We start from the raw sequence: 72,089 nt of genomic DNA, 5'->3' as shown, positions 1-72,089 counted from the left end.
GACGTCAACTCCTGCCACATTATTTCTGTCAGTCATTTTGTTTCATTACAAAAATGCCATGTCTGTATTTTCTTTTGTCAATTGCTGTTTGAGTATATTGAACGCTCTTTTTACAATCATTTCTTTACTTTGTCCATTGGACATTATACAGGGACGGCCCCCAACTCTTTTTCTTTTGTGGAAGTCTTTTTATTTTACAACTGGCTAATTTTTTTTTTTTTTTTGCTTCGTGCACAAGGGCTTACACATCACAGCGTACTTTATTAATGAACCTGTTACTAATTAAAACATGTAGGGCCATTTCATACATTTATATAAATCATAAATGGTGTGGAGGTGGTGCTGCGCAGTACGGTGGGTACTGAGTTTGGGAGAGGGCTCAGCTGTCACCAGGGAGAGTTCCACTTTACATTGCTTACAGCCTGTCCCTGTGTTAACAGTTAGTGGAGTTCCAAATTAGTCAGTATTTGGCTAACAACCAGCAATTTAGTGCAAAATGTGAGACCTGGGATGGAATTTTGTATGATTCCACAATATGCATGTTTTTTAAATATTTATTACATTTACAAACTACCAATTCGATATTAATACATGTGTCACAGAAGAGTGATGTACCATGCTAGCTGTTTATGGGTGCAATGAGAAGTGAACCAAAATAACACCTTTTATTGGCTATCAGGTATAACATGCAAGCTTTCAAGGCAGCTCAGGCTCTTCTTCAGGCAAACAAGTAATTTGTGCTCTCAGAAGCTATGAGGCAAATATCCATGATTAAGATGTTGTCCTTCAGTTGCTCAGTTTTGCTGCCTTCTTTACTTTTATTTTATTCATATTTATGTTTATTGTATTTTTAGTTCATCGGGCGTTCTGGGAAATTCATGTCAAATTTGCATTATATATTTCATAAATGTCAACTATTGACTAGATAGTCATTGAAGTATGATAGGCTTTTACCCTGCCCAAAATTTTGTTTGCTACCACTTACCTTATATTTGTATAGTATCTTGCATTGTTTTTTGCCCTTTCTAGTTGACTAAACACAGGTGAGCAGTCAATGTCTGCTCTGTAGAAGAGTTTTTCTTGAAATGCTTCTGCTGGAAGAATATGAAAGGAAAAGAGCAATTTAACTTGTTCACCCCCAGAGATGCAAGTTAAATGTAGGAAAAAAGTGATTTAACATGTACATCCTGGGACAACAAAATAATGTCATATGGGGTGAATGATCACTCAGTTAATTAATTATCAGTATTAACCATTGACAATGCTGGTTAAATAATTCAAACAATCAACAAAACACCCCTAAAGGGACATCAAGTTAAATGTAGGTCGAGTGAGGGATTTATATTTCACTTTCAATAAATGTGAAGTTTTATGAGCAAAGCTCAGAAAATGGCGAAAGTCAACTTTAACACTTTCACTTTCAGGGTTTGAATGTGGCCCAAGACTTACTTTGATAAATAATCCAAATGCTCTTGTTGAAATAGCATAAGGATAATATAACATGGATATATGCCAGTTTATATATACAGACAAAAGACCATAACAAACACAAAGTATACAATTGCAAAGGCTTAATTTAACCTTTTCTGTCCAAAAGAAAAAGGCGCATAACTTATGAATTCTGTCACTCGGCTTAATAAATCTTTTTCACTCCTTTAGAAAAACCCACATAGCTTATGAATTCTGAATTATTAATCAATGTATTCATTATTGATAAGTTCTTTAGCTAGCTATTAAGCTTCTCATATAGTGTGGCATTAATTTTCTTACATCAACCTCTGCAATGGGTTACTACCAACCTCTGTGTGTGTCAGATGCCGCTGTGCAATTTCTGAATAGCTTTAAGAAGAGAATAATTAACACAGTGCTAGAACATATCCTTCACAAGGTTACCTTTTAGTTAAAGTTACCACCATTGTCGTAATATATTAGCTGGACTGTTCTATCTATTAAATTGCAATTAATAGCTTTTCAGAATCAAAGTAATACAGTTAAGGTGAGCGATGCTTTGTTCCTTTTCTAGGTTGACTTTTTCCAGACAAAGAAAAAATTTTTAGCATGTTTTCTTAACTTGTTCAAGAGCTTGTCTCCTTCTTTGCCTTTGGTTGCACCTTTTTGTTGCTGCTGTGTTGTCTAGTCAGCTCATGTCATTAACATGCCATTTATATATGGTCTTCTTCTGCTCTGGTACTTGCTATCTTTGCAAGGTTGGACTAATGGCACCCCTTGCCAAACTCCTGTTACGGACAGTACTCCATTTTTTCCAGTCCAGCCCAGGTTACCCTTTGAAGTAGTTGGGATTGCTTTAACCTTTCTTACAGCCACTCCCTATAAATACTGGGGTTTTGCTTCGGACAGCACAAATTATTTCCTGTTTAAGCAGTGAGCTGATAGAGGGAAGAAGTAAGTTAGGTTTTGGCTGATGACTTTAAAGCAAGGAATAGATGTCTTGTCATTGGATTCTTGGGTGCACATAAGCCCATCCAATTTGACCACTGGTGCAAAGTTCTGCCCATCAATGTTGCTCATCCTTTTCATTTATATTCCTTTGTTCAGAATCTGGCTGTTTAGCTAGTGCCTTCAGGAGATATTACTGATGATGTTACAAGGTCTGGTATGGATCATTTTATCATATAAGGTGCCAAGTTGCATTACAGTGAAGCTGAAACTTTTTAGTTGAAAATAATAGTGTCTGGAAACAGCTTCCTAAGCCGGGACTTGAGTTCTAGCCTGGCAGAATGCATAATGTGAGTCTGGCCTACAAAGATAACTATTGTTTAATTAAAATATGTTGTCTTGCTGTTGGGAAGTACCCTTTGAAAGGGATATCACCTGTACATGGACTTTGTAATTAACTCAATGTACTGTAATCACATGAAATTTTTCCCATATAAAAGTTTTTGTTTTATAGTGACCTATTACTTTTTAATATAAATCTAACTTTTTTTTTCTTGTTGCAAATTTATTCATTGACTTTACTAAGTACACAAGTTATACAGTACATTTATGAATGGTATAATTTGATTGTTTTATTTTTGAGGTTAGCATTGTAACTAGATAGGCTACATTTTGGATTGAAGGTACTACCTACATTACATCCTGTCTACATATTACTCCAGAAGGTATTTAGATGGTGTTAATTACTCTACAATAATAGTCTAGACAAACAAGCAACAGAAAATACTGCATCATGAACAGTGGTAAGACAAGTATTGTATTATGCTAAAGAAATAAGTCTTGAGACTAAATTTAAGGGTTTCATTGAATGGAACCAATTAGAAAGCCATTCAGTATGTATACTTATATAAAGTTCTTAAAGGAGAGATGACTTTATACAGTAGAGCAGGAAACAAGTATTATTGAATTGAATATATTATTATTAAAAATTTGAATGGGCGATTGTCAATTGCTAAAGTAAACATTTCCAACTTTAGGAGCCTTAGAGATAATATCTTAACACTGTTAGTAATTTTACTTATCCTGGGAATTATAAGGCCCACTTCTTGTGATCACAGTACACTCTGTGAAGTGTAATCATACATCAATTCATCAAGGTAAAGTGAATAATTGACTTCATTTTTAATGAAACTGTGCATTAATAAAACAAAATTTTTTACTTACCTGTAGACGTCAATCTTTAAAAGAGAAATAATGTGAAAATAAAACAATAGTCCTAAAAATAGGGCTGAGATTTCATGCAAATTGAGCAAACTGAAAAATGTAAGAGTTCTGAGTATGGAGTTGTAATTATTACAGCCCAGTCTGCAGATCTTGCATGCAACAGGTTTGTTCTGAGTTTAAATACAAGTCATTTTTACCTACCCACAGATTCAGCTTATTGAAGTACAAAATTGGAGAAGTATCACATTTTGTACATAATTAAAGGTGAGTGTCATCATTGTAGGATTTAAAATTAATATTATTTCTCTGAATTGATTCTCCTGAGTACTAATAGTAACATATTAAGAAAAAAATCACTTTGCTTCAGCACTGAACCCAGTACTAAAATTATAACTAATTTTAGACAAAAATATATGAGTACAGTTCTTGGGCTTTTTAATATATTGAACATAATCTGGTTCATTTTATACAATGTGAACAACAGTAACATGGAGTTAAATGTCATTTCATGCCTTTGCAATTAAGTGTTGTGGTTAATCATTTCGAAAGCTATTTTGGTACACTTTATTAATCCCTGAGTGGAAACTGTCTTTTCACGTGACCTTTGGAGGTCAGATTGCAGGTTCAGCCATTGCACATCACCCATGGATCAATTTTAAGGTGAAGCACAGTAATGTTTACATTTCTACATCAAAGACTATTGAAGGTGTTGAAAACGATACATATAACTGGTACATTTATAGATTTATAAGTCTGTTACATAAAGATACGATTAAAAAGCACCAAAATGTATAAAAGATTTCACCAAGAAAAACCAAAAACTATGGCTGTCATACACTGCATCAAACAATTCAGAAAATTAACCAGTCTCTTCAAACAGGTACACCTAGATTATAAGAGCATATAAAATGTTTTCATGTGTACTCATATTGAAGACAAAGCTACAGACCTGGGGCCTCATGCATAACGCAGTGCATAGAATTTACACTAAAACATGGGGTACGGACAAAAGTCGAAATGTGCGTACACACAAAAAAAGTCAACTTCCACACACTTCCGCTACATAAATCCCGGCATGTATGAAATGTAACACTCGTGCATGTACCTGCCGCCCCTCCCAGAATTATTCTTCTTTAAATATGCAAACCAATATAAATATTCTCTTAAGTTCAGTGCTCTATGAAAAGAAAATGGCAAAAGCATGGGGAAAAAAGAAAAATATCAGCGAATGCCAAGTGGAAGCAAGGAAAAAGCACTATTTGTGTAAACAACAAAAGTAAGTTGATTGAAAGTTCAAGTTCAGAATGATGTCAGATATCAAAGTTCCGTGTAAAGGCGAGTCGTAGCACACTGTCTGAGTGTCATATGGAAGCTTATTAGGGTACAGAGAAAAGATAAAAATAGGGACACAGTGGGAAAAAAAAGCTCGAAATGTCAACTTTATTCTCAAAATCTCCACTTTAATCATGTAATTTATTTTGTCATTAAAGCAGAATGTCATAAACTTAATCTTAAAATCTTTAAATTTGGTAGTTTCTGAAATCCCATCATAACTAAAGTAACACGTTAAATGCTTAGTATTCTGTGTGTTCTTCTATACTGTATTTGTGTGATTCACTACTTGCTTCTTAAAAGGGCTTTCTCTTACGCTGACAGGACATAGAATACATTACATTCTTGATGTTAAAGCTCTCTGAACAATTTAAATACTAAGATGTATACTTGATATAATTTTCATGATGAAATGAGTTAAAGCTTGTATTAAACATGGGCCCTCAGTGGCGCAAAGGTAGTAATGAGCTGGCATCCCATTCAGAGATTGTTCCTGCCTTCCGCAAGATGCTTGGTGAGCCGTATGCAACCCTTGATGAAATAATTTATTGCAGCAGTACTGTCTCTTTCAAATGTACTAACCCAAAATTCCTGTCCTTCCTTTACCTTCTTCAAGTAAGGAATCGCCACACAATCAGCTCTTTAATAAATATCAAGCCATATGTAAGCTTAGAACGCTGATTCTTAAAAACGTTTAAGGAACATTGAAATATATTCATAGCACATGTTTAATTCTTCCATCCATCTATCCATCCAGGGTTGCACCAGTCCCAGGAAACATACAGTGCGAAGCAGGAAAAATCCTTGAACGGGCGCCAGTTCGCTGCTACCGCTGTCCACCATGTCCACACGTTTAATAACAGTATACGTTGTTTAAATGAAGTTAAAAATGTATCTGTATAATGTAATATATATACTTTACTCCATTTCATCTGAGAAATGATATCAAAAGCTCCAAGAAGATAGCGCCTGGAAATCAAAATCGACTTAGAAGCCAGTGGTCTGAAAAATAAAGGGAAGCCACCCAGGAACAGTAGCACTGCTTTAATGCTGGGTGCCACCAGTGTGGAAAACCAAGCTGAAAACTTGCGTACGCTATGGTTTGAGCTGGCGTGAGGATGTGTGTGGCTTTACAGCAAGTTTAGTTTTTATACATTGCGATGTGAACATGGAAACGGGTGTTAGCAATATTTTTGTGTGTATTCACCATTTTTACATGAGGCCCCTAGACTACTTAGCTGAACATATGGGGAGCAGATTTTCCTTGTAGCCAGTCTTATAATCAGAGCCTAATTTGTGTGTCCTATTGTACTCATTGTTTAATAAGATATAACGTTTTACAGTTTCTAAGTTTAGAAGGAGGATTCTGAGTGAACTCCAAGCCTGGTGTGCATTTCTCTACAACATTTAGTGAAACTGAGTTTTATTTGAAAATTTTATTTTGCCTCTTTGATATGTCTGTTAAGTTTTCTGTGCAAACAGTTTAAACAGAAGAGTTCAATTCTAATCGGGAAAATTCACAAGAGCAAAATGTTCAGTTTCATTCATGCTGAAAGATGTTAAATGTAAGCTGCCAAAAAAATTCCAAACAGTAATCTTACCCATATAGATAAACTTGTGGAAAAGTGGTTAAATCTAAACTACATACAGAGTGCAGACACAGAAAAAGTGAAAATTATGACAGTTCAATAACGACCAATAATTAACTTCTGATTAAGAAAGTGTGGTTACACTGAAAATCTTCAAATAATGTAGACATTTATAAAGAGAGTATAGTCTAAAATATACTGCCTAACCCGAGTATTCAAGGAGCTACAAATGCAGGCAGATACATTTTGTTTTTCCAGAATCATCTGGGACAGCTATCTTTAGGTCTCATCAGAGATGTTCAATTGGGTTCTGGCTGGGCAACTCAAAGACTACAGAATTGACCCTAAGAATCTCCTGTGTTGTTTTTCTTTGTGCTAATGGTCATTGTGCTGTTGGAAGGTGAACTGGTCTTAGGCCCATAGCACTTTCATTAAGAATAATTCTATAATTTTCTCTGTTCAGCTTTCCCTCAACCCTTTCTAGTCTCCCAGTTCCTGCTGCTGGTAAACAACCCAACAACATGATGTTACCACCACCATGCTTCACCATTGGAATGATATTGTACAGATGTCTGGTTTCCTTCATACACAGCACACTGAATTCAAGTCAAGCAGTTCGATCATGGATTTATCAGACCAGAGAATCTTGTTTCTTATAGTCTAAGAGTCCCTTAGGTGTTTTTTGCAAGCTCCAAGTTAGACGTCATGTGTCATCTGTCCGCTCTGACATAAAGCTCAGATCTTCGAAGTAATGCAGTGATGGCTGTTCTTCTGGAATTGTCTCCCATCCTCACACAGGTTCTCTGGAACTTGGCCAGTGTGACCATTTGGTTCTTGATCACCTCTCTTACCAAGGTCCTTCTCCCATGATTGCTCATTTTGGCCAGGTGACCAGCTCTAGGAAGAGTCATGGGTCCTCCAAACTTCTTCCATGTAGGCATTGTGAAGGCAGCTGTGTTCTTCCAAGAATTTTTGTAGACTTGACACAATCCTGTCTTCAAGCTCTAGAGGAAATTTCTTTCACCTCATGGCTAGGTTTTTGTTTTGGTACACATTGTCAACTATGAGATCTTAAACAGAGAGGAGTGTGCCTTTCCTAATCACTTGCAATCAATTGAATTGACCACAGGTGGAGTCCGAACAAGATGTAGAAATATTTCAATGATGAATAACAGATTGGGATGCACCTGGGTAAGATTTCAAGAGTCATAGAGAAGGGTCTGAATACTTCTGTCAATGTGAGATTTCAGGTGTTTATTTCTATTTTATAAATATGCAAAAATGTCTAAAATGCTATTTTCACTTTGTTCATTCTGGGGAAGAGAAAGTTGCCTGATTTGGGGAAAAAAATAATTTAAATGACTTTAGCAGAAGGCTGCTACATAACAAAATGTGAAAAAATGAAGGGGTCTGAATAATTTCTGAATCCACTATATAGCCATGAAACAGGCAACTGTCTGGCTAAATGTTTTCTGTAACAGTGCAAAAATATAACTTATTTATTTACAACTTACTTAAACATACCCTAATTAACCATCTCTCTGCCTAAATAAACTACACCTACAATACATGAATTGTGATTGATGACCAAAAAATAAACCTCACACTTGGCTAAGTTGAAGAGAGCAATTGCAGTGAGGCATCATAAGGGTGCATTGCCAGAGGTATAAAGGAGCCCCAGTAGCGTTTCTTAACACACCTCTGTTGAATAATTTGTTGGCTAAAAGTACTTGATGACAGTGTGTCAGAGATTTATGGCATGTATTATAATCAATTAATGATTTTTTTCATAACGCCTTCACTGATGATTTAGAGGTGTTTGATATCTCTCCAGTGGCGCACTGCCTGCAAAAGTTATGCAATGCATTCTAAACGAATCTGGAGAAAAATCAGGAAGTTTATAATGATGGAGGAAAAAGTTTTCTGATTTTATATTTGTGTAGTACAATGCCAAACTCCTGGTTAAAAGTATGACATTATTTTATATCATTTTACATTTTCAGTAGACTGTCATTTTATACATGTGTCAGTTAAGCTGTTTATTGGGTGATGTGACGGCACAGTAGTAAAATAATTTACGTTCTTGAATTGGCCTAGTTTGAGAGAGTTTGGTTGTAATGGAGTGTGTGCTTAATGATGAATTTTTGGCTGTCCAGCTTTCATTGCTGTCAGAAGCTGCCAGGACAGGTTTGGGTCTTCCTTACCCAGAGTTGGATTAAGCAGGTTTGAAAATGGATATAGGATATATTTAGTATATAAAATATTTAAATTGACAGCTTTCTGTAATATAAATGTAAATTAAAAAATTAATGTCAACTTTCTTTTATACATGGCTTCCACACTAGTTATAATTATTATATTTTGTAAAGTAAACATTTCTGCATAATTTACAAGGTCTTCCTAACTAGTGCAAATAACTTACTTACAGATTCCTGAAAGGAGTAAGAAGATGGCATAAAGTTCAGTCCCACTAAATTTAATTCACCATGTAGCAAGAAGTAAGAAGAATGAATAATAAGACATTTTTACATTATTATGACTTACCCATTTAGTAGCTTTGAATGAATGTATGCCCAATACTTTGCTATATTTACACCTTTACACAAATGTTTATTTTATACTTATAGAAATATAACATTTTTCAATACATTTTTACAAATATAGCATTTAGCTTGTTTAACGTGTCACTGCTGTCACGTTGGTTCAGCATTGCCATTTATCTTTTGGACCTTTTCTTCCAAACCAAACTGTTTGTGGTTGGCTGAGAGAGCCCTAGAGTGAGAAAGTTTGCTCCTGGGACGAGACACTCTTTTTCTGCTGCTGCTTATTTGCTGCCTTTCTGTGCCTTAACTGCTCTTTGTTTCAGGAAATTAAAATATACACTTAAAGTCAAGCTAAGTGCTATATTTGTCCCCTAATGTTCAAGTGGTTTATTTTTCAGTCGCCTGCCCTGAGGGATATGGGTAATTTTGGAAGGATTCAGCATGAGTAAACATATTTTTTTAGGGAACAGGTTCCCAATGTGAAATACAAAGCCCGCTCTTGAAGTGTGTAAACAATTTGATAACATTTTTTGCCAAAGCAGGACGTTGTTTATTTTAAATTTAATGAATGTACCTTGCCTTTTTTCCTACAGCACTATTTTTTAAACTAAATTGTTTTTAGAAATGTTAAAAGTTCTTTTAATGAAAGCAAAACAAGGCAATATTAATTGATTTGTTTTCAAAAATGATTCATAGAAAAGCATTCAGATATGTCTTGAGCAGTTAATAGGTGTTTTTTTTACATTTTTTACTAAAAAGTCTTTTTTTGGTGAGACAGCCTTTCCAAGTGCCAGCTCTGACATTATTTAAACATTAAATGGGCACAGATTATGCCACAGCAGTCCCTGCATGCCTTATCCATGAAACTACCTACCCTCCAGCTGCTTTCAAATCTGAGATTAACAGTAGTTTATATAAAAATCAAGTAATAGTTTACCTAACATTCTTTATCTGTGGAACACAATTTTATGTTCTTTGGACAACACTCTAATACTATTGTGACTGTCCCTTCCCCTTGCCATCTCGTGTAAAAAAGTTGGGCAGCAGGTGCATATCCTAATTGAATTTCAAGATAAAGTTTCCTGTTAATGGTGTAGAACAAATCATTATTAATTAGAGAGATCAACACAGTTTATTTACATGTGTTTTATTTGACATTTTCCAGATTCTGTTGTTTCTTTCTAAATACTATGTTAATGCCTAATTACTGTAATTCCATCAGTGGTTTCCATATCATGGAAATAATTGGGCCCTCTGTGTCAAATATAATTTGTAATTATGCTAAACTGAAATATAAAACATGAATTACTAAACTAAACCTCAGGACAGCATTTTGTTTGCTTATTTTGTAGTTGTACTGTGTTTACCATTGTGGAGGTTCAGAGTAAACAGTAAAGTGTTTATGACTTGGGCATCTCACATTATAAATACTTTCAGTTAGTAAAGTCAAAACCAATGATTTTACGTAATTGAGTGGTTCAGGTTGTTGTTGTAGACCAACAATCAAGCAGGCAGAAGTTTGTGAAAAATGGTTAAGGATTCAGATTTGCATAGGAAACCCACACGCAAAGATAAATAATAATTAGGTACAGTATTCCTATAGAGCATCCCAAAGCTGAATTTAGACTTTACATTACGGGATGGCAAAGCAACTTACTAAAACATGACATCATCCACAGATGGTTATGTTAACAGTGCAAGCAAGCTAATATCTCATTACTAACTTGGCAGAATACATTTTGGGAAAAAAGGAGGTATGAGAAGAATCCAACGTCATACGTTCATGTTAAAATGAATATCTAGTAAAAAGCCATTAAATTTGTATATTGATGACACTAGAAAATTGGTGTGCTTTGCCTTCAGCTTGCGGAGGTCCCCGACACATAATTCTATTTGAGCAAACTCAAAAAAGATTAGGGACTGGAAACATGGGCAAAGTAAATACAACAGCATGACAATATGCTCTATTAAGAGGAAGTTTCCGGTGATAGCCTGTAACAAGCAAAACAATTTTTTTGTCAAGCCAGATGTAGCATAGATGTCGAGCCAGATGTAACATTTGTTTACAAATATAATGCTACTTTTTACTTTCACATGCTTTCTTTTCTAAACTTATAATTTTTATAGCCTATAGAATTGTGCTATCAGTGTGGCCCAAGCTCATTAAGCTTTTGATATGTACAATAACTACTTTAGCCACATTAAGATTATATGCTGCCTGTAAACTCATACAGTACTAAAATTCCTAAATCTGTCTATAGAAAAAATAATATGGATCGCTGTCCAGCACTCATTACTGTATGTATGGTAACTATTCAAGATTTGGTCTACAGTTCATTGAAAGCTTTCTTTTTTGCATTTACTTGGTCATAACAGATGTCTCCATCATAAAAAGTGGACCCCATTATCCAGATGTAATACCCCTTGGGGATTAATAAAGTATCTATCTATCTATTGTAACAAAGGTGCTATATAGGCTCCTGACCCGACACAGAAAGACACGGAGGCACATATAAAAAGTACAAAGACTTTTATTTTCTTCAGCTGTGGGACACGTCTTCCACGTGCCACACAGCCCAAACACAGTCCCAAAGCACAAAGCACAAAACACAATTCTTCACCTCGCTCCACCACTCCTCCCAGACAAGCTTCATCTTCTTCCTCCCAACTCTGGCTCTTCGAGTGGTGGTGGCTGGGCCCTTTTATAGCCCACCCGGAAGTGTTCCAGGTGATTAACCACCTGGTCCTAATTGCACTTCCGGGTGGGGGTGAAGACTCGTCCAGCCGGGCTGTGGGAAGCAGACAGCCCCCCTCGGGCCCCAACCCAGCTGTGGAGGACTCCATCTCCCATGGAGCCCTAAGGGCGGTTGGGGAATCACCGTCGGCCAGGGAGGCTGCCACCAAGCATCCCGGGGGAGGTATTGGACTGCCCATGGCGGCTCACCATGGGCATGGGACCCGACTGTCCTTCACACTATCTATCTATCTATCTATCTATCTATCTATCTATCTATCTATCTATCTATCTATCTATCTATCATTTCTGTACTGAATGCCACAGTGTAAGACAACAGGAGGGATCCCAGATCTGTCCTGTTGTTGACTTGCAACTTACAACTATTGCAATTTACATCTTGGGTCCAGCACTGTCTTCTCCTAATGACTGCTGAATAAACAGCCAGACGTCTAGAAAAACTCCGGTAAATAAGTTTAAAATAAACCTTCTAACAGTAAAATTGAGATTATCTTGACTTTTTTTTATTTTACCAGCCATATTAAGATTTTTAAGTAATTTATATGCTTTACACAGTAATAAGACAATGTGGTTCTTGAATAAGATGGCAGTTAGAGACATCCAAGTGGTTAAGATGTCAATAATTATTAATTTAAAAAAAGTATAAATAGACAAGGAAAAGTTAACAAAAAAAGTACAGAAGACATTATAAACTGTATGCAACAAGGCAAAACACTTTTTTGAATTCTTAATGTGTCTAATCTGCTTTAAAACTGAATTCTTAAACTTTTTTTTTCTAACAAGAGAAATACCTTCAATTATTCTGACCACCATCCCAGAGAACCTTTATTCTCTGCCTCCCAGCTGCAAGCTCAAACAACTGTGGCAAAGAGCAGATTTTAAGGCATGAATTCAGGGATGCTGCTTAAACCGGGCCTTCCTCCAGAGAACTGCATTTCCAGGATGCCCCTGGGTGAACTGCACTTCATATTAAAGAGATAGGCTGTCATGCCTCCCTCTGACCAGCATGACCTTTTAGAAATTATGTAGGTTCCTTTGCTATGAACCACAACAAACACCACTTGAGAAAAGAAGTTTTTATTGGTTCCTTGAAAAGAGCAAGAAACCTTCATTTTCAGGGCATGTGTATCTTATCAGTGCTTCAGTGTTTTCTTCTCTGGATGAGGAACATTTCAGCACTTACTGCTTTGTACCTACAGGCTGCAAACTTTTCTATTTCCTTCTGAGAGCCTTTAATTTTCACTAATACATATTTACATTTGTATTGCATTATATTATATTATATTATATTATATTATATTATATTATATTATATTATATTATATAATTGAAAATGCACATAGCTATATACTCTAGGCAATGTTATTTTAAACTGCTTACCTTGGACATATAGACCACCACTCTTTCACATTGTGCCATGTGTTGTATGATGTAAGCTAAATTGAAAAGCCTGTCAAGGGAGGTTGTAGTTTTCATTTCAACAGTTTTGCATGGTTAAATGTACATCAATCTGACAAATTCAGCAATCCATCTTCTGACCATTGGGTTACGGAATTTGATGTGAGGACCTCTTACTCCTGATCTCATACATAGAACCATTAAGCTACAACATCTATATCAATCTGCATGTATAAAGTAATGGAGTTGAAAGGGCAATGAACTGAGGCAGAAAAATGTGTGAAATACTTCTAGGGTCTTTAAAAAAGAAAGGGATAACTTAGTCACTTGCTTAAGGTCCACTCTTACTGCCATTACACCATTATAATCCACTGAAGTTTAATTTCTCTTTGCCCATTAAGTTCATTGCATTTCACTCAGTTCTGCAAAGTTCCCAAATATTTCCACAGTTTCACCAAAATCAAGGCAAAAACAATTCAGATGGGTTCACTTGTCACTAGTAAAAACAAACAACACATTGCTGATACCAAACAAACAGGATAAGAACAAGAGCATTGCTGTAAAAATGCAATATAAAATATAAATGAGAAGGACTTGGTTACAAAACGAGCTTAGTAAAGAAACATCAGTCCGACTGAGTCAGCTTTTCTGAGCAGATTTTGATGAGCTAATGATTTTCTTGAGACCTTCTTTTGAGGAGCAATGACCACAATAATGTCATACTTTTTATACCCACTATGTCTGGATGCCATGTCCGGTCAATGCCATTGGAGCCTGAAAGATAATGAGAGATCACTAGCCAGACAGAAACATGTGAAAAGCAAAGAACATAAATGATCAGATTTTGCAAAAGCTGAACTCAGTTGTTTTTAGAATCTAATTCTTTTCAAGCATAGAAAGTGTCACACAGGGCCTGTAGTAAGGTGTCTATAAGTTTGATTTCTTAGTTGAGCACAGAAGTGGAGGTCCCCCTTGGAGTTTTGAGTGTTGTGATATTTTTACATTACATATGGTGCTGGGGCTGCTCACCATGAATACCATGAGTGTGCACATAAATGTGGATGATTGCAGTTTACCTCGAGTGAATGAGAAGCACATTACATTTCTGGAAGTGATCAAGCCATGACTGTAAAATGAGGCTTATTCAATTGAGACTTATGCAATTAAATATGTATCATGGAAAATCCTACAAGAGTTTGATGTGGAGTAATGAAAAGTGTAGTTAAGAAAAAAATCTTGACTGCCATGGATGGGAATTGAACTTACAGTTCCTGGTTGACAGACATGTATGTCATCCACTATACCACCATAACTGGCCTGGGTCTCTGTCTCAGTTGATACAGTGCATCATTTGAACAAAGAACAGGAGATTGAGGTGGCAGCTACTTGTTTAACTTTACCTCAAAATTTTATTGAGTTCTTATCTCACTTTCAGTCTGTTTGGGGGCAGATGGAGGCCAGTCTTTGACTGACAAAAATAGAAAGGTGCGAACTATCCTGGCAAAACAGCACCAAGACATGGTGTAGTGGTTAGCATACCTGCCCTTAAAGTAATGGTACTGGATTCAATTCCAATTGATATGAAAACTTGTGCTGTTTATGAGATATTTGTTATTGTCAATATTAGCAGCGGATGTGGCCATATTCTATCAGGAATTGCCTGTTGTTATTTGTGCAGCAGGTATGAGGTGTCATCATGCAAATATCACTGTAATCCTTTGGGCACTAGGTAACTAAAGAGTAAAATTTTATTAGGTGGATTTTAAATAGACTGTTTGTGATCCTGGTCTATTATCAAACTGTGAAATATAAACTGTGAATGTCTGCTTTGACTTATAGTGTGATTAAGAATAAATGAAAAAAAATAAATGTAATGGAGAAATTCTGAAAAAGTGTGTGGGGTTATCACACCAGGACAGGTGGTGTAGAGTGAAGACAGAGTTGAATCTCAATGATTCCTGCAATCTCATCCCACAGGTTGAAGTCTAGGAGAAGTCAGTTTCTGAGGTGTTCAGGGACAGAGGAAAGTAGGGAGAAGAGAAACACACCACAGTTGTGTTTAACACAACACATTGCACAGATTTCAATCTCTAAGTTCAAATTTCATGACAAACTCTCATATCACCTTTTCTTAATGCTATGTTAGATAACACCTACATTTGGAAATCAGTGACATAGCACAGAACTCCACAGAACAAACACTGCAGAGCTTTTCTACACACTTCTCTGCCAGTGTCATTTAATGTGATAATGATATCAAATTTACAGTAAGAAGCATTAGACTGAAAACAAAAAAAACACATTAAGGTGGCGACAGACCACCAGGCCCACAATGTACATGGCCAAATATGTACAATAATGTGAACACAAAGCTACCACTGCTGCAGTATACATAGCAGATAGTTCCTTCAGAGTGTGTATATACACTACTGCCAATGTAATATTGTCCAAGCAGTACGTTAGAAGGTGTAATTATACAGTCTGTTCCAACTCTGCTTTAAGACAGACAGAAGCTTTCGAAGTAATCAACAGAAGTTGAAACCTCTGTGCAAATTGTTTCCTTCAATTTGAAAGTCCTAATTTAATTGCTGCAGAACATCTGTAGGTGGTAACCTATTAGTTGGTCACTGAAGAAGGCCCATTTCTAATTGTCTGATATTTTCATTTTTCAGTGTTTGCGAAGCTAAATTTAAAATGTAAACCTCTGGCAGTTTACTGCTTCTCTCTTTAGCATTTTAGGTCATTGATTCCATTTCAGCTGATTAAATGTGAAGAAAAATTGAGGTGTTGTGAAACTTTTGAGGGGTAGTGTATATTGTGACAGGTTGGGGGCACTATTGCTCCCTTGAACCCTTGTCCAAGATGCCAGACATGTGGTAAAAGTCCAAACAGTTGACTTTTTATTAAACAACAGTGCACAAAGCACTCTCCTATCCACAATACTCATAAACTATAATCACAATAACAATAAACAATCCTCCTCTCCAAGACGCGTTGCCACCCTTCCACCCAGCTCAGCTCGTCGTCTGGAGTTCCCAGAGTCCTTTTATATTCCCTGACCCGGAAGTGTTCCCAATCCCCAGTCCATGTGATTCCTTATTACTTCTCGGTCAGATAAAAAGTCTTCTTCTTCACCCCGGAAGCACGTCATTCCCCTTGTCCATGTGACTCGGATGTACTTCCGAGGCGTAAGGCAAATAATCATTGTTCCTCCCTGCAGCGTCTCCTAGTGGCCCCCATGGTATCCAGCAGGGCTGTGCATAAAGACTCCAATGTCCATGATGCCCTGCTGGTCTTCGGGGCACCTCCATACTGCAAGGAGGGCTCCACCTGGCGGCGTGGGGGTATTGGCCAGGATGAATGGCCGGCCATAGATCACAATATATATATATATATATATATATATATATATATATATATATATATATATATATATATATATATATATGTGTGTGCATATTTCGACCTAAAATTGGATTTGGCTGGTAATATATTAGTCTAAATTAGTTTGTTCTAAAATTGGGTTTGGCCTGTAACAGTGATGAAGCTTCTGTGCCTACCAGCTACCCAACTGAGGGAGTAGAGGAGAAGGCAGAGACACAGAGTAAGAGGAAGGTCTTGTTGAAGGAGACAAAGGGTCTCAAATGAGATGCAGGCAACAATAGTTGACCATGTCATCAACCATGGCTTGAACATGAAAGGAGCAGGTCAACGTGTGGGCCAATGTGTCGGATTTTACCGTGGCTGACATAATGTAATAATTTGGAAATTAAGATGGGTACAGTAACTGTGGCCTCTGCAGTGCAATACGTATAGTACCTGTAGATTTAGATTTGGTACATTTCACACAAAGATTAGTAAATGTGTGTTTTTTCAGAAATGCAAAAAGACTCTGAAAGAGGGAGAGGCAGCTTCTATTTAATCCATAAGCAACAGACCGCAGAGTTAAACGTGGATACCAACAATTTCATTGCACAATGAAATGCAAAATGGGCTGCATTATTTTGCATTTTCCTATTAGTGTGTAGTTGGTGTTTAAAATTAGCTATTCATGTGATGTTTTGATGTAGAGTTTTAATATAAAAATACAATTTTTAGAAGAGTTAGTATGGTTTGAATGAAGTGTGTGCTTTACATGAGATGTCTGACTTGTTTTGGATTGTGTGAGTGTTTATGGGTATTGTGTATAGAGTTTGGATAAAATAAGCTGTAGTTTAAAAAATCGATGGTAATCAGTCAGAAAGAACTATAAAAGAATGTGAATCAAGCAGCACTGTAGAATAATGCTCAGAGACACTGTACTCTAGGTGTTATCATACACATGCATTTCATTCTGGAAATGATATACTGTACAGTGTAATTTAAATTGTAATGTTCAAACCTTGAGAAAATGTAATGACGTTAATTTAATATGCTTAGTCTGGTGATCACTGTTTGCCAACTTCTGTGGGAACAAGAGGTGTCCAACTTAAGGAACTCTTAGTGACTGCTGATTGGGTTGAGGAGTGTGGAGATAATGAAAGAGCATGCCACTTTTGTAACAATGGGATTTTGGAATTGGTTGTGGTGAGATTCACGTAACGGGTGCATCCTTTGTGCAGTGTCCATGTTTTCCTTGTGTGGGTTTCTCCAGGTGGTCTGGTTTCCTCTCACAGTCCAGTACGCATGCTACTTGGATTGCTGAAGCTAAATTGTCCCTTGATGTGTATGTAGATGGTGCCCTTTGCAGGGATTGTTTCTTGTGCCCAAGACTTTCTGGGATAGACTCCAGTTTCTCTGCATTTCTATTTTGGATAAGCAGGGTTAAGGACTGATTTCAGGAAACAATTATAAATTAATGACTTACCTAAAAATAGCATTCATGCAGTATGGATGGTGGCAGAGCATGGGGTCATCCAACAGGAGACAGACCGTATAGTTGTAGAAGTGAACAGACAACATAGTGCATGAGAAAGAAAGACAGAGAAGAGCAACATGTTATGAAATTGTATTCTCTTTTGAATTTAGATTAGAATCTTTCTTTATTAAAATCGTAATAAGAAAAATGAAAAGCTACTGTGTTTGTCAAATATGCAAGTATCATGCAAGAATTGAACCCTGGCCCCCGAATTAACAACTGTGCTCCCTTTCCACTATGCTATTTTAACTGGTTTGTTTGTGAGAATGGAGTTGTGAAACTAATCCTTGAAGAAGTGAAAATCATGCAGAGGGGGACGAAAGAAGGTTATAAGAATACTATTTCTTGATCAACTGCTGAAATATTGTCTTCTAATATATGACAATTAAACAAAGCTGTAATGTTTACCAAGTTGTACTGTAATGCAACATGTATTCTATCAGCTTGACACTTTACGTCACAGGTGTTTAATCTGAACATATTGCACTTTGCTGTGCTTTTTGAACTATGAAAGATGTTGGTGATGATTTGTTAATGTGGCTTTTCAATGTGAATATCAGGAGTGTACACATAAATGTGGACTGGTGAAGCCTTTCATGAGGTAATGAAGAACATAATTTGTGTATAGAGTTGACTAAGTCTTGATTGGAAAACAAAGCAAAATCAAATTAGACACAGAAAATAAAAAAGTGTCATGGAGGAATGACAAATATGGATGAGTTTTTTTTATTTGTGTAATTTAAGGAAAGAAAAAGTTTTTTGGTCATCTGTTGGAATTGAACTCAAAGGTGCTGGTTCATAGACATATATCCTATCCACTATGCTACCGTTAAAACGGTTCTTTTTCAGGTGATACTGTACATTATACTGTATAACTAGAACAAAGAGCATTAACCTGAGATGGCATGTAATAATGTAATGTTACCTTATATTGTGTATATATATAATAAGTTGTGAAAGTCACTTTTTATTATTTTTTGGGAGTAGGTGGAGGGCACCATGTGATTGTCAAAAAATAGTAAATTTTGATCTGTGCCAAAAATTCACCACCTATTTGTGGTGTAGTATTTAGCATATCCGCCCTTAAATAAAAAATATGTGGTCAAATCTTGCCCACGAAGGATTTTTATTTCAAAATCTGTCATTGGTTGTTTTGTATGTGGGTGGGGTCATAGTTACTCAGGCATTAACTAAAGTTACTTGGGAAGCAGGTACAAGGTGGCAGTATGAAAAAATGTCTTTTTGCACTCATGAACTATGAGATATGTAAACTGAGAAGCAGTGGCAAGCAATAAAGACAGGTATATGGAAATAATTGTTGATCATTAAAGGAAAAAGTATAAGTCGTACATTGAACTGTAACTTATTGGTTGAGAGACATGCATGCTAACCACTACACCACCAGTAAGACTGGTCTACAGTTCTTTCTCAGTTGATACTGTATATCAGACTGTATTATTTGAACAAAGAGCAAGAGATAGAACATTGCTGTATTTTTCAATCAAAAAATTAATGATATTAGAGATAACATAGTATATCTCCCCAACACTGCAGAACCTCCAAAGCCCCGGTACTCCATTATAAACAAATTAAATGCTTTTACCAGGATAAATTTACCTGAATTACATAGTATAATCTCTCAACTGAAACCCTCCACCTGCGTCCTTGACCCAATACCATCCAGGTTTTTCAAAGAAATATCAGACGTGCTAATTGACAATATTCTTGACATAGTAAATTCGTCATTAGATACGGGGGTCTTCCCAGACTATCTTAAGACTGCTGTAGTTAAACCCCTGCTCAAGAAAAATAATCTTGACCCCTCTGCCTTTGAAAATTTTAGACCCATCTCCAACCTGCCCTTCTTAAGTAAAATTCTAGAGAAGGCAGTCATTTTGCAATTAAATGACCACCTCAATAAACATGCTATTCTTGATAAATTTCAGTCAGGTTTCAGAACAAATCACAGCACAGAAACTGCACTTGTTGAAGTAGTAAATGACTTGCGGGTAAATGCAGACAGGCCATTTATCTGTTCTCATCCTCTTAGATCTGAGTGCTGCATTTGACACCATTGATCACAATATTCTTAGAAATCGCATTAGTCAATGGGTGGGCCTCTCTGGCAGTGTCTTAAATTGGTTTGAATCCTACCTGGCAGGTAGAAAATTCTTTGTGAGTTGTGGTAATCACATCTCAAAGACACATGATATCCGATACGGTGTTCCACAAGGCTCTATCCTGGGTCTGCTGCTCTTCTCAATCTACATGCTTCCATTAGGTCAGATTATCTCAGGTTACAACGTGAGTTACTACAGCTATGCTGCTGACACACAGCTGTACTTATCAATAGCACCTGATGACTCCGACTCTTTCGATTCACTAGATAGATAGATAGATAGATAGATAGATAGATAGATAGATAGATAGATACTTTATTAACATAATGTCTTACTGGTATTTCTGAATGGATGAATAGTAATTTTCTCAAACTAAATAAAGAGAAAACTGAAATCTTAGTAATTGGCAATAATGGATTCAATGAGGTTATCAGAAATAAACTTGATGCACTAGGATTAAAAGTTAACACGGAAGTAAAAAACTTAGGGGTAACCGTTGACTGTAATCTGAATTTTAAAATTGCATATTCATCAGACCACTAGGACAGCATTTTTTCACTTAAGAAACATAGCTAAAGTTAGACCTCTTATTTCATTGAAAGATGCTGAGAAATTAGTTCATGCTTTTTTTTCAGTAGACTAGATTACTGTAACGCACTCCTCTCAGGACTACCCGAAAAAGACATAAATCACTTGCAACGAGTGCAGAATGCAGTTGCTATAATCCTAACTGGGAAAAGAAAATCCGAACACATTTCTCCAGTTTTGATGTCACTACACTGGTTGCCTGTGTCATTCAGGATTGACTTTAAAATACTGCTTATGGTTTATAAAGCCTTAAATAATTGCGCTCCATCTTATATATCGGAATGCCTGACACATTATATTCCAAATCGTAACCTTAGATCTTCAAATGAGTGTCTCCTTATAATTCCAAAAGCTAAACTTAAAAGAAGTGGTGAGGCGGCCTTCTGCTGCTATGCACCTAAAATCTGGAATAGCCTGCCAATAGGAATTCGCCAGGCTAATACAGTAGAGCACTTTAAAAAACTGCTGAAAACACATTACTTTAACATGGCCTTCTCATAACTTCACTTTAACTTAATACTGAATACTCTGTATGTTCAATTCATTACAATAACTATTCATAGTGGCTCTAAAATCCGTACTGACCCCTACTCTCTCTTCTGCTTCTTTTTCCGGTTTCTTTGTGGTGGCGGCCGGCGCCACCACCACCTACTCAAAGCATCATGATGCACCAACATTGATTGACTGAAAGCCAGACGTCTACGTGACCATCATCATCAGGTCCTTCCATGAAAACCCTAAATACAAAGAGGACTGTTTGACTTATGTTAGGTAGATTGCCCAGAGGGGACTGGGCGGTCTCGTGGTCTGGAATCCCTACAGATTTTTTTTTCTCCAGCTTTTGGAGTTTTTTTGTTTTTCTGTCCACCCTGGCCATCGGACCTTACTTATTCTATGTTAATTAATGTTGACTTATGTTTATTTTTTATTGTGTCTTCTATTTTTCTAATCATTTTGTAAAGCACTTTGAGCTACATTGTTTTGTATGAATATGTGCTATATAAATAAATGTTGATTGATTGATTGATTGAAATGAGTTGTAAAACTCACTTTTACTCTGTTTTGGAGACTGGAGGAGGACATTGTTTGACTTAGAATACTTAGAAAGGTGTGTAATTTTTCCAAAGAAACTGTGGTGTAGTTGTTAGTATATCAGGCTTGAAAAGAACAAATTTGGGTTCAAATCCTGGCCATGATGTATTAATTTTATGAAATATTTCTCATTCTCTGTATTAAATGTGCAGAATTATATTTTCTCATGTATTGTCTATGTGTTATTTGGGGAGCAGCTACAAGGTGTCAGCATGAAAACATTTCAATATCCTGGTAAATATAGTTATGTGTTGAAATTTCAGAATTAGTTGTGAAAATGGTATATGTCCATTGCACTGTGGTGTGTTTCAGTGAAAATAACAAGGAACTGTATATGTGAACTGAAACTGTATATATGAACTGAAAATTTAGGTGGGGAGACAGATGATGTAGAGGTAAGTGTAAGTTGACAGTAAGTAATCATGTGATGTCACCCTACAGGTTCACAGGTTCAAATCCAGGAGGAGGCAAATCCAGAGGAGAACAAGAGGCTCACCTTGCAGAGGAACTTTGTCAGTGTCAGTGTCAGGTGCCCCTTCAATGTAATAGGAACCACAGTATAGAGAGATGTAATGTAGGAATGATGGTCCTTGGGTGTGTGTGAACTGTTAACATTTGAATTTGATGATTGTATATAATGTGGAACTGATTTCTGTGTACTATGCTTTCCTCTGCATGTCCTGGAGTACAAAAGAAACACCACCATGCACCAAAATGTGGAGATTGAGCAAGATTGGGAAAAAAAAAAAACGCAGTCACTGATTACAACTGCAAGAAGGTATGCGGATGAATACGAATAATGTTGCATCATTGCCACAATGTTTTCCGAAATGTTAAAGACGCAAATCAAATGTATGTTTTTATTGTATAATGTCAACAATAAGAGCAGCTCACTACTCAAAATGGTAAACTTGGGAGGTAGCCAGGATCAATCCAGCAACCTCTTGATTACAAGTCAGCAGTTTTTACCGCTGCACCACAGAAGCTGTTGTATTACACTTGTTCCTTTTGTGAAAGTGTATATATTGCTCTGAGCATTATTCTGTAGTGCCGCTCAATTCACATTCTTTTACAGTTCTTTCTGACTGCTTACACTTGATTTCTGAAACTACAGCTCATTTTATCTAAACTCTATACACAATACCCATACACACTCACACAATCCAAAACAAGTCAAACATCTCATGTAAATCACACACTTCATTCAAACTATACTAACTCTTCTAAAATGATATTTTTATATCAAAACTCTACATCAAAACATCACCTTAATAGCTAATTCTTAACACCAACTACACACTAATAGGAAAATGCAAACCAATGCAATCCATTTTGCTTTTCAGTGTGCAGTGAAATTGTTGGTATCCATGTTTAACTCTGCGGTCTGCTGCTTTTGGATTAAATACAAGCTGCCTCTCCCTCTTTCAGAGTCCTTTTGCACTTCTGAAAAAACACACAATTATTCATCTTTGTGTATTTTTTATGAAATGTACCATAACTAAATCTATAGATACTATAAGTATTGCAATGCAGTGGCCAAAGTTACTGTATCCATCTTTATTTCCAAATTACTACATTATGCTAGTCACAGTAAATTATGACACATTGGCCCACACGTGTTACATAGATAGATAGATACTTTTTTAATCCCAAGGAGAAATTCACATACTCCAGCAGCAGCAAACTGATAAAAAAAAACAATATTAAATTAAAGAGTGATAAAAATGCAAGTAAAACAGACAATAACTTTGTATAATGTTAACATTTACCCCAGCCCCCCCCCACGGGTGGAATTGAAGAGTCGCATAGTGTGGGGGAGGAATGATCTCCTCAGTCTGTCAGTGGAGCAGGACAGTGACAGCAGTCTGTTGCTGAAGGTGCTCCTCTGTCTGGAGATGATACTGTTGTTGACCTGCTTCTTTCATGTTCAAGCCATGGTTATGACATGGTCAACTAGTGTTGCCTGCATCTCTTTTGAGACCCTTTGTCTCCTTCAACGAGACCTTCGTAACGCTGAAAGTCATGCTTTCAGTTTGTACCGCTGCACCACAGAAGCTGTCGAATTACACTTGCACCTTTTGTGAAAGTGTATGTTTGATATTTGGACTTCAGGCTTTACACATTATACATTTCACGTCTACATTTTGTCGTTTATTACTAAAACATGAAAAACGTTTGTTTTAACGATGTGTGTACATAGATTGTTGTAGACACAGAACACACATGAAATGTATGTATTCCAAATGACGATATATTATTTACCCTGTACAACTCCAGCACTTCACTTCAAGATAAACACTGAGCACTGAGAACATTCTTTGCGAATTGAGCTGCGGTGGTGGGTGAGGCGATGGGATTGCAGGTTACTTGTCGGCACATTTACAAGACAAAAGACACTGACGGATAGGTGCAAAGGGATTTAAGGTGGGCTGGGACTATGAGTTTTTTCGGAGGCATTGGTAATTTGGTAATAATGTTAAGAAGAATCTGAATGAGATATTGAGAGAGCTTAGCTATTAGCTAAACAGGCTTGATGGACTGAATGGTCTACACTCATTTTTCAAAATTCTTATTTTCTAGTATCACAAGTCTTAAGTGAGTAAAAATCACAAACTCATGTTATGAAAACCACACTTAAAACTAAGCAAAATTGTTATCCATGTGCTTCATCATACGAAGTTAGGTAATTAGCCTACTTCGAGAACTCCTCACTAAAAAGCAAGTGGCAAACTGTATTTGCATTATCTCCATTCCAGACATGTCAGTTCTTGTAAAGAATTCATATTATAATTGCTGTGTTTCAAAATGTACTCAGAAATTGTTGTCCTTTATCACCAATTTTATTTGCCAGTGCTATTGGGCTTACCACTGTCAACATTTGGAAATAAAAAACAGAGATTTTGGAGCTGTAACGAAAGAACATTATCAAAAAGTATGTTTCACTGACCCATACTTATCACTTCCTTATGTGCTAAATGTAGTAGAGGAGTTCTATATATTTTAAAAATGAATTTCTAAAAGAAGCATATTTTTACAGTTAATACCATCATACGGTAAGTCAGTTTAAGACTAGTTACTATTTCTTGTATCAAAGTAATTTATATACTTCAGAATCATAATTACACAATGATTTAAATACCTATTCAAGGTTAACTTTAACAATGCAATTGAATAAGATGAATAAGATCTCATCAGGTAGTCATGCTTTCATCTCTAATTAGCTAGAAGAATTAATATGATGAAAATGAATGGGTTTCCAAAAATTGTATTCCTTTTTCAGTGCCTTCCAATGTAAAGCAATATACAGTATGCCTATTTAAAAAATAAAAAAAGCCAAATGCAATTGTAACATTGTTTATTTCGAAAATAAAGAGGTCATAGATTAAAAAAAGATAATAATAATAATACAAAAATCCTTTAGAGAACTATTTGTATTGAACAAATTATTATTATGTGCGAGGAGAATGGGTAAAACATATTCCTTAATAAAACATTTGGTGAACACCTTAGCAAAGCGAACATAAAGGTGAATCTTTCTAAAAATCTGTCCATCATTACCATTAAATTCGCCAGAGAGGAGGCAAATACTTCATAACATCAAAAGAAATCTCCTCCAGGTGATGTACAGAATGCCACCAAAAGGGGACTTTCAAGAAATTCTTTAATTTATTCGATCCCTGCTTGACCAGACCATAGATCATCATGGGCCGTCTCCAGGACGTCCTGTCAAAAAGTGTCAGGCACAAGTACAACACTCTTAGGGGTTTCTGGGGGGGGGAGCTGAAGTCTAGGAGATTGATTGGCAGTTCAGCATCAATACCAGCAAAAAAATCTATCAGGAGGAAAGATTGCCTCAGGCTGCAGATATTGATCATATGAGTCAAATTATTTTCACAAGACACCTGTTGTTTGATTTTGGGTATCGCAAATGAAAAGTTAAAGCAGCTTCGAAACAAAATACTCACCTAGCTTCTCAAACATTAGGCTTATAGCCCTACCACAAGGTCTTTTGTAAAAAAAATAATTACCTACTCTAACTTCTACTGTGTTGTGAAGATATAGATGTAAAGAAAGATATAAATTCTCAATTTTCTTTTAAGTTTTTTTTTTCTTTTTTAATCAAACAGTTCACATCTGTTGCCAGTTTATAAAGTCAGGGGCCCTTTATATTGTTTAATAATCTTGGGAAAGGAAATTCAGACAGACACCCAATTCCAGGTAGGAAAGACATGCAATGGGTGTCAAAAAAGGGTGTAAACAAAATACACAAAAACAGAACACAAGTAATCCTCTTCGCACCACTAGCTGGCCAGCCTATCACTGCCACCTCAGAAATGCAATACAATAGTACAAAATATTTTGCTCTTGCACAGCGTGCCTTACCAAGTGCAGGCGCAAAGCACAACTCTTAATGGCAAAATGCAAGAATAGATTGTACCGCATACTAAATACAGAACTGTCACATATAAGGATACACATTTGTTCAAATACATCAAAAACAAAATAGAAACTAATTAACAAAACCAGTAATCAACAATCTCTTTCCATCAGGAAGTTGTAGAACCACGGCCAGATTGTCGAAAAGGAGGCAGACAAGCCAGACACGGTCAGAGTCCTGGTGACCTCAGCCAATAAGCTGTTTCCCACTACTGGTAAGAGTCAGTGATAGGCCCAGCCAGTCTGATGAAAGGACCCTAATGGCCCATGATTCCAGTGCTCCTTTATATATACATACATATATATATTATATATATATATATATATTTTTTTTTTTATTTTTTTTTTTCCTACAAACATTTTCTTTTTTTTTTGGGAGTATTTTCTTGTCTTCTTTGGGAGTCAAGGCTGGGAGGCTGTCAAAAAACAAGGCCTCTTATAGCCCATTGATCCCATTGTGATTTTGACCACCTATACCAGAAATAAATTGTTGTTGTTTTTGTTGCAATAATCTGTACATATTAACTAAAATAATTTTAAAAAGTTCTTTTAAAATACATAGCTTTTAATATACAGTACAAATAAACCACAGTAAACCTTTAAACTGGTAAATGACACAGGATGTGTTAAAAGCATCAGATTAACAAAATAAAAACATCAAAACACCAGAGAATTTACTTAGATGCATTGTCTGAATACCACTAAGAACAATGTTCTATAGTATTTCAACTGCAACACATTCCTCGGTACTCAGGCATTTTAATGCCTTGAGCTAATAGATGATAAAAATATTAATGGCATAAATCAGGAGGATTGCATGCTTATTTTGATCTTGTTGATGGGTACTAAACGAGTCAAAAACCATAACAATCTAGAGTTTATGATAATGTTTAATACTGGCAAAATTGCTGAATGGCCTTCTTTTTTCAGTAAAAACTATTTTGCTTATCTGCAGAAATTAAAGGACATATGGGACATGTAAATTATTTGTGAACTATGACTGAAAATTATTTGACCTCTTTTATTGCTGCAATTTATCATATTTGTTTGTACAATCTAATGGCAAGTATTGGTTCCTGCACCCAGAGTTCAGGTTGCCTGGAGACCAGCTCCTCTGTGTATGAAGGTAAATTCTATCCTCTTGTGATCTCGACCATCCTGAATTCACCTAGGTAAAGATTAAATTATTTTTAATTGCATTTATTACAACACAGCATCATGATCTTTCTGACAGCATGACAAATGAGTTGCCCAATCAAAAAAAAGTTACACACATATAAAAGCTACCATACATAATTGAGTCTGTCATTCATAATGGTCCTGAATAAAGCACACATGCCGATTAAATTTTGTAGGAAAACAATTGCAAGGACTGTTGACTAGACTTTAGTTTTCTAAAGTAAACCATGATTGACAACTGTTTTTCTTACAAAATTCTATTATTTAAAGCTGACTTATATTTAAAAAGGCAGCATGGTGGCACAGTGGTTAGCGTTATTGGCTAAATGATCCAGCTTTCATGATTTAAATCCCATGTCAAGTGGTTGTCTGTGTGGAGTCTGCATGCTCTTCTTGTGTCTGTATGCTGTAAGTATTCTGGTTTTCTCTCACATCCAAAGATGTGCATGTTTAGTTTACTTGGAGACACTAAAGTGGCTTTGAGTGCAAGTCAGGGAGTGTACCTCAGTGAACTTGATATACTAGTGCCACTGCAGGGTTGTTTCATACTCTGCACCCAGTGCTTATAAGACACTGGATTGGATTATTTTGTTTTGGTTAAAAACATTTGTCTAACCTCCTTGGCATTAACCTCAGGCTTGACTTGGCCTCAGAATTCTATGCAGTTATGGATAAGCTTGAGTCAGGCAGGGGGTGACGTGTAATTATATGTATTAAGCCTGAATAACTCTCAGGACAGTATTGTGCTGCCATTTAGTGGATGAAATAACATAATGCTACCAAAAAAAGCATAAATATCTTATGCTTTCTGCCACTTTATAGTAATTCTAACATAACTCATCAATATTCATGAGCCTCCAATGAAAAATACAATGGCAAACAAAAGGCAGTTTTAGAACCAACTGAAACTGAACCATTGCTTGAATCAATTAGAATTAAAATTAGAATTAGAAAGCCATTGTTGTTGTACCAGTACAATGAAATTGTAAAAGTTACACATGTAAATGGTGCAAGTACAACAAACAATGACAAACAAATAATATAACAACACACATTTTATAAGAAATAGATAAAACACATAAATAAGTAAAGGGTGGAAATTATTTTTCACTATAGTAATCATTGTACATACTAGAAATAAAATATGGGCACTAGAGGGCAGAGAGCATCCAATGATTTTCTCTGCCATGAATATTACCCTCTGCAGAGCTATCCTGTCTGCTGCTGGACAGTCGGCATGCCATGTTGAAATACAGTACACTAAAACACTCTCAGTGGTTGACTAGTAGAAGGTCAACAGCAGCTTCCCCTTCATTTCCATTTTTCAGGGAAGTCTCAGGAGTAGAGTGTTTGGTGTCCAGGACAGGTCCTCAGAGATGTACTTTCCTAGAATCTTTAAAGATGTGACCCTCTCCACCAAGTCCCTGTTAAAAGAGTGGGGTTGGCTCTGCTCTGTGTCTCCTGATGTCAATCTCTTTAGTTTTGTGGGGTTTGGGTGATAGATTGTTCCTGTAGCACCACACTGAGAACTTCTGCTCCTTGTCCCTGTATGCTTATCATTACCGGTTATGAGACCTACAATGGTAGAGTCATCAGCAAACTTGATGATAATGTTGCTGACGTTATAAGATGTACAGTCATAAGTGTACAGGGCATAGAGAAGTGGGCTCAGTATACAGCCCTGAGGGGAGCCAGTGGTAAGGGTGAGGGTGAAGGAACTGGGGGCACCACATGTAACAGTTTTTGGCAGCCATCGAGGAAATCCTTTATCCAAGCACAGAAGGAGGAGGAAATGTTCAGGTTATGCTCAGGATGATTATATTAAAATGCCGAGCTATAATCGACAAATAGCATCTTTACATAGGTCCCTGAGTGTTTCAGATGGCTCATCACTGTATGGTGGGCGGTACAGATGGTGTCTTCCATGCATCTATTTGATCAAGCAATAGTGACAATCTTAATTTATTTTCAAACATTAGTGATATTAATTGGTCTCAGTCGTTAACATGGAAAGTTACACTAATGCATGACAAGACACTGCATGACCAAACTGCTGTTATGTCAGGACAGTTGGAATGCATGAAACTTGTTCACAGTGATGGAAGAGTAGTTGTGTGACAAAAAGGCAAAATAATTGTGATCAAGTGCAAGGACAAGCAAGACATTGGCACTGTTCACAATGTGACAACTGTCAATGTTTGTGTCAGGGAAATAGGTGAAAGTTACTAAACCTTGAGCTGTGATAGCCTGCATTAACATAAGGGGCATGTCAATCATGCAGGTCAGGCACTGATATTCTACAGTTTCATGTGCGAGCAACAGAAAAAAATAAATGAAAAGTGTAAACAGAAATGCATTCCTACTGTCCTGCTTACAACATAGTATTGGTGACTGTCCCAAAAAATGTCACACAGAGAAAGTGTACTAAATCTGCTACAGCGCAGCAGTGGACACTAGACATAACTTTTCTCCTGTATTTATGTTGACTGTTTGTTATTTACAGGATTATGTTACATGTAAGAACATATTTTTTTGTTAAAAAAAAAAAAAAGAGTGATTTTGGCTTGTTTTTCCGGGGATAAACATAATGCTAAGGAGACTGCAAATATAATATGAAAAAATTTTTCATAAACTGCTTATCCTACTTCAAGTTAGAATAACCTAAGAGTAAACTGAAAAATAATCAAGACAGCAAGTCCACAAAAAAGCAGAAAAAAATTTAATTGTTGTTGGAATACAATAAAGATGCTTAGCCAAGGAGATATTTTCATAATAATGATATGTTGCAAATATATATAGAATTACTTGTTTTCAAAGAAAAGATGTGCTTTATAGTTAGCAATAAATAAGCAGAATGCAAATCAAGCACATAATATGTTTGCCATTAATATTGTTTATTATAATGATCACAGAATCGCACTGCTGGCACTTAGGAACCTGTCATCACACAAATGAACAAAGCTAGATGTTTGTTCAGTAAGGGTTAGATATTTTACTTTTTCATTTATCTGTTACGTTTAACTTTCAAAGCTGAAACATCAGATATTCAAGTAAGACTGCTGAGACAGTTTGAATTATGTAAATATGAGCGCATGATTACTTGCACATTGCTGACAGGATTAATGACAAAATGTCAAAATCTATTAATGTCAAATAACAGGACTTACTACATTTGTTAGCAATACACACTGTAGTACTACATGACATTTACAATCATTATGTTTTGAGTTTATTTTATATTTAGGAAAAGGAAGACAAATTTCCATCAGGCTAAAAAAATAATCACTCGAGCAATCATCTGTTTCTTATCATCCATGACTCTTTCTCCTCTACCACATAGCTTCTTTTGAAGCAGTTGACCGACAAACTTTCTTCAACCATCTAGAAAACTAACCTAAACTATCGAGAAACACCATCAATGTGCCGTGTTTTCTATCCACGTTATAAATGTATGTGATTTATGGTGTCTTTTAGGAGCACATGCTTTGCTACTTCAGAGTAGTATTGCTAAAATACTCTGACTAGTTTTTTGCCATAGGGTAATTTATTTACTGACGAAAGTGCTGGGACTGTACAAAACAATTAATTGAATATTATGATCGCATTTTGTGGTTTTCTTACAGAGAAATAACCTTCAGAATATATGGGTAAGCTCAACCCCTACAGCAGTTATTTTATTGATGCTGACCATAGGAAATAAAATAATAAACTGAATGTAGCATTAAATATGTATACAGTGGTATATAAATTAAATTTGATTTTGTATGTAATGCACTGAAAAAGATATCATTTGTAAAATAACCATAATCATTTTTGAAAAGTCAACACAGGACAAACGGGACAAAAACAGAGGCAGCTGAAGTTTTAATCCAGATGATAAACTATGGCTTGAAATTTAAATTTTAATTCAGTTGATAGTCAAATACGGTAATAATAGTCTTCATTTAAATATCATGTAGACCATGAGCTACTGAGTTAATGGTACACATTCTGGTGAGAGCAGTATGGAACACTTGGATGGTTTTTCAGTATATAAGGATGCAGTGTTTTGATTAGGATACACTACAATCACAACACTAACCACTTCACTTCTGTGCCGGCCTTTACTGTTTTGTCTGCTTAAGTATTTTTAACATATGTCTTTTTGACACAACTGTATCTCTCTGTCTGTGCAAATAATATTTACTCTAAGATGTCTCTGTCTGTTGAGCACCTGTAATTATAGTTCCCGTCATCAATTATTTTTTTTTTTGTTATTTAATAAACACAAGACATTTTTGAGTCATGTTATCTTTGAATAGAGTAAAGTGAACGGGTGAGTAGGTAACTCGGATTATTTCATGATGGCAGCTTAAAATGTTCACTAGACCCTAGTAGCTCTGGACTCTTTAATCTGAAGATGTATTTTACTGTCTGTATTTGTATTCATTTTCTTTTCTGCTGTTACTAGCCAGTGGGAGAAATGCAGATAAAAATGGCATTGTGCTATACAGATATGCATTCCAGAGCAACCCATACACGGCCCCTGTACAAGTAAAGACAGAAGTCCCCAGCTAACTCTGCCTGCCAATGCACCAGTGCATACACAGAGACTGTTTTAAGTTATAATATTATGCTGAGCTTGATACTAATTAGGCTACTAGTAATTTCAAAATGAAAAGTATGAGCTTACCTTAAACTTGAATCATCATATCACTTTTTTACAAGAACCCTGAGTGAAGAACCCCTTTTCTGTCATTTATAACTTGAAAAAAAAAAGCATCTTAAGACATAGAATGGACTGGCCATGGTCTAGGCGCAGTGTCAGAGACCACTTTGTAAAAATAATTAGCCATTTTAAAAACACATCCAGTGGTTTTTAGGAATGTATTATCTTTGATTTTCAAGATTTTGCTTTTCACTATATCTGTTCTGATGATGTCAGTTATTAATTTTAGCCAAAGTGAAGGGCCAAAAAAATCATTCATAGCATAACTATTACTAATATCATGTACTAAATAAGTACTCCATTTTTTTTGGAGCATTGTTGTGGTAATGAGTCGTTTTGGTGGATGCAATGGTCAAGTTAGTGCTACCCTGGGAATCATTAGCAGCTTTCAGTGGTACGTGTTACTGCTATATGGGTAACTTGAGACAGGAAAAATATACTCATTTTTTTATTTTTTCTAATTGTGTTTTCTGTTCTTTGCATTCCTCAACAATCAACTTACACTTTTGAATTGTCTTCACTAACTTCTGTACGTTAACAAGCATACAATAACTAATAAAGTTGTTTTTATAGTATTGTAGATGGTTTGTTACTCTGTTTTACAAGGACACAACCCAACCAATGATATATTAACCAATAACAGTTACCTGGTTTGGATGGAGAAAGCCTAAAATGACCAGTTGAAAATTCATTCTCATATAGTGTGTTCCAATAGATCCATGTGTTTATTTTAAAACATACCAAAATAATGAATATTGGATAAAACATGTCCCCACATACAGTGTTAAGGTAATTTATTATACAGATGACCCAACATTCTGTATTTCTCCTTTCTTGCTGTCTGGGAAAAAAAGAAAAAAAAAACATTAGTTGCTGATAGGCCCTCTTAGATTAGCAATGCTTTAAATACCATAGGTAGGAACACTTAAATAATTTCTGCAAATACTAATAACAGATTTACACGGTATGAAGACATTTCTTGGCCTTGGACTGTAACTTAAAAAGTATAACCTAATACTCTATAGCAGCTTTGGAAGATATTATTTTTTATTCTCGCTATTTCTTCATTTTAACTGGGAAAGTAGGTGAAAATCATATGGATTACCTTCATCAAGCAAGACTACAATTTGAATCAACACTCAACTCCTGCACTGAGTTAGTGCCACCCAGTTGTGATATAGATGATAACTTCATGACACAAAAGGGACCTGCAATCCAAGGAGATGTCTGACCTTGTCAGCTACTCCTTTGATGTTATACCTGTAAGGCTGGACTTAAAAACAGCCCAGAACATAAGATGTTATTTCTTAAACTAGAAGAATGAGCAAACCCATTGCGAGATGTGAGAAAGTAATTACTGGATGTTTTAATAGCTGTTAACAATTTTCTAATTATATTAAAGAGTCCACTTGCACAGGAGTATCTATCTACAGTGTATATATATATTATATATATATATATATATATATATATATATATATATATATATATATATATATATATATATATATATATATATATAGTCACATACGTGCAAGTAGGAGGATGTTGTATGGACCAAGTGAAGGTAATTCCATGCCAGGCCAGAGGGTGGCGGGGAGCACTGAACCTTCTCCTGTTATCTCTGTTATTTCTGTCGTGAGAAAACCTGTCTGATTCAACGTTGATGGTGTCACTTCTATATCCGGTGCCTAGGAAAACATCACGTCAGGTTTCGTTGCATAGGATGACATAACTTCTGGTTACGGTGCCTAGACTATCATCAGAAGATGGTCACTTCTGGTTCCCCTACGTCACTTCCGGTCTGACTACTTAAAACCACCATCTTCACAAACCCTCATCAGTTCATGCCTGGACTACATCAAAGACACTTCTGCCAAAAACCAAACCCATTGCAGCCAGGGATAATATACAGGTGGCTGCCCGAAATCTCTTTAAGTGTGTCAAGCATGATCTTTTCACAATATATATACACTTTTCACATCCATAAACCTTCTCTTAGGCCTTCCTCTTTTCTGCTCTCTCTTTTACATCATTTTCCCCAATATACCAATGTCCAAACCAACGCAATCTCGCCTGTCTCATTTTGTTTCCCAACCTGAGCCGACCCTCTAATGTACTCATTTCTACTCCTGTCCATCCTTGTCATGCCTAAAGCAAATCTTAGCATCTTTAACTCTGCCACCTCCAGCTCTATCTCCTGCTTTCTGGTCAGTGCCACCATCTCCAACCCATATAACAAAGCTGATCTCACTACTGTCCTTTAGACCTTCCCTTTCACTCTTGATGAACCTGTCTATCACAAATTATTCCTAACACTCTTCTCCAGCCATTCCACCCTGTCTGCCTCTCTAAACCTCTCTTCCACAATTCCTGTTACTCTGTACTGTTGATCCCAAGTATTTAAACTCATCCACCTTCCTCACTATTTTACTGCCCTTCCTCTCATTCACACACATGTATTCTGTCTTGTTCCTACTGACCTTCATTCATCTCCTCTCTAGAGCATATCTCCACCTCTCCAGGGTCTCCTCAGCCTGCTCCCTACTCTCACTACAGTTCACAATGTCATCAGCAAACATCATAGTCCATGGGGACTCCTGTCTAATTTTGTCTGTCAACCTGTCCATCAACATTGCAAATAAGAAAGTGCTCAGAGCTGATCCCTGATGTAATTCCACCTCCACATTGAATGCATCTGTCACTCCTACCGCAGTCCTCACCATTGTCACACTTCCCTCGTGCATATCCTGTACAACTCTTCTCTGCCACTCCTGACTTCCTCATACAATACCACAACTCCTTTTGAGGCACCCTGCCATATGCTTTTTCCAGGTCCACAAAGATGCAATGCAACTCCTTCTGGCCTTTTCTATACTTCTATACTCAGAGCAAACATTGCATCTTTGGTGCCCTTTCTTGGCATGTATCCATACTGCTGCTCACTAATCATCACCTCCCTTTTTAACCTAGCTTCCACTACTCTTTTCCACAACTTCATGCTGTGGCTCATCAATTTTATCCCCCGTTCGTACTACCCTCTTATTCTTAAAAATTGGTATCAGTACACGTCTTCTCCATTCCTCAGGAATCCTCTCAAGTTCCAAGATTCCATTAAACAATCTGGTTAAAACTCCACTGCCATCTCTCTTAAACAACTCCATGGTTCCACAGGTATGTCATCTGGACCATCACTCTTTCCATTCTTTATCCTCTTCATAGCTGTCCTTACTTAATCCTTCCTTATCCGTTGTACTTCCTGATTCACTGTCTCCACATCATCCAACCTTCTCTCTCTATCATTCTCTTCATTCATCAGCCTCTCAAAGTACTCTTTCCATCTGCTCAACACACCCTCCTCTCTTGTGAGTATGGTTCCATTTTTAGCCTTTATCACCCTAACCAGCTGCAAATCTTTCCCAGCTTGGTCCCTCTGTCTAGCCAATCGGTACAGGTCCTTTTTTCCCTCCTTAGTGTCCAACCTCTCATACAACTCATCATATGCCTTTTCTTTAACCTTTGCCACCTCTGTCTTCACCTTGCACCTTATCTCCTTGTTCTCTTGTCTACTTTCTGCATCTCTCTGAATATTCCACTTCTTCTTCACCATCCTTTTCTTCTGTATACTCTCCTGTACTTCCCCATTCCACCATCAGGTTTCCTTTTCCTCCTTCCTCTGTCGAGATGTCACACCAAGCACCCTTCTTGCTGTCACCCTTACTACTTCTGCTGTAGTTGCCCAGCTGTCTGGCAACTCTTCACTGCTTCCCAGTGCCTGTCTTACCTCCTCCCTAAACTCAACCCTGCAGTCTTCCTTTTTTAGCTTCCACCATTTGATCCTTTGCTCTGTCCTCCCTCTCTTCCTCTTCTTCTTGATCTCCAGCGTTATCATACAGACCACCATCCTATGCTGTCTAACTACATTTTCCCCTGCCACTACTTTGCAGTCTTCAATCTCCTTCAGATTGACTCTTCTGCATAGGATATAATCTACCTGTGTGAATCTTATTCCACTCTTGTTTGTCACCCTATGTTCCTCCATCTTCTTAAAATACGCATTCACCACAGCCATGCCCACTATCATCTGACCTTCTTCATTCCTCTCCTTGACACCATACTTACCCATCACCTCCTCGTCTCCTCTGTTCCCTTCACCATGTCCACTGAAATCCACTCCAATCACCACTTTCTGTCCCTTTTAGTACACTGTCCATCACTTCATCCAAATCACTCCAGAAATCTTCTTTCTCATCCAATGAACACCCAATGTGTGGTGCATATGCACTAACAACATTCAATATCACACCTTTAAATTGCAGCTTCATAATCATTACTCTGTCTGACACTCTTTTCACTTCTAAAACACTCTTGACATACTGTTCTGTCTCTACACCATTTCTCCTCCCATCCACACCATGATAAAACAATTTCAATCCACCTCCGATTCACCTGGCCTTCCTTCCCTTCCATTTAGTCTTTTGCACGCACAATATGTCAACCATCCTTCTCTCCATCATATCGGCTAACTCTCTCCCCTTACCAGTCATTCTGCCAACATTCAAAGTTCCTACTCTCAGTTCCACTCTCTCTACCTTCCACCTTCCTCCTTCCTCCGTCATCAGTAGCCCAATTTGTTGGCTAAAGGTACTGGTGGCGGTCGTTGTTAAACTGGGCCTCGACTGATCCAGTATGGAAATTTGCATTGTTGTCTGCATATTGATCTTGCAAAATTTTACACCAGATGCCTTTCCTGCCCTGCCCATTTATCCGGACTTGGGACCGGCATTAAGAAAACACACTGGTTTGTGCATCCCCTGTGGCTGGGTTGTGCAACTCCATCATATAATTACTGTATTTTTGTACAATGTTATTCAACAGAAATGGTCCATCTTAAATGAGAGTATATCCTATAATCTATACAGCTAGAATCTGCACACTTGGTATTCTTATGGATGCTTATGGAGAGTTAAAGAAGATACCGGAGAAGTAAGATCCTTCATAGGAAGAGCAATAAAAGCCTCATAAATGAATGTTACTTTACCTCTTCCACACATGGGCTTGGATCATGGATGAAGAATGGCTGATAAGATGGTCGAGTTATACCTGCTTTGACAACATAGTACTCCAGGGCCAACATTGTCTGCTGTCTACTCTAGCTCAAAGGTGTTTAGTGCTGTAATTAAAACGGAACAGCTTGAAGCAGGTTTCTGGTGGACCATGGTCAGGCTAAAGCAACTTTCTGGTATTCTTAATTGGTTGGTCATTGTGTCCTCAGTGTTTAACAATATTGTTTGGTGGTAAATTACCTTTTGGTCATCTTTGATGCAGGAAAACAGTTTTCATTCTATCTTTGCCTTTATATTATTGTTAAAATCTTACACAAGTCATAACTTATTTCAATCTATCTATTCCCTCATTTTTATCATCAATCAGGATTATATTCAGTTCTTCATTTCCTAGATATATTTACTGAAATATTATAAGTCCCAGGGGTACATGAGTCACTTTGAAAAATAATGAGGCTCAGATACCCATTTGGAGCCTATTTGATTTCTGTAAATAAGAAACTCTTAACATGAGTATGAATTTTTCAGTGCCTGTTTTGTATAAAAAATAACATGATGGTTTAACCATTATTTTCAGTATTTCTTTATGTACAACTCAAGTGAAATATCAAGTATCTAGCAATAAACTACCACAGATGAGTGATGCAGAATGCAGAAAACAGCTCATCTTTTTCAAAGTTAATAAATTATTTTTAGCTGTAGCAATTTAAACAAATTGCCTTTAATAAAATGTTCTCAAGAAAGTAGATATGAAAAAGTTATTCTTGCTTCCACAATAAACAAACATGAAATGTTTTTGATTGTAGATCTTCAAATATAAATTAATTTTATAAAGACAGACACTGTATTCAGGTTCACCTAGGCCCTGTTCAGGAAGAATAAGATGATAAATAATGCATTATTATTATACAGAATAATTTACTACATGTAATTGTATGGCAATTTTATTTTTACTTTATAAAAAATGTATGTTTAACCACTCTGTAAATATTTGGTGCACTGCATTAAAGAGCACAAAATAATACAATTTACTTTAACAAAACATTTAAAGATATACTGTAGTATATAAGTGGAATTAATCTAATGTTGTTGCCAGTATACTGTAGTTGAAAAGCAGTCATGTATATCTATCACGTGAGATTAATAGTAATTACGAAAAACATCTATAAAAATCAAAAAGTATATGTCAAAAATGTGAACTATCTAGTACTAAATAGCACATTTTTCAATTGCCGTCAATGACTTTCAATTACTTATTCGATTGACAGAGGTTGCTGAGCTTCTGTAGTTGCACTGTTTCAGCAGATAAAGGTTTTATTCCATTAGCTGTCATGTCAAGAAAAATCAAGATGGATATCCCCCTCATAGCAGTGGTGCAGAAAGTACAATTTAAAGGCAAAAAAGTGTGACTGTGTGATGAAAACTTAGATAACAGAAGGTGATTCACAAGTGAGTGAGCACTGATATTCAGTTTTGCTCTTCGGTGCTTAATTTTATAACCTTGATTGCATTCAACAACAATGCTTTATTCTCCTTTTAATGATCAGTACTCTCTACTCTCCTTTCTCTACTGTCATGCTTGTTTTCAGTCTATCTCATCTTTATATCATATCTCTTTCTCCCACACTTCTTTGTTACCTTCACTAGAATCGTTATCTGATGTTCCTGTCCTAATTCCAGCCTAACTGCTTCTTGCTATATTCTTACCTACTTATAATGTTAGCTCTGTTGATATTCTGGTCAATTCCACAATTACATTTTTTCCTTGTTTAGTAGGGCTTCTTTTAGCCTCAGGTTTGCAAAGGTTATTCCTATAATAAAGACTAACTTTTGCCCAATTAGGAATTTCAATTTCCCATCCAAAATATGTATGTATTGTTCCACTAGGTTTCTTGGACATTAGCACCTAACTGTTCAAATGTTTCTAATCAGCATTCCACGCTTCTCTTGAGCACATTTTTATTTTTTATGTTTATGCTGGAGCTTCCTCTATATTGTTTCTTCAGATCTCAATACAGACTTGATCAATTCATCCTTCTTAGACACCTACAAGAGAAGTTACTTATTGCAGTGTTAAAAGTTCTATCTTTAGGGGAAAATTTAGTTTTTATGAGATTTCCCTTGAATTCCTTACATTCTGGATGCTTAACTGACTTCTCTTCAGTGTCTACATGTTATCACTGAGCTGCTTCTTATGAAACTGCTCATCAAAAGAAGCTTGAATCACTCTCACTGAATCTGGTTTTTAGAATTATCAGAGCCTACGAAAAAACTCGTAAGTCCGTCCCACCTTAAATCGCTTCTTAAAACCGTTCTCACCTCTCCGCCAGTGTCTTTTGTTAATCTAAATCTATACTAATAAAAGGCAAAGCCCTCACTCACTCACTAACTCATCACTAATTCTCCAACTTCCCGTGTGGGTGGAAGGCTGAAATTTGGCAGGTTCATTCCTTACAGCTTCCTTACAAAAGTTGGGCAGGTTTTATATCGAAATTCTACGCGTAATGGTCATAACTGGAAGCAGTTTTTCTCCATTTACTGTAATGGAGATGAGCTTCAACGCCGTGGGGGCGGAGTTTCGTGTGACATCATCACGCCTTCCACGTAATCACGCAGTACATAGAAAACCAGGAAGACCTCAAAAAAGCGCTCAAGAAAACATGCATTATATAATTGAGAAGGCAGCGAAACAATAAGAAGCGAGCGAGTGACATATACAACCATATTCATGAGTTCTGCTACTTCGGAAACAAAGCACGATGTAAACCTACACTTTAAATTAAGTTCATAGACAGGCTGCCGCTGGCGTTTGTAATTTAGTGCCTGCCCATATAAGGCCGTCCATCAGCGGCAATCCAATAGCAAACTGCCACGGGTAAATATTCACGGGTGAAGGACTGTGCTTATGGAGAGGAAGATGAGATGGTCAGGGTGGTGTTTGACACAAACTCAGCGAAACTGCGAGAGAAAGTTTTAAGTGCCAGGACTAAGGTAACATTAAATAAAGCTATGGACATAGCACGAGATGGCACCAGCACAGCTGGGAACCTTCGATGCAAGTACACCGAGTGGCTCACGTGAACTGACGCAGTGCACAGATAAAAGCAACAGTTCCAAAGAGCTGAACAAAACCGAATTACACAATTGAAAAGGCAGCAAAAAATATGAAGCGTCTGATAAGCATATTCATAAATGCAGCTACTGTGGAAACAAAGCACACGTTGGAAAAAGTCAATGTCCCGCTAAAGGAAGACAGTGTAAAAAAAACCCGTGCATGCAGTGTGTCAGGTCTCAGATAAAGAAGAAGACGAGCTGTTTATTGATGCAGTAAGAAACGAATCGATGAATGAAACCTGTCATCTTTACAACGATTGACAAACACGGAATGTAACTTGAACACAACACATCCTACAAATACGAACCTGATTGAAAGAAATAATGATAATCAAATCCTTGATGACAGCAACACTCAGTAACACTCACAAAACAAATACTGTATATTGACAGTATATTACGTTATTTTTAAATGTTCCCTTTTCTTTTTCTACCTTTTTTAACACACTACTTCTCCGCTGCGATACGCGGGTGTATATATATATATATATACTAGCAGAATACCCGCGCTTCGCAGCGGAGAAGTAGTGTGTTAAAGAAGGTACTAAAAAAAAAGGAAAAATTTTAAAAATAACGTAACATGATTGTTAATGTAATTGTTTTGTCATTGATATGAGTGTTGTTCTCATCTCTCTATCTATATATATATATATATATATATATATATATATATATATATATATATATATATATATATATATATATATATACCAGCTTGGCAGCGAGAAGTAGTGTGTTAAAGAAGTTATGAAAAAGAAAAGGAAACATTTTAAAAATAATATAACATGATTGTCAAAGTAATTGTTTTGTGTATTTGGCGGCAGCGTCACAAAGTTTTTTCGTCTAGCTGCATCAGAAAATGTACCACGACGCCTGACACGCCTCCTTTTTACTGTTTTCTCACAGCTTGGATTGTTGCTGTCATATATATATATATATGTATATATACACACACATACATACATACATACATACATACATATATATACACATATATACACATACATATCTTCATATCTACATATCTATATACATATCTACATATACACACATATATATATATATACATACCTATCTACATCATATATACACACACATACATACATACACACACACAAATTATATATATGTGTGTATGTATGTATGTATGTATATCTATCTATCTATCTATCTATATATATATATATATAATGTAGATGGGGTGTGTGTGTGTGTATATATATATATATATATATATATATATATATATATATATATATATATATATATATATATACATACACACATACATACATATATATATATAATATATATATATAATGTAGATAGGGGTGTGTGTGTGTGTATATATATATATATATATATATACACACACACATACATACATATATATACACATACATATACTTGTGTGTATAGCTTTTATATATGTGTGTGTATAGCTTTGGTCACTGAGTGCAAGGGAGAAATAATAAAATATAGTCTATAAGTTATTAAACAGTAAAACATTAACGCTTTAAGAAGTACAGGTACATTGAGCACTACTGGAGTGGTTATGGTAAACTACATTTTAAAGACTGTGTAACACAACAGGTAAGTAACTAACAGCAGCTAAAATGTATATGGATCATCTCTCGGTAGTAGATCCCTTTTGAAAGGCGCTACACGACGGCTGTGGTATAGAAATGACATTTTCTATGTGAACGTCAAATTTGTGCCTCTGGTAATGTGCCTTACCGCATTTAAAGAAAATTAGTTTTGTGTCCTCTGCAGTGTTAAGCGAGAAAGGCTTTAGTTTGGAACAAAAGGAAAAAAGTTGTAAAGAAAGGAAAGTTGCCTTTTCTTTTATATAGTATAGAGAGATGTGTTCGCTGACGCTATGATCGCCTTTTGACGACAGTCGTGGGTCTTGTGTAGACTGGTGAGACGCCTCGCCATTAATCGGCTGTGATGGCACTGTCAGTCCTCTACTCGTGTGTGTCTTCATAATCCGGGTGAGAACCTCATAATCGTATACGCAAAAGAAAGTGTGAATCGCCTTAATATTATTTTGCCGTGGTGTAGAAAAGGGGTCCCGTGTTTGCACTTGTCTGGGCTATAGCGCAAGGGGAGGATGAAAAAAACTAAAAGTGCTCACTTTGACTTAAGGCAGAAGCGCAGTCAGCGTCTCAAAGGCCGGCACAGCTATGCACGCTGGCTGCTCGACTTCTGCAGGGCAGGAGACCACAGTTTTGCAGACACGCTTCATGATATCAAAAGTCTCAGCTTTTGGAGGTCATTCATATATTATATGATATATATGTATATATATATATCAAAATACCCGCCCCTCGCAGCGGAGAAGTAGTGTGTTAAAGAAGTAATGAAAAAGAAAAGGAAACATTTTAATAATAACGTAACATGATTGACATTGTCATGAGTGTTGCTGTCATATATATGCCTGCCTAAATAAGTCACCCTCGCTTTGCTCTTCCTTTATTTACCGTTCATTTAATCACGGCTAGTGGCGGAAAAATTATAAAATGGAAGGAGGATGGCTTTACCAAAACAATTATTGATGGCGAATCGATTATTCATGAAGCTTGAATTGGTGATTTTTCTGTGTTAACCTCATATTTTTTCATACTTCTTCTCAAACTAAGGCGGTGCGAGGGTAAAATGAATCGGGAATGCGCTGATCAAAGTAATCGGTGTACCAGGAAATCATGCATTGACAAAAGCTCCCCTGTGCTTGTAATGCAAAGTGTGATTAAATGCATTATTTTTAACGCTATGGAGCACATGCATCAAGCTTCTCAGCTGTGCTTGTGCTAAGAAAAGGAAAGATTTTAAAAATAACGTAACACGATTGTCAATGTAACCTTTTGTAAGTAGTGCCTGGAGGATTCAGTGTGGAGAAACTCTATAGAGACAGCGTGTGTATTAACTTGTGGATTTTTCTGTGAGTATTTGGTGGCAGTCTGACCAAGTTGCTTCGGAAGACGGCGTTAGCTGCAGAGCTCAGCTCAGAGCCAAATGAGATGAATGGGAGGGAGATGATGACGTGACTCCCCACCCGCCTTAACTGTCAATCCCCACAAACACAGTCTCGGAATTTGCATAAGCACACCCCTTCACCTACAATTTTAACTTAGTTATAAAGTGATCAAAACTCTTGTTTATATCCTGCGTCCTCTCATTAAACTTGTATCCCGCATTACCTGTGGGCATGTGAAACGCCAGCGTAGCCTGTCTATGAACTTAATTTAAAGTTTAGGTTTACACCTTGCTTTCTTTCCGAGGTAGCAGCAGTCATGAATATGGTAGTATATGTCACTCGCTCGCTTCTTATTGTTTCGCTGCCTTCTCAATTATATAATGCATGTTTTCTTAAGGGCTTTTTTGGTGGTCTTCCTGGTTTTCTACGCACTGCGTTGACAGTCAGTACACGTGATTACGTGAGAGGCGTGATGATGTCACACGAAACTCCGCCCACGTCATTGCCAGCTCAACTCCATTACAGTTAATGGAGAAAAATACCTTCCAGTTATGACCATTAGGCGTAGAATTTCGAAATGAAACCTGCCCAACTTTTGTAAGTAAGCTGTAAGGAATGAGCCTGCCAAATTTCAGCCTTCTACCTACACGGGAAGTTGGAGAATTAGTGATGAGTGAGTGAGTGAATGAATGAGTGAGGGCTTTGCCTTTTATTAGTATAGATATATATATATATATATCCCGCTCTACATACTCGAATAATGGATACTTTATTCGCCATCAATGATTGTTTTGGTAAAGCCATACTCAGTGTATTCATTAGATAAACAGTAAAAAAGTAAGAGCGAGGGGAGGATGACTCATTGAGGCATGCAGGCTGTAGTGTGCGTCAACTCTATCTGAATTGCGCGATCACATTTGAAAAAATATATCTTTTCAAGTTCTATTTAGTCCATATGTGTCAAACTCAAGGGCAGGGCCACATCCGCCCGGTGTGTAATTATATCCGCCCGAGATCATTTTATATGCTGTATTATTGTTATTAATGGCCCGGGTATATGAAGCGCTGGTAACACAATAAACTACAGATCCCATAATGCAGCGCTTCAGCTGCCTTGCCGAACACTTACCGCATTAATCAAGTCTACCTTATGATGCTGCAAGTTATTACGAAGCTAGAGTTATTGCTGTGTGTGTATTGCTGTGTGTGTATATATGTAGATATGTATGTATATGTATATATGTTTATATGTGTGTGAGTACACACACATATATACACAGAAATACATATATATATATATACACATACATACATACACACACACATATAATGTATGTATGTATGTATGTATATATATATTGTAAAAGACCGAGAGAGACAGTAGCAAGGGTTGGGGTTTTCCGGCCCCGTATATTGTACAGAAAAAATAAACAGGTCAAAATCATAAACTAAAGAGTTCATATCGCGACACCGACTCCTGGCGTCGCCATTTTATTGGGGAGGAGCCGGAAGTGGAGGAATGTCGGGAAGGACCGCAAGGGAGGATGGGAAGGATGACGCCAGGGCAAGATGGCGGAGGAAGGGCGGAAGTATCGCACTGCGGTCATCCATGCCTATGGTGCAGGACGGTCTTTTTGCCTATGAGGAAGCAGAGGGAGAAAGTTAATACCCCACCATTCCCTGGCGGCGAGTGGTTTCCCAGGTGCTGTCGAATCAATCCGCGGCCTCCTACTCGCGCGTGCGACACGACTCCCCCCTTAGCCCAGGACCGCCAGGTCGGGCGGACCTAACCGAGAGGTCGTGAATACGAGAGGGCATCGGCATTGGCCTGAAGGGTGCCCCCCGATAAGTGACAGTGAACTTATACGGCTGTAAGTCCAGGAACCACCTGGTGACCCGCGGATTCGACTCTTTGTGCAGGGACATCCACTGAAGTGCAGCGTGATCAGTCACCAGAGCGAACTCGCGACCCAGCAGGTAGTACGGAGGTGGGTCACTGCCCACTTAATGGCCAAGGCCTCCCTCTCCACTGCCGCGTACCGGGTCTCCCGGTCCATCAGTTTCCGGCTAAGGTACATCACAGGGTGCTCGACACCATCGACGCTTTGGCTCAGCACGGCACCCAGGCCTGTGTCCGAAGCGTCGGTCTGGAGAATAAACGGAGCCCAAAATCGGCGTCCGTAACACAGGTGCCGACGTTAGGGCCTTCTTTAGGTCACTGAACGCTGTTCTGCTTTGTCGGTCCACACCACGTATAGGGAGCCTTTTGTCAGGTCAGTCAAGGGTGCTGCTCTTCGAGAAACGGGAACAAACCGGCGGTAGTACCCCGCAAGCCCCAAGAAAGCCTGCACCTGTTTCTTGGTACTCGGACGGGGCCATTCTAAGATGTCTTTCACTTTGGAGCTCTGTGGCGCACCTGTCCTTGTCCCACGAGGTAGCCTAAATATTTGGCCTCCTTTAATCCAAAAACACTTCCGGGGTTTATGCGGAGGCCGGCTTTAGCCAGTGTTCGGAGGACAGCTGCGACCTGCAGTAGATGCTCCTCCCAGGTGCCGGAATAGATGACAACGCCATCCAGGTAGGCGGCGCTATAGGACTGGTGGGGCCAGCACTCTATCTACCAGACGCTGGAAGGTCGCCGGGCCCCGCAGCCCAAATGGGAGGACCTTGTACTGCCAGTGCCCGCTAGGGGTGCTAAAGGCCGCTTTCTCCTTTGCGGATGCCGTTAAAGGAATTTGCCAATACCCTTTTGTCATGTCAAGGGTAGTCAGATATCGAGCCGCACTCCAGCCGCCAAGGAGGTCGCCAATGCGGGCATGGGGTAGGCATCGAACTTGGAGATCTGATTCAGACGCCTAAAGTCATTACAGAACCTCCAGGAGCCGCCTGGCTTGGAGACGAGGACAATAGGGCTGGACCAGGGACTATGGCTCTCTTCAATTATGTCCATGTCCAACATACGCTTCACCTCCAGTTCGACCTCTGCGCGCTTTGCCTCCGGAGTCGGTAGGGCCTCTCCCGGACGATTACCCCGGCCCGTGACTATATCGCGCTCAATCAGCGCGTCCGCCGGGTGACTCGCCACTACCTCGGGATGGCTCGGAGTGTTTGGGCTAACTCCTGCCGCTGCTTGGGGTCAGCTCTTCGCCGAGGTTAAGGGCAGTTGTGCTTGTAAAAGGGAGAGTGACCTACGGAGCTGGGAAGCTCCTCTCTATCTCTCAGGGCTTTAACAGGTTGACATGATAGATCCTCTCACCGGTCGACGGTTGGGCTGTTTTACCAAATAGTCGACGAGTCCTTTCTCTCCTTAACCTCGTAAGGCCCTTGCCAGTGAGCGAGCAGCTTCGAGTGGGAGGTCGGGACGAGCACCATAACTCGGTCCCCCGGGCGGAACTCCCTGAGGACGGAGTTGCGGTTGTAACACCGGCCTGCGCTGCTTGCGCACGAGTCACGTGCTCTTTAGGAGGGGCCTGATCTTTGTGAGTCGGTCGCGCAGTTGCGCCACGCTCAAAATATTAGAGGAGGGAAGAGCCTCGCCTCCCAGCCTCTTTTAGGATGTCGAGGATTCCCCGGGTTGTCGCCCGTATAGTAATTCAAAGGGGAGAAGCCGTAGAGGCCTGGGGTACCTCCCGGTAGGCAAAAGCACGAGCGGGAGGAGCTGGTCCCAGTTCCTGCCGTCTGACTACCTTGCGGAGCATCTGCTTAAGCGCCTGATTAAATCGCTCACCAACCCGTCAGTTTGCGGGTGATAGACTGACGCTTTCAGGTGCTTTATCTGCAGTAATTTGGCCACCTCCTTGAACGTATCCGAAGTGAAGGGCGCACCCTGGTCCGTGAGGACCTCCTTGGGTATGCCCACGCGTGAAAACAAGTTAACCAGTTCCCGTGCGATGCTTTTAGTATTAGCGAGCGCAGGGGAACCGCCTCTGGGTACCGGGTGGCATAGTCCACCATGACTAGGATATACTTGTGGCCACGGGTTGAGGGCTCCAGGGGTCCCACCAAATCGACCCCTATCCTTTCAAAGGGGATGTCCACGAGGGGAATAGGGACTAGAGGAGCACGGTCCCTCCTAGGAATCTGGCGGGTCTGGCACTCGACAGGATTGACAGAACCGCCGGACCTCCTCATTGATCCCAGGCCAGTAAAAGCGGAGCTTAATCCTCTCCAGTGTTTTTCGCCCCGAGGTGGGCCTTAGGAGGTGAGCATGTGCCAACTCGCATATCTCCCGCCGGAAGGTACGCTGAATTAGCAACAACTTCCGCACCTCGCCTCATGGGTAGCCACCGGTACAACAGATCATTTTCAAGGACAAAGAAGGGTTCCCGCGGTGTGGATCCGTCCGCTGTGAGCTGTTAGGCAGAACAATCGCGTTCCGGGCAAAGCGCAGGGAGTCATCATTCCACTGCTCCCTCTTAAAGGAGGCCGGCGTGGACCGAAATTGATGGTCCAGGCCGCCGAGAGGGTCTTGGGGCCTGGGCCCGGGGAGAGTTCCTGGCTAGTCCCTTCTCCGCGGAATCTTCCGGTCAAGGTCCGTAGCCACGAAAGGTCCCCGAGACACCAGCCCCATAGGGCCTGCCCTTGTGCACGGCGTGGAGGCCGCGGGAGGGTGCCTTTTCCCCTCATGACAAGATCCAACGAGGCCCCGGAGCGCGAATGGCTTACCGCTGATTTTTTAGACCAGTCTTGTCCCAGAATCACTGGGAAGGGGGTCAGGTAACACAGCGACCGCCATTTGATTGGTTCCCCCTTCCAGGTAAGATAGCAGTGAGCGGAACGATATGACCTAGTCCCCCCATGTACACAGGTAACCAACAAATGTTGCTTTAACCACTGTTGCGGTAAGACGAAACGGCGAGCAACAATGGTAATGTTGCTGCCGGAATCAAACAAAGCCACCACGGCGTGCCCATTTAGCAACACCACTCCCGTATTCGACTCGCCAAGGGATGCGGCGGGTACAATACCTCTCCGCGATGTCCAGCTGCAGTCCATAGGCTCCGGGCGATGTGATGGGGCAGTTTGGCAGCAGGTGGCCGGTCTCGCCACACTTGAAACAGCGCGCGGACCCGCCTCTCTTTGGGCTCTGGCTGGCGCTTCTGCAGCGCGGCGAGGGGGCTCGGGGGTGGCCGCCCGTCCCTGCCGGTTCCCGCGAGCAGGCTTTTCTGACCCCCAAGTCGGAGGACCGCCAACTGACGCTCCAGGACGCCGAGGAGGCCCGACATGTTTGATAGGCGTGCCCCGACCTGCTGGGCGAGGGAACTGGGCATTGCGTTGACCAGGCCTTCACAGGCCACCCGCCGACGACTTTCCGCCCGCCGGGCTCTCTGGCCGTAGCCAGCGCCCATCTTGCCCCAGAACTCAACGCCTGGGCGCGAAGGGCTTTTCGGGTCAAAGACCCAGTTCCGCCATTCGCCGCCTGCTGGCCCGGCTAATGCCGTGGCGGGCCAATATTTCGGGCTTGAGGAGGTCGTAATTAGCGCCTCCTCCTCAGGGAGGTCATAATAGGCCCGCAGCGCTGGTCCTTTAGGTATGGCGCCAAGATGGACGCCCACTGACCGCTGCCACTGCTCCGGGTGGCCGCCTCTCAAACATGCCCAGGTAGGCATCGACCCTCCGGGCCCCGCCGGCACCATAGGATGAGGCGGCTGCCTGGGCGGGTCTGGTCTCGCCCGTTGGGCTTCCACTAACCTGGCCTCGTGGCCTCCAGCTCCCGGTTGGTAGCGGCTTGCGCTTGCTGCAGGGCCTGGAGCTGGGCGCTCATTCCCTGCAGCACGGTGTTCAGGTCCTGTCCCTCCGTCATTCCGGGATCTCTGAATCCTGCCGACTACGCCACTTGTAAAGGACCGAGAGAGACAGTAGCAAGGGTTGGGGTTTTCCGCCCCGTATATTGTACAGAAAAAAAACAGGTCAAAATCATAAACAAACAGTTCATAATGCGCGACACCGACTCCTGGCGCCGCGGCCATTTTATTGGGGAGGAGCCGGAAGTGGAGGAATGTCGGGAAGGACCGCAAGGGAGGATGGGAAGGATGACGTCAGGGCAAGATGGCGGAGGAAGGGCGGAAGTATCGCACTGCGGTCATCCGTGCCTATGGTGCAGGACGGTCTTTTTCCTATGAGGAAGCAGAGGGAGAAAGTTAATACCCCACCATTCCCTGGCGCAGTGGTTTCCCAGGTGCTGTCGAATCAATCCGCGGCCTCCTACTCGCGCGTGCGTGACAATATATATATATATGTATTTGTGTGTATATATGTGTGTGTATATATATATATATATATATATATATATATATGACAACAACACTCATCACTCACAACAGTGACAAAACAATTACATTGACAATCAGGTTACGTTATTTTCAAAATGTTTCCTTTTCTTTTCATTGCTTCTTTAACACACTACTTCTCCGCTGCGAAGCGCGGGTATTTTGCTAGTGTGCTGATAAAAGAAAAGCTGCAAGTAGCCGGCTATTACATCCCCCCCACCAACTTAGAACGTGCACAAACTTCTCCCAGCTCATGCCTTGATTGATTACCTGGGAGTGAAGTGGAGTTTTAGAGTGGAAATAATAGATCATTATTTGGAATACACGCATTTCACGTGTGTAATCCGTGTAAACATATTTTTAAAACAGAAACGTTTTTCATATTGTAGTAGTAAATGACAAAATGTAAGCATAAACTATATAATGTATGAAGCCTGAAGTCTAAATATCAAACACTTTCACAAAAGGTACAAATATAACAGAACAAGTATGCTTTTATTCAAAAATATAACTGCAGAAAAAAGCCACCTTAGCAAGCCACATTGACACATACTTACTACAACTGCCTTGGTAGCGTAATAGTATTAGCTGCTGACTAGTATTCAAAAGGTCATGAGTTTGATCCAGCAGGATTCAGTTTTGAGAAGTAAACTGCTCTTATTCTTACTATTTTAGAATAAAAACATACATTTGATTTCAATGTGTAACAGCCGGTGTAATTTATGATACTTGTAAAGGTTAGTTTTTTTTTTATTAACTTTTCATTCTCTCAGTCATGTTCAGGATCCTACCCTGGCCCCCCCCATCCCACCATTTGTGGCATTACACGTCTATTTTTTGAGCATGCCCGTGTCGCTCAAACACAGGAACATATGTTGGTGTACAAGTATAACAAAACAAGTGCACTTTTATTCTAAACTATAAGTGAAGAAAAAATAAAGCAAGTTACAGTAGGCGGTTGATACGACAGCTTGCGTGGTGCAATGCTAAGAACTGCTGATTTCCATTCCATGCTATATAAAATCATCACATTCAAATATTAACAATTCCCACACACACTTCCTACATTCACGACATGTGTACTTGTTGCAGTGTACACATCTCTCTGTGCTATGGTTCCTATTGAACTGAATGAGCACCTGACATTGTACTTTCTTCCCTATATAAATAACATTTGAGCTATAGCGCATCTCCAAATAAATTACATTTGAGTTATAGCACGTCTTTATGTGAAAACAGCAGTGTCAGATGGGGGAGGATCGTGAACGCAACTGAGAGAATGTAACTGAATTAAAAAAAAAGCTAACCTTTTCAATTATCATGCATTTACACTGGCTCTTACAGACTGACTGAAATCAAATGTATGTTTTTATTCTAAAATAGTTCAGTACATGCAATATTATTTGAAAACGAACAGCGTCAGATTGAGTTTGAATACATGCCGACGCTGTTACAGAAGGAATCAGCTTATTCAGTGCAGTAGTTTCAACGCACAGTACATGCAATATTATTTGAAAATGAACAGCGGCAGATCGAGAGCATATTCAAACCCGATATGACGCTGTTCGTTTTCAAATAATATTGTATTAGTGCGATGATGTTTTTACATATATTGTCTCTTTCATTCATCTTGCGGTTTGTAATCAGTGACCGCGTGTTTTTCCCCGATCTTGCCAGTTCGCACATGTTGCTGTATGGTGGTGTTTCTTTTGTACTCCAGGACATGCAGAGGACAAAATAGTACAGAGCAGTAAGTTCAGCACTATATGCAATCAGACAGACAGACAGACAGAGAAGGCACTAGATATATAAATAAACAGGGAAGGCACTGTATAATAGATATATAAAAAACAGCTAAGGGGATAGATATATAGATAGGCAGGAAGGAAAGGCACTATATGATAGGCAGACAGGGAAGCTCCTATATATAATAAAATTACTGTTATTACTATATAGATAGACAGGGAGCTCAGACAGGCCGAACGGCGAAGGTTAAAAAAATAAATTTTCTCCCCAGCGGGGAATCAAACTCGAATCTCTTGAGGTACACCAAGTCTGCTGCGTTCTAAGTGATGAAATCTTACCACTACGCCACAGAAGCTGTTGTAAAAGTCTTGAAGCTTTTATGAAAGTGTTTATTTGCTCTCTGTCAGGCTTCACACATTTTATAGTTTATGTCTACATTTTGTAACATTTATTACTAAAATATGAAAAAGTTTCTGTTTTAACATTGTGTTTACACAGATTACTGTAGAAACGGAACACACATAAAATGCGTGTGTTCCAAATAACAATCTATTATTTCCACTCTAAAACTCCACTTCACTCCCAGATAATCGAGGCATGAGCTTGGAGAAGTTCGTGCACGTTCTGAGTCGGTGGGGGGATGGAATAGCCGGCTGCTTGCAGTTTGTTTTTATCAGCACATTTACAGGACAAAAGGAGGCTGGCGGAGAGGTAAGAACGGTTTTAAGAAGCAATTTAAGGTGGGACGGACCTACGAGTTTTTCGTAGGCTCTGGTAATTCTAGTGTTAAATCACCAGAAAATCCTCTACTATCATGCCTGAATTCATTCTAAACATCCCTTCAGAATTTGGTCAAGACGTCTTTCTATTGCCTACTAATAAATTCCAGAATCAAATCATTTGCTGACTTTTAGTCTTGGGTACCATAATATTTAAAATGAGAACAGTACTACCATACTGTAGATTTACATTTCATAACATAGCTGACAGCAGGGAATGCAAAGAAGGCTCCCTGTCTCAAATTACACACTACAGATTGCTAAGTCAATTGGCACACATGCATCTTTGTACTGCAGTCTAATAGAAACTATGTCACACACCCTAAACATTTGACAATAATACTGTTATTCATACAGCATTTCAAAATAATGTTTGCCTCATTTAGATAGATAGATATTTATTGTCATTGTCACTTTACTGCAGTACATTGCATTTTCTTCCATCTTATTGAAACATACATTTGTTTAACACTAGAATACCAAAGCCTATGAAAAAACTTGTAAACCCATCCCACCTTAAATTTTTTCGCACCTCTCCGTCAGCGTCTTGTAAATGTGTTGATAAGCAGCAAACAGCAAGTAGCCTGCTATCACATCCTGCCACCGCACAAAAGTTTTCTCAGCTCAAGTCTGTTTACCTGCATGTCAGTTGCTTAGAGAGTTGTATAGAGTAAATGCTATATCGTTATTTGGAACATATGCATTTCATGTGTGTTCTGTGTCTACAACAATCTATGTAAACACATTGTTAAAACAGAAACATTTTTCATGTTTTAGTAATGATTGAGAAAATGTAGATATGAAGTATATAATGTGTGAAGCCTGAGAGGACTACACAGACATCGAGACAAGCTAGCAACTGGACTTCACTAAACAATGTGGCCTGCTGGTGTACGCTACAGATTAGCAGTCACTCAACTACTTCAAGCCGTATTTTTTACCAGAAAGTGCCTTTCAGCTTATGAGTGATGGGAGAAACACATATGTAATAAGTATGTGAACATGCATACTGTAGTGACAACATAAGTATTTTATGTTGATTCAAGCATGAAACCATTACTTTGTGTGTTTTTTTAGAAAACTGAGTTTTTTGGAAAAATATTCAGCCCTAGGACAAAAGGAAGAAAAAATAATTAGTCCTAAATAGAGTTAAACAAAACACATTAGCCAACAAAGTCTTAGGGTAGCAATCAGTAACCCTATTGAATAAGACAGTTTGAAAAAGCTCAAAGAAAAATGGATGTGACGGTGCAAAAGTAACGGCTTGGTGCAGAGAAAAGAAAGATGCTGCTGAGGTGGATCTCTGCCTTCCACATATGCTGGTCCTCAAAGAATTTACACTACCAGTAGCTTTGGAATCTTTTTAATGCTAACCTGGAAGGGGTGGAGCTTCATGGTTGTAAGTGGAAACTAGATCACTCATCATTTGATCTACCAATCTCTGAACTGCAAGTGAAAATGGAGATGATGTTAGTGACTGTGCCCCCTTTTCTGCTCAACAACATTTATTTCTATAGCACATTTTCATACAAAGAATATAGCCCAAAGTGCTTTTAAAATGTCAAAGAAACAGATGCAAGAAAAACAAATTAAAATTGTGTTATAATAATAAAGAATAAATAACAAAAAAATCAATCACAATATATAATTAGATTGGAAAGAAGATTATATAGAATCATTTTTGTGAAGTCTCATAAGATGAGTCTGATTATAAGGGCCTGGGAAGACAGAAAAGAAAAACTCCAGTTAAGCTGGAAAAATAAAAAGAAACCACTCAGGTGGTACTGCCTACCTTTTTGAAGCCCTGAAAATATCCTCTAATTTAGGAGTGCTCAAATTCGGTCCTGGGGGACCCCTGTGGCTGCAGGTTTTTGTTCCAACCATATTCCTAATAAGTGACAACACCTGATAGCACTCATCTCATTTAATTAGATGGTATTATCTTTATTCTACATTCAGAAAAGCACAGCAGTATGATTTTTACATTTATAAGAAACTTTCTGTTTTTGCTATAGATTTAAATGCTTAACTCTCTTTTTATTATATTTCGCCCTTTCTCTGTGCAGTTTGCTCCCTTCATTGAATCTTAGTAATGACAATTAAAAACAAGCAGAGCAGAAACCCAAGCAAACAACACTCAATCGTGAAAGGCCGCAACTACTTTAGCGTCAGCCCCACAAAGTAGTAAATAACGGATTAATTAAACAATTAGAACACCTACAAAAGTAGAATGACAATCAAGATGAAAATACTGTTAAAAAGAAAACAATACATATAATTGCTTAGTACATTTTAATACTTTTTTTTTTTTAACCAAACTTAGTTTTCTAATTTCTATATTGTTCCCAAAACAGGGAATCTGGGAAACAACAATTCACTTAATTAGCCCAGGAGTCCAATTAAAAACAGAGGCTGGTTGGAACAAAAACCTGCAGCCACAGGGGGTCCCCAGGACCGAGTTTGAGAACCCCTGCTCTAAATGCACATGCTTAACACAGTATACAACCAAATGCTCCATTGTTAGGCATTGTCATGTTTGGTTGCATGAATCAAGAAATATCTACCATGTTCCTTTGCCAATGAGGCATCCAGTGACTTTTCCATTTGTAGATTGTCATCTGGAGCACTACAAACAAAGTGTAATTGGCCACCTTTAGGTGTGAGGGTAGCAACCTCAACCCCAATTTGAGTAGTGAAAGACAGTGTGGCAATGTTAGATGACCATTAGTTGGATTTTGAGGAGAGTTGGTTTTGTTGAGGCAGAACTGGATCCAAATGATGCTTCCATTCATCTTAATCCCAATGTCCAGTGTATGAGCAGCAGGTCCATTTTGAGAAGTTATTACTCCTGGCATCAATATTTTTCTGTGTCTCTCTCCTCCTATTGTCACAAGCAGCTACAGAATATGGCAAAGAAAAAAATATTTTCTATACTTGGATCCTCAGTCTCTGCAAAGGATTTCAGAGTCCTTTCTGTGATGTACAGTATATTTCAAATTGGGTTTCAAAGCATCAAAACTAGTACATAATTGATAACATAAAAGCATTGCTAAGTTTCTTTTGTTGTAAGAAGTGGGTTGCTGCAGTATGTTAACAGAAACGTAGCCAGATGTTGCTAAATAGTGGTCAGGACTTTAGAGAACTTTAGTGCTTGCCTAAGAGTTTGTAGAAATTCTTGGCTTGGCCAAAAGCAGTGGGATAGAAGTAAGCTGAGCTTATGTGTCTAACATGGTTTGCCTTCAGAAATGTGATAGATTGTTCTGTTGTGAATTGTGGTCCACTATCACAAACATGAATTTAAGGTATCCCGAAAAGATAAGAAATGTTTTTTAGCACTTGAATGGTCTTCTCTGTGGTTGTTGAGCTGCACTTCTGACCATTTCAAATGATAACAACAACCATAAGCACATTTTCTCTTGCTTGTCCCATCAAAATTTACATGTATCCATTGTCATGGTTTACTTGATCAGACCCAGAGTGGAGAGGTGTTTGTTAGTGTATAGAAATGTGAGCACACTTTTGCATAGCTTATGTGGAACAATAACTCTAATGCTAGATATTAAATAACATTACTGTTATTATAGCCACCTATTATGAAAGTGTGACATTTTTACCAAAATCTGTTGCCTTTTGTCCTTTCCTATACTTTTGACAATATCAGATCAGCCAGTGTCTTCTGTCAAATTTCAGTGGAGCAGAATGGTACTGTTTCCATTTGCTGGTGACTGAGCACCTCTAAGTTATCTACCATATATACTCACGTTTAATTTCTGGTATTTTATGTCGATCGTATAAGTCAAATGCAGAAAACTGATGCTTATTGGTCCAAGAGATTATGATATGCTAACTCCCACCTGAGAGAGTAACCACAGAGCACACTGCCTTTTTTTCTATGTATTGTGCGTACGTGACCACATGATAATACCCAAACTATACCGAAGCGATGTTTGCACTCTTTTGTGTTTTTTTATCCCACACCCTCATATACCTTCATGGTAAGAGCATCCCTTATTTACGATGGAGCATTCGATTAGAAGAAAATATGAAGCTATTTTTAAATTAAAAATCTTTGAAGTGGCGAAAGAAATTTGTAGCTGAGCTGCTGCAACAAAATTCGATGTGTCTGAGAAACTGATGCCAGAATGGAAAAAGGAAGAAGATGTAAAAAAAATAAAATTATGTGTCGTATTTTTGAACGGGCATATAAGTCAGGGTCTGATTTTATGACCGATTTTTTGGGTTTCAAGTCCCGACTTATACATGAGTATACCTGTATATGGTAGTCTGTCATAATGCTCCACATTTACTATAAGTCAAGTGACTGTGAATTTCTACAGTGAATTGTCTTTCTGTATTATATTGTGTAGTTGTGTGTGTAGAGCAAAAGGGGACGTATTTGCATTCTTCCTGCTGGGGTGTTATTTCTGAGAAATAAAAATAATGGAAAGTGGGGACTTCTGGCCATATACTGTGTATATTAACACAGCTGCCAAAGTTTTATGGTTAGTCTTTGTGTAAAGTTGTTCATCCCTGCTGGTCTCCATGAAGAAAAAGCTATTGGCATTTCCTTTCCATTAGGTAGCACATTACAAATGATGTCCCAGTTGAACACTGAGCTGATGATCATAGTGAGTCATCAAATAGTGTAACATAAGCTCTTCTTTTGCCTTTCTAAATGCTGACTCACATTTTTCCAACCAACTTCAATATGTTTCATTACTCATCAACATATTCAATGGATCCAGAGTGGGTGCCAAATTAAGTATGAATCAGCCATAGTAATTAATCAGGTCTCCAAATGATCTCAGGTGTCTCGACTATTGCCCTTACTTTTTCATGTAATGTATGCAGACCTGCAGCCCTGGTAATGTGGTCAATGTATACCTATAAGAAGTCACATCTTCCTTTTAACAACTCACAATCCATATTTTAAAGATGCCTTGGGACTGCATCCATGTGTTATATCTCATGTTCTCTTTACCAGGAGACCTGGTCATCTGGACGTTTCATCGCCCCTAATTCCTTATTCTGTTTGTGACATCTTACACAATGTGAACTCAGAATCTAGGTCAGCACTTCTCATTTTATCTGTCTTAACATAGTACTGTTCTGTCATGGTTGTAAAAAGGCAGAATGAATTATTGAAACAGAGCAGGAGATGAAAAGAAAATAGGCATATTCAAAATAACGTGCAAAGGTCAAAACCAGGAGATTGTAAGTAACACAATAACTAAGTCTTCAAACACGCCCAGTCTCTCTAAAAGCCAGACTATCTGAAAATCCTTCTGTACTAACTAATACCACAAAAATCTTCAATACCGTTCTGAAGATGATGTCTTATAGTACAACTTATGGGGTCACATGGTGGCAATGAACCCTCATTGCTGCCAATAAAAAAGGCAAAATGTGAAGAGGCAGAGGTCAAAACCTATCCCAGCAGTATTGACTGCAAGCTAGAAACACAGGATGGGGTGATAATCCAGAGTACACTCATTTACAACATATATAGGGTCAATATTGAGTCATCAAAAAATAACATGCACAGCTTTGAGGGATGGGAGAAAACCCCCACAGTGAGATAAAATGCAAACACCAGGAAGACAGTGTATACAAATCCAGGACTCTGCAGTTATGAGACAAACGTCTGGCCTTAACTGAAACCATTATATAAATAATAAGCCATTATATAATAAGATGCACCCTCCCACTTTTCTACACTAGTTCCTTTACCAGAGTCAAACTATTTGCTGCACTGTGAACTTTGGCTAAATCACATAAATTCTGTTTCAAATTAAATGGTCAGTACTCCCAAACTATCACCCTGTCAACAGAAATGTAGCCTTCTGTTCTGTGCAGTGACTCAAAAATGCAACCATAGATAATGTTTATAATTTTTTACTGATTTTAATTCAGAAACACAGAGATGACAAAAAACTAAAATGATAAAATGCCAAGTGATCTCATATGACCTAAAAAAGCAAGCTCAAACACTGCAAAATGTGTGTTATTATCCAGATTATTGTTAGGTACGGGCAACATGCTGTTCATTACAGAAGTCTGTAGAAACTGCTGTTTGGAAGGCTTGAACTCATATGTCACTCTTGATGCCATTAATTAGATTTGCAAACTGCCACATGTTAGTGGTAAATAGGCAATTATGGGCTTATTAAGTGTTTTGAGGTATGAATTTATGTGTATGTGATACCTCATTAAATGAAGAGCTTGTGAAAAGTGAATGAAGCGATCAAGGCAGGGCCTATAGAAGAATGTCATTATAGAAAGGCAACAAAAAATACTTCAATTTATACTTACATAACTGCGAAGAATAATGATTTTCCTTTTTTCACCGGAGTGCGTCTGGAACTTTAACACTTCCTCTAATCAATCATTTGTTAGGTTTTAAAGACAGAAAATACAATTGCACTTTTTTTAAATTTCCAAATCATTCTGCAGACATTTTTAAACTTAGTCTTTTAATATTTTTTCCATCATGTTTTACCTGTCTAGAGATGGTAACTGGCTTTCTACCCAGCAGCTGCCAGAATAGGCTCCAGCCTCCAATAACGTAAAATTTTAATTAAACAGGCTTAGTAAATAAATGGATATGCTATTTATAAATCATATAGAAAAAAGGGACCTGATATAAACAGGCTTTTTCAGGGAAGCTAAAATATAGAAGCAGCACAGAATGAGGGCACACTCTGAACCACTCAAGGGACTCGAGTAAATATGATAGATGATTTTGTCTGGATCATGCTCTGCTGTGCTGATCTTTGAAGATATTTTTGGCCAGTTTTCTGCAAGACCAATTTATCTGGTAAATATTTTCTAAATGAGATAACCCCACCAAGAAATACATATCTAATCTGTAGGGAAAAATTGTGCATGCGTGTGTATCTGAGGCATCCTGCCGGCAACTGATGTGGTATATATCATTTTCTTCAGCTACAGAAAACTCTTACCTATGTACTGTGTTAAAGAATTTGTGTGTGGGCTTATTTACCATTTGACTCAGAGATGCTCAAGATCCTATTAGTGTGCAATGAGAGAAATAAAACGTCAATCTAAATCTACGCTGTCCTGGAGTTAGAATTAGCAAGTCTAATTTATGATTTAACTTTCAACAGATATTTGTTGTGTAACATTGCTTTTAATTATGTACACTGATTAAAAATGAAAAATCTGACACATTATTACTGCTAATACACAGTCATATTTAAATTGCTATTTTCTTCTATTAAAAGAAAAATCCTATAGTGTGAATCAGGCTAATGAGGGAAAGCATTTGAAAGCTACATTAAATGTTCTGCCTTAAAGGGTCAATGAAATAGTGACTTTTTTGAAAATAGTTTTTCTTTAAAGTATTTAAATGCAAATGGTTCTTTAGAGCTTATATGTATTATGTTAACATTTCAAGTGTGTTTTTCTGCTAGTTTGTTTTTTCAACATGTTTTATTTCTCAAGTGAGCATATCTACAATAGTAGAATAAAACAAAGAACTTTTAATCAAGATTTGTCATAGCCATAGCCTGTGTTCCATTGCCATTACTATGTGATGAATGTTTGTAACAAATCTGCCCTGACATACTGAAACGGGCTGATCGCTACTGCACACCTTTTGTAAACTTAAGGCTGTTAATAAACAGATTAGGCCAATATGGCACCCTGCAGCACCCTGCCATATGCCCCTTTTGAAATGATCAGCTCAAACAGACGAATGAATATACTGTATACAGTATAAAAAATAGCTATAAGGCAACATCCATAAGCAATGAGAAATATACAAAAAAAAGAAAGTCAAGAAGATGAAAAACAGCAACCATCCCCACCACCAACCCAAAATAATCCCTATACGTGTAAATAAAAATACATATACGGTGGAAAAATCACACTCCCAGCCTCCTTCTAAAGTTCACACACAAATCTAAAGTGCTAGCCAACCGTTAACAGCAGGTGAAAGAATTGTAAATCTTAACTGTAAAATGTTTCTCAGACTGCGCCATTGTAAAAATAAAAGGACTTCATGAGACCACCTGAGTCCGTTAGATATAATGGAATGCAAAAATGCATGTTCCTAGAGCAAATCACTGACCTCTTCCTATATAGACAGGTCTTTGAAGCTGCAGAACCATTTCCCTTGGCCCGGGTCGATGCTGATCAGTTTAGATAGGTCTTATCCGTCTTTTGTTCCTCGATGGCTGTTCCCCTCTCCTTTTGAAAAATGGTGTGATTTATGCAAATTCCACCAGAAAAAAGAAAACGGATATACCGCCTTCCCGGGTGCCACTGTCAATCACAGGCATTATAGGCTATATTAATACCCACACAAGCAAACCAGACAGACAGCAGAAAATAAATAGCATTTTTTTAATTGGCAGCACTGCATTTTGACTCTAGAATTGATTAAATACTTTTTCAGGAAGTTTACACATAATTTGGAATTGTGAAGTTAGACAGATAAAACTTTACTTGCCCCTAGGGAGACATTTGGCTTTTTACAGGAGCTCTTTAAACAAATGAATATATAAATAGGTAGATAAGTAAATAAATAAATATGCACACTGTGGTATGAACAAAGAAGAAAGTTAACAACAAAGAAAACTTCTGACTTGGCAATCTCAGTCACAGTGAGGCATTAAGCAGGCTTACTGCTTTTGGTATAAAGGAGCCCCAGTAGCATTTCACAACACAATTCTGCTGAATAATTTGTTGGCTGAAAGTACTCAGTGCTAGTGTTTTTGAGAGAAGATGTGCAGCATTAAAATGCACCGAAGACACAATGTGACAGAAAACTTACAAGTCTACATTCAGATGCCATTTCTCTTCTTGCACATTATTCTTGACCTTTCTTTAACTTACTCTTACATTATGTTCTTTAGTATTGTTTCTCTCTTTGGTAACTTACTGTTTTTAAATTTGCTTCCACTGTGCATACAATACTTTCTGCAGCTTGTTGTCTTACTTTTAATCTATCCTTCTTTCATATGCTGTATGAATTCTGTTCATTTTCTGCACATGCTGTACCCCATTCACAAGAACCTAATTGGACAGTTGCCATCATAGGAAGCAAGGATATTAAAGCCATCACAGAATGTACTAAACGTAAACTCAGCAGCACCCATCTCTGAAACAAAAAAACAGTTAACACAGAATACCTGTATATGCCATATGTAAGTGCAAACCCCAGGAAAAGCTGGATGCCAATACACCACATGTACTGTATTTTCTGAATTATTTAGAATTTAAAAAAATCAACTATACATCATCTGGATATCTGAACCTGTAAATGATGTCAGTCTATATTACTGAAGGAATAGCACTAATAGTTATTTTGGTGCCTCATCATAAACTATGTCTCAAATCTTGAAATCAGCAACTATCCTAAATGCTGTATAAAACAATTCTCTAGTCTATCTTCAGTCAGATCTCACAAGTGCATAGACATAATTTACTAGATGACCATTTTCATCTATGGACCCCAGAAAGTACGAAGGAAAGTTAATTTGATTGAAAGTCAGTTTACTCATACTAACTGCTCCAGCATTGTTCTTGTGACAAAAAGTGCAGGGGCCTCATGTATAAACGGTGCGTACACACAGAAATGTTGCGTAAGAACTTTTCCACGTTCAAATCGCGATGTATAAAACCTACACTTGGCATAAACCCACACACTTTTACACGGTACCTCATACCTTGTCGTACGCAAGTTCTCCGCTTGGTTTTGCAGACTGGCAGCACCCAGCGTCAAAGCAATGCTACTGTTCCTGTGTGGTTACTCCTTATTTTCCTGACACGGTTTTATAAATACACTGAATCTAACCGCATATTGTTTATTAGTGCAATGCATCTGATTGTAATTAACTTGTAACAATATAATAGTTCAGGGAAGAGCCATAGTATTCCAAATACCATAACTGCTTTAGCGTTGTTACTCTCACTTCTCCTTCTTCTTCTTTCAGCTGCTCTCATTAGTAGTTGCCACAGCGGATCATCTTTTTCCATATTACTCTCACTACACCACTCGGAGTATTTTTATCACTGTAGCTGAGTATGAATCACAGCAGCAGCTAATCGGAAAGAGAATTATCGGTATACGGCATTAAGCACACACTGTCTCGGCCACAGCAAAACTTTTCAAAGCCTTTCCTGTACGGACCTCGCAGTTCAGAAACAGTTTCATCCCAAGAACTATAAACGCATTCAATCAATTGCTCCTTGTAGAACTGTTTGTACTTATAAGTACAATTACCTCACTGTAAACTTGCACTACAGTTATTATATTGCACAACCTGAGCCACTTTATAAAGCACGTATTTATATATGATGATTTTTAAGATGAAATGCAGCAAAATATGTTTATTATATTATACAGGTAAAACTTTAACTTCATTTAAATAGTCTATATTCTTCACTGGGACTGGCGTGAAGGATAGAATAATTAAACATATACTACGAAGATAGTTCAATGTTCCTTAAACGTTTTGAAGAATCAGTGCTCTAAGCTTACAGATGGCTTAACATCTATTACAGAGCTGATTGTGTGGCGATTGGTTACTTGGAGAAAGAAAAGCAAGGACTGCAGGCGCGGCCACGCCAATATATATTGAATAGAAAACAGAAAGAGAAAATAACGACACAGCTAAAAACGCAGATTTCGACAAAAGTGAAACGCTTGTGTCATGAACACGAGGCGGCTATGCAGTATCTGCAACGGACGTGGCCATCCACCGTGCATAAGATACCATATTGACATTGGCGGCGAGCCACCAATTCTTTCTCTGCCCAGGGCCGCCACAAGCCTAGAGCCACCCATGTGTACTGCTGCAATAAATAATTTCATGAAACCCATGTTTAATAACGTGCTTTAACTCCTATCTTTATGAAAATTATATTACGTATATATCTCAGTATTTTAGTTATTCAGAGAGCTGTAATATCACGAATGTAATGGATTCTGTGTCCAGTTGGAGGAAGAGAGCTGGTTTAAGAAGCAAGTAGTGATTCACACACATAGAACACATAGAAGATCACATACAAAACAAAGCATTTAACGTGCTACTTTAATTACGATGTGATTTGAGAAACTGGTTAATTAAACGATTTTAAGATGACGTTTATGATGTTCTACTTTAATGACAAAACAATCTACATGATTAAAGTGGAAATTTCAAGATTGAAGTTGACATTTCATGCTTTTTTCCCCACTGTGTGCCTTTTTTTTTCTCTGTACCCAAATAAGCTTTCATATGACACTCAGACGGTGGGCTATGACTCGCTTGTTCATGGCGACTTTGATATCTGAGCTTTCAAGTTTCTCCAACACGCTATGTCACTCGATCAACTTCCTTTTGTTGATTATACCGCGGTTTAATTAAAGAAATAGTATGTTTTTCCTTTACCTCTACTTGGTATTCCCCCCGTGCTTTTCCCATTGTCTTTTCACAGAAGGCTGAGCTTAAGGGCGATTTATATTGATTTGCATATTCAAAGAGGTGTAATTCTGGGAGGAGTTGGGGCGTTACATAAGGCGTGTGCACAAGCGTTACTTTTCACGCTGACCGGGAATTATGTAGCGGAAGAATGTGGAAGTTGGAGTACGCACAGATTCCTGCATCTGGATTTTTCTGTGCGTAAGGACATTTCGGCTTTTGTACTTACGTCATGTTATAGTGCATATTCTACACACGGCGTTATGCATGAGGCCCCAGGTGTCCTAGCTATGGTAAAACCAATGTTAAAAAAAATTGACAAGGAACACAATCTGCATTCAGAGAGTTTCATTTCAAGTCAGTACCTTGTCAGCTTTCTCAAGATCACAGACATGCCTGGTATCTTCATATCCATATACAAAAACAGAGAAAAGCCTCCCAGACAAAAATAAATGCTGTCTTCATTTTGAGTGCAGTACTTACTTGAACAGATGGATAAAAACCTTTCCGCTGTTAAATATCAATAAAGACTTTGCCTACAAAGTGTCATCCAACTTCATATGAAGAACTTTACTAGCTTTCTCAAAGAGAAGCTAATGGTTGAATAAGGCTAATAGGTCAACTAAATGCAGAAAAAGACTTTGTGATGCTCAAGTTACCTGCAGATGGTATCCTTGTGAACCCAGGGCCATCGATAGTCATGATACCAGACATAAACCAGTGCAATGAGGACTCAAACCAGAAAAAGCTGGTATAAAAAGTGTTCAGTTTTTTTTTTTTTAAAACAAACCACAACATACAAAACTGCAGTGCAGCTCATCTTCAAATAATGAATCCATTAAAACACACGTGGAGGTTAAAAATCCAGTAAATAATCCCAAAGAATGATTACAACTCTGTTAAAAAAACAATTATGAGCCTCAGTGGATCCATCCATTTCTGCACCTCTGGAGCTCATCTTTTGAGGTCTTCTCAACTGCAATAGATACTCCCTTGCAAAAACTGCCAACTCTTTTATGTTCCCATGTCTTTGCCGTCATTCCTTGGCATCCACAAGGACCCCATGAGCCCTGCTTCCTTCTCCCACCACCATCCCTTGGCATCCCTGGAAATCTTGGATGCCCTGCCCTGTCCTCATAAGGACAGACCCTACCCATATGGCATCACTGCTTGGCCATGCCTTTTTGCTGCAACATCATTCTTTTCGGTTACCCCCTTGCTCTTTTCTCAGGCTCCTTTTGTAGTCTGTGAGCTTCCTAATGACTCACAGAATGTCAAGGGGGAACAGCCGAACCAATCGTGTCTACACATAATAAGTAATCAGCTCACTTCCCCCATTGAATACTGTGGGGCCACACAGTTTCACAGCGGAGCAACATACAGCCACAGGCCGCTCTGTTTTAATAAAAACTAAATACCACCACAGACCCATAATATGCTGCATCATAACTCCCAGATAAAAATAAATGCTGTAAACATTTTGAGCACAGTAGTTACCTGGATAGGTGGATTAAGACTTTTCTGCTGTTAAATGTTAATAAAGACTTTGGATATCCAGTATCTTCCCACTTCATTGGTAGAACTTTACTGGCTTTCTCAAAAAGAAAATATGAAAAGGATATAAATTAATAGTTAAATAAAGCTAGTAGGTCAACTAAAAGCAAAGAACGTCATCCAGGACTTTCAGCTGGGACTGGCAATTTTTCAAAGCCATACAGTAATAAATTAAAGTACTACAGCTGTTCCCTATTAAAGAAATTGTATTGCAAATGAAACATTTACAACCTAAAAACTTTTTAACTAAACTAGTCTTATTTTTAACATACTTACTTTAAAGTTCTTCCATAGCTGAGCACTAAATTTGCACTAATATTGTTTGTATAAAGTATATACATACAGTAAGTACTAATATAAATATTGGGGTAGCCCTTTTAAAATCAGAGGGCAAAGTGAGTGTCTGTTTTTGCTCTGAGAATTATATTTTATTAAAGATTCACAGGAAGAACTTAAAATGCTATTATCATCTCCCCATATAGTACACCCTACATACTTCCCAATATAAACGTTTATGTACAGTAATCCCTCCTCGATCGCGGGGGTTGCGTTCCAGACCCCCCCGCGATAGGTGAAAATCAATGAAAATTATGTTTATGTCATATGTTTCTATGGTTATTTTTATATATTTTAAGCCCTTATAAACTCTCCCACACTGTTTATAAATATTCCCCGCAGAGTTATACAGCATAATCCATTTGTATTCTCTTAGATATTAGGTAAGATTCATTGAAATTATGTATATAAACACACTGTTTATATACATCCATCCATCCATTTTCTAACCCGCTGAATCCGAATACAGGGTCACGGGGGTCTGCTGGAGCCAATCCCAGCCAACACAGGGCACAAGGCAGGAACCAATCCTGGGCAGGGTGCCAACCCACCGCAGGACACACACAAACACACCAAGCACACACTAGGGCCAATTTAGAATCGCCAATCCACGTAACCTGCATGTCTTTGGATTGTGGGAAGAAACCGGAGTGCCCGGAGGAAACCCACGCAGACACGGGGAGAACATGCAAACTCCACGCAGGGAGGTCCCGGGAAGCGAACCCGGGTCTCCTAACTGCGAGGCAGCAGCGCTACCACTGCGCCACCGTGCCGCCCCTGTTTATATACAGTAAAACCTAAATATTATTTTAAAGATATTGAGTGTCTCCGATAGCACATATGTTACAGCCATTACGATAGACATGCCACCAGCAATAAATACGTACAATACAATAAAAATAGTATACAGTAAATGTGTGTACAGTGACACTAAACGCACGTACATGTACTAAGTACTGTAAGTAGAAAATTAATTATGGTTACTCACCAACAATGACACGATGACTTGTCCGATAACAATGAGTTTTATTTTACTGCACAACAAAGGAGAGCGTTACAGCCCTTAAAGGAGCCACTTCAGGCGATTGTGTAGCACTGCCGTTGTTCTTCTTCTGGCAGTCTTCAATGCAAATCCCTAAAGCAGATTCCATCCGGACTACTGCCTTATTACATCCACTTACAACTCGTTTTGCACCCTGGTTAAAAGGACACTGCGGCCGTAGATCTTATATTCCTTTCCTACTTTTAAATAAAAGAAGCGTAGCCTTCAACAAATCCAAAACGTTTACCTTTTCGGCAATCATTAACATCTTCCGTTTGCGCTTGGGCACGGCCCCTGAAGCAGTAGCAGATCGTTTTGGAGCCATAATGAAGGGCTTGACTACGCACAAAGATAAACACAAAAGAGCACTACTCTTTACACAGCGAAACACGTTGATGCTGAATGAGCGAGACGAGACTTCCTGGTTAACACTGCATTCAGCAGGCAGGAACTTAACTGCGTGCTCTGATTGGTTAGCTTCTCAGTCATCCGCCAATAGCGTCCCTTGTATGAAATCAACTGGGCAAACCAACTGAGGAAGCATGTACAGGAAGTAAAAAGACACGTTGTCCGCAGAACCCGCGAAGCAGCGAAAACTCCGCGTTATATATTTAGTTATGCTTTCATATAAAATCCGCGATAGAGCGAAACCGCGAAAGTCAAAGCGCGATATAGCGAGGGATTACTGTATACTTTTTCTCCCCACAAGAATGGAGGAGTGACAGGTTCTCACTTTGCAGTCCTGCTGGGGCTATTTTCTCGACACGGCTGTGATTAACATTTCATGAGTGGGGACAGTCTACAAAGTGTAAGCCACTGTCTAAAATAGAGCTAAAATAAAGTTCATTCTAAGGTGCCACTTGTAGGTTGAAAAGACCCATCCAAGCATTGACCCAAGTCCCAGCATGATAAGTAAAAATGCAAAGGCCAACATATAATTTTTGTTGTCATGAAGTTTTAAGTCTCCAAAGGCATGGACCTCACTACTGCACACTCAAGGTATTAAAGTGGTTAATCGAAATACTAACTTGGCCTATGTTTGTATTGGTCTGACTTGAAATGGACTTGTTCCTTCCACAACAGTTCAGACAATTCAGTAGCTGGATTGACTAAAGAAAGACAAAATCATGTCACAAAAAATAAATTTTTAGCCCCTTTAGCGTTATGCTTACCACTGAAAAAATGAGCAAAAAGCATTGAATTTGTTTTCAACAATAAAAATGTTATTACATGTGACAGAAACATGAAAACATGTCAATATAGCCTCAGTTGGAAAGATGTCAACAGATTTTTTTGTAATACTGCAGGTGATGATCACCTGTCATTCCATAGTTTGTACAGTTTAGATGCTGGGTGATCAGCTTCATCATAGTCATCCTTATAACTTTGCTGAAAAAATGCATCCTAACAACTGGTTTGTGGACCAGTACCATCTCTCTTAGTACTATTCCCTACAGTATCAGGAGAATGAAAAACAACAACACATTTTCTGTGGCAACAGGCTGCTAGTGACTGTGAAAAGCTAACTGCTAACTGTGAATTTTCCAACTGCTCAGCATAGCACTTTGTTTCTACAACAATTTTCAACACCAGACTATCATTGACAAATTGTTCAGATAATCATAATCAATGGACTTTAGACTGAGGTTACTTATAAATATACGAGGATGTGCAATATTGTCAGCAGTAGTATGAAGCCTACACCATGTCAATGTCTGATGACCAATTCATATCGTCATCACTATTGCTTGATTTGAGCAATGTTTTAGTTTGTTATAAAATGGGCTTTACTGCCTTTTGTTGTCATTGTGTTTTTGGTTGAAGGCTTTATCCCACTGAATAACATTAATGAAATATCACAGTTACCATAAAGTAGCAGAATGCGTAGAAATATTCATGATTTTTTGCAGCATAATACTATTTCATTCACTACATGACAGCAGAATACTGCCGAGATAGTTATTCAGGCTTAAAACTATAAAGCAAATCAGTACACCTCAAGACTGACTCAGGCTTAACCGTACTTACGTAGAATTCTGAGCCCGAGTCACGCTCAGGGTTAATGCCAAACAGGTTAGTTAACATTCAAAGATAAACATAGCCTAATTTTTACATTACTTACTTACACACATCATGCTTGCCTAATTTTCTTAAAATACAGTAGCAAGTGTACTTGAGTGAAGTCAGAGAGCAAACACTGACATATTGAACACTCTGTTACACAGTGATGCATATAGAGTGTGTGAATATCAATGAGTATTAAAATCAGTATTAAAACTTAGCAAAAAGAAAAATTACTATCAGAGTAACTTCCTTCACATCTTCTTTGTATGTGCGTCCACAAATACATATTTGTTCTGTTTAATGTGAGAAATATATGGGCAATGCTTCCTTTACTATCCTTGTTTATCACAGGGGAAGCAATGAACTCATGCAAACACCCAGACATCGCTGTATAAGTCCTTATATTAAAATATCTTTCCTCTTTTAGTGTACTCTCACATTCTTCAGCACTCAATTAAATAAAAGTCCCTCTGTTTACTCATGTAACAAATGACCGTTGGCATAGGAAAATATCCACTGATTAAATGGATGGTCTAAAACCTCCTTGATAAATTGAGAATGACCCAGAAGCATCCATCATAGGAGCAACAGAAGCAGGGATGGGGTTGCAGAGAGTAATTAGAGAGCAATTGTGTAATAATTGTATTATTTGTAATAGTTAACAATCATTTAAAATCTGCACACCTGCCTAATTAACACTGTGAACCACTTTAGGAAAGTCATTAGTATTACTGAAAGATAAAACCTTTCAAATACACTTTAATGACGTGCTACTTAATATCGCCTAAAAATGTATATTTCTGAGTGGATGGGTATTTAAAAAAAAAAAAGTTGCTGCTCATCATCATGTCTAAACAATCGATCTTGTCTTTTATACCAGGGCCTTCCACAGCACACCATCACAACCTGCTTTACAAAGCAATTAAGAGCAACATCTAACACAAGATACAATCCAAGATTATTTTGCACATGAAAATTTACAAGAAAACAAGAAAGGATAGATTGACAATTAGGGGACAATGTTGTAGAATCAATATTCACTGCTAAAGAAAGGTGAAATTAGAGTACATAAATAAAGGTTTAACTGATGAAACTGCAAGAGAGATAAGGAGAGTTTTTAAAAGCTGATTAAATACAATTAAAGGAGCCTTACAGATACTCTGGGAGTAAACTCAAGAGAGCAGTATCCATCCTTGTAGGCTGATATTAGGCAAGTAACAACTGAGGGTTAGTGTACAAACTTCAAAACTCTACATGATGTCAGTAGAGTCAAGCCTGCTGAAGGGTGATTTCAGCCATGTCAAAAGTAAAAGACTAGAATGTCCTTTTTTTGGACACAGTATCTCTGTACACTTTTGAAACAAAAGATAGGGTATCATTAATCTGAAAGTCAAAGGCTTTGTGAGCTGATGACCCCAAATTTATGTGAAAATGCAGTCTTAGGCAGATTCTTCATTCCATTTATTTGGAGAAAAAAGGCACACTGCAGTCTCTAAGGCATGTCTACACTGGGCTTGTCATGAAGGGCAAATTAGCTAAATTTGGTGAAAAAAGTAACACGGTACTTAGCAAGTTATATAAAGAACAAGCATAGTTCCCATTCACGATATAACCATAACCGATTTTTGTGGCATACCTAAAGAAAGAGCAAATCTCACGGTCTGGAAAGTAAAACATGGATTCTTGTGCAAGAAATATTTTTCCGATTTTCAATCTCCCCAAATTCTTAGCAGTTAATCATTTGTTTCCCAAGCGATACATTTGCAATTCTTTGACAGTAGTATTGTAAATTAGACTTTGGCAAAGTTCCAGAGTTACGGTTACCCTAAGATTCTTTGAAGTACTGAATGAATTTGCTTTATCTTAATTGCTTTGAAGTTAACAGGGAAAGGCTGAACTAGTTTTGATTGGATTATAATGGAGCAGTAATTTTTTTAAGTATCCCTGTTGGGGAGGAAAAAGTTTGCCAACTATGTTGAACCAATTATTGTGCCCAAATATGTGATCTGAGCTGTGAGGTAGCAGTGCTAGCCACTGCGCCACCGTTCCTCAAACAATAAAAGACGGAATGATAACTACAAACAAAACACAACAAGCAGCCAATAACTAGTAAGATTAATGAGCTAACAGGGTTTCAATCTTGGGGCACACATTGGTCATGCCAATAGGGACTGTCTTGTCCCATTATTTGTAGTTGCTTCTCCAGTCACAGCAGGAACATCTTTTTTCTTTCCCATGATATCTGTGCAGATGCTTTACTCTTTCTTCTTCTATCAAGAAAAATAAAACCTCTTGTAAATAGTCAAAGGTCTTTTGTTTTATTATTTTACAGTGTGTCCTGTGTTTTGCATGTATAATTAGCAATACAGTGTATGTGCACAGGGATCAGTGTTATTTAACCAGTGACAATACTCATAATACTGTAAGTTTTTTGTTTAGATTTTTAAACACATGCAGGATGTAAATCTGACTGAATTTCTCAACCTTTGCGGCTTCAGGGCCCATTTTTACCTTTTAAGTTTACTGACAACTCACATACAACAATCGAAGAGCCCTGGTAGTGGAAGAGATTAGTGCAGTAAGAGACCAGGATATACCGCACAACACTGTCAAGCATTTCTGTGGAAGGGGAATGTGGGGGTCAGTGCATCTCAGTAATTAAAAGCATTTATTTTTCTTCTTATGCTTGCAAACCTGTTATGGCCACATCAGCAACGATCTTACAGTAGGCATGTGTGAAGTTTCTGCACATGTCTGCTACAACTCTGTGATGTCATGGTGGCCTCGCAATGCATCATAGAGTGCTTGGAAAACACTGTTCATCTTAGTTGGACCCACAACAAATTTCCAGGAAAATAGTAAACACACAAGGTTACTGGCCAACACAGCATATTCACTGGGAAAAAATGCTTTACCGAATTTTGCCGATCAACACTTGTTCTTTATCACCTCCTTAAGAATAGCTTGCTCACTCTTGCCATTATCTTTGCAGGACACCCAATTGAGGTTTGCATCATTTTCCGAATTTGAGTGTGAATTTTTAAACAATTTGTTCACAATTGACACAAAGCAGTACAACTATTTGTGTGCTATTAGTTAAAGTAGATTGAATGTGTCTATTGTTTTGACTTGAAGTTGAAGATTAGTCAACATTTAATCAAGTAATTAATGCAGATATTCAGATAATTCCAAAGGGTTCACAAGCTTTTCTTGCAATTGTAGCTGTTTGGCATTGGTTCTGCTTGAGTCACTATTTCAGCAAATTTTCATAAATTATGCCTTAATATTTTTTCAAAATTTCATTATTAAGTCTTCTTCTAGTTTTAGGTTAGGACAAACTATTTCAACAGTTTTGTTTCTCCCTTGAGTTGTGTTTACATTTTCACTAAATTTATATATATCAGCAGGAGCGGACTGGGTCTCAAAACCGGCCCGGGCATCCTTCAACGAGTGA

The 72,089-nt window shown here is 38.3% G+C and overlaps 1 long non-coding RNA gene across 1 annotated transcript; it reads right to left on the bottom strand.

Moving 5' to 3' along the window:
• Positions 1–27,356: 27,356 nt before the first annotated feature.
• LOC120514473 lies at positions 27,357–54,051 on the bottom strand. Its single transcript, XR_005630472.1, has 4 exons — positions 54,003–54,051; positions 53,585–53,656; positions 32,907–33,100; positions 27,357–27,540 (listed from the first exon to the last, which is right to left on the bottom strand). It is a non-coding gene; the product is annotated as an uncharacterized LOC120514473 (long non-coding RNA).
• Positions 54,052–72,089: the final 18,038 nt, after the last annotated feature.

This window comes from Polypterus senegalus, chromosome 14 (assembly GCF_016835505.1).
Source record: "Polypterus senegalus isolate Bchr_013 chromosome 14, ASM1683550v1, whole genome shotgun sequence".
In the NCBI taxonomy this organism is placed as follows: Eukaryota; Metazoa; Chordata; class Cladistia; order Polypteriformes; family Polypteridae; genus Polypterus; species Polypterus senegalus.
The sequence above is the reverse complement of the archived record's forward strand: the minus strand, read 5'-3'. Positions and strand labels throughout refer to the sequence as shown.